The sequence below is a fragment of the Podarcis pityusensis genome (genome assembly GCF_964106645.2).
Source record: "Podarcis pityusensis genome assembly, chromosome: 11".
Lineage (NCBI taxonomy): Eukaryota > Metazoa > Chordata > Lepidosauria > Squamata > Lacertidae > Podarcis > Podarcis pityusensis.
The window spans coordinates 7,645,512-7,717,600 of NC_138036.1; positions in this window are offsets into that span (position 1 = coordinate 7,645,512).

Sequence of the window (72,089 nt, forward strand, 5' to 3'; positions counted from 1 at the left end):
TGTTCAACGTCTTTATAAATGACTTGGGCAAAGGAATTGAGGAGATGCTCATCAGATTTGCAGGTGGCACCAAACAGGGAGGGGTAGCTAATGCTGCAGAAGACACAATCAGGATTCAAGATTGTGACTTTAACATATGAGAGTGCTGGAGGTGAAATAGTTACTAGTTAAACAGGTTACCCAATCAGAACCCAGGGGGGTGGAGTCAGAGGGACTATAAAACCCGCTGTGGGAGGGGTGAAGGGAGGAGTTCGTTGGGAGTTGGGTGGTTGGTTGGAGTGGGAGTGAATTGGGATAGAGTCTGTGTGTAGGTTGAGTTGGTGTAGCGAAATAAGCTGAGTCAGGAACAGTTAGAAGCTAGGAAGACAAGTAAATATCTGAGAGGTGGTTTAGTGAGTGAGAGCAGGGAGCGGAAGTTATAGGTCTGGATAGGCACCCCATGATTGTAATTGACCGATATCATTTATGAAACCACACGCTTGTTAAACTGCAATAAATAAACAAAAGTTTATGTTCCAATTTAACCCTGACTGGACTCAGTATTGTACCAGGTAGGGCCTGGGTGGCGGCAGCGAGAACTAAAGTGGTGGCACAGGGATCAATAGATGGTGAAATGTCCAGGGACCCTGTGTGATCGCCACAAAGATGACCTTAACAAATTGGAGAACTGGCCCAAAAATAACAAAAAGAATTTCAGTAGCGACAAATATAAGGTTCTGCACTTAGGGAAGAACAGCCAGCTGCACAAATATAAGATGGGGGAGACCTGGCTTGTCAGTAGTACATGTGAAAAGGATTGAGGGATCTTAGTAGAACCACAAGTTTAACAAGAGTCAACAGTGTGATGCAGCAGCAGCAAAAACAGCTAACGCTATTCTAGGCCGCATCGACAGAAGTATAGTATCTAGATCAAGGAAAGTAATAGTGCCACTCTATTCTACCATGGTAAGACCACAACTGGAGTCCTGTGTCCAGTTCTGAATTTAAGAAGGACATGGACACTGTGGAATGTGTGCAAAGGAGAGTGATCCAGATGATCAAGGGTCTGGAAACCAAGCCTCCCAGTTGAGGGAGCTGGATATGTTTGCTTGGAAAAAGAGGAGACTGATAGGAGATATGATAGCCATCTTCAAATATCTAAAGGACTGTCCCATGGAAGAGGGAACAAATTTGTTTTCTTCTATTCTGGAGAGTAGGACTCGAACCAATGGCTTCAAGTTACAAGAAAGGAGATTCCAACTAAACATCAGGATGAACCTTCTGATGGTAAGAGTTGTTCGACAGTGGAATGGACTACCTTGGAAGGTAGGGACTCTTCTTCCTTGATGTCTCTAAGTGAAGGTTTCTAAGCAGAGGTTGGATGGCCATCTGTCATGGATGCTTTAGTTAAAATCCTGCATCCCAAGGGGGTTGGACTACATGATCCTTGGGCTCAATTAAAGCACACATGATGGATGGCCAACCACGAAAGGAGATTCTACCACCTCTCATGGGTGTATGTTCCACTGTCAAAGGACAAAGAAGTTGAGGAACTACTTGCTACAAAATCCCAACATGAAAAAGGGGGAAATTGTTAATTACCAATCGAATTCATATGTTCACTCCAAAAATATTTTTAAAAAACCAGTTTTTCATCACACACTTGTGTTAAGAAACCCACTCACCTGTTTTTTAACCTAAGTTAGGAAATTGCATTGTGCATAGAAACACTTCAATACCAGGTCAATGTGCAGAGCAGGTGGAGCAATAAATAAGAAGATAGCTGATAAGGAAATGGGAGAACTTATCTCAAAAAGAAAGATGATGAGTAAAACCAAAACTGACAGATTTGTCCACTACTAAGACATGTTCAGGGACGCGGGTGGCGCTGTGGGTTAAACCACAGAGCCTAGGACTTGCCGATCAGAAGATTGGCGGTTCGAATCCCCGCAACGGGGTGAGCTCCCATTGCTCAGTCCCTGCTCCTGCCAACCTAGCAGTTTGAAAGCACGTCAAAGTGCAAGTAGATAAATAGGTACTGATCTGGCAGGTAGGTAAATAGGTAGGTAAATAGCGTTTCCGTGCGCTGCTCTGGTTCGCCAGGAGCGGCTTAGTCATGCTGGCCACATGAGCTGTACGCCAGCTCCCTCAGCCAATAAAGTGAGATGAGCGCCACAACTCCAGAGTCATCCGCGATTGGACCCAATGGGCAGGGGTCCCTTTACCTTTAAGACATGTTCAAATGAATGCACATCAATGACTGTCAGAATTTGCAGTCATGATTTAAGTCTTACTGCCCACCCACTAAAACACTTGAAAGTACACACAACCCTTTCCATCTGTGAAAGGCAGGAAAGCAAACTGTTCAGTTAACTATATGCACACCTCAGCATTAACCTGCTCTGCTGATGTTCTAAGAGGCAGCTGCATCCCACATGTCCTTGCAAACAGATTCTTGTGCAGTCTTTCCCAAGAAAGCCTAGGGTAGGGGGTGGGGAGGCAGCAGGAGGCCAGCTCACAAGTTCACTTTCCGACACCACCTTCATCGCCTCGCAAAACCCACTTGGTCTATTATTTATGAAAACAACGGCACGGTGAAACAATTGCATTAGCAGATTCCCCCTGTAGTATTGGCGTGTGAGGCATCTTATAATTATTGCAAGACAATCACACTCTTGGGGGACAAAGGCTGAGAGGAAAATGAATGGCATGTTTTTTTGCCGGGGCTGGTGGCAAAAGAAGTGGAGTGCCAATGCATAACTTAGCACCGTAATAATGCCACTTGGCTCACATAAATTTTAAATGATGCATACGTCTTGTTTCAGTTTAGCTGCATTTTGCTCTCTCTCTCCAAAGAGTGTAAAACAGTCACAGAAACTCCCTGTGGTGTCTATGGAAGGGTCATTCACCTCTTCCCATTAGCAGGCCCAGAATTGTTTAGGGTTTTTAAAAACAACAACCACCTTAGGTAAAGGCAAAGGCAAAGGGACCCCTGACCATTAGGTCCAGTCGTGGCTGACTCTGGGGTTGCAGCGCTCATCTCGCTTTATTGGCCGAGGGAGCCGGCGTACAGCTTCCGGGTCATGTGGCCAGCATGACTAAGCTGCTTCTGGCGAACCAGAGCAGTACACCGAAACACTGTTTACCTTCCCACTGGAGCGGTACCTATTTATCTACTTGCACTTTGACGTGCTTTCAGACTGCTAGGTGAGCAGGAGCTGGGACCGAGCAATGGGAGCTCACCCCGTCGCTGGGATTCGAACAGCCGACCTTCTGATCGGCAAGCCCTAGACTCTGTGGTTTAACCCACAGCACCACCCGGGTCCTTTGCTAAAATAACATCAGAAAAGCCCTGCTGAATCAGGTCAATGGCCAATCTAGCCTGGCATCCTGTTCTCACAGTGACCACCCAGATACCCTAATGGGAAACTGAGTGCAGCAGCTCTCTCCCTACTTGTCAACTTGTATTCAGAGGGACACTGCAACCAACACTGGAGGCAGAACTCAGCCATCATGGTAGCAACCATTTGTCACAGTCTGGTCTACGGGCAATCGAAGTCCCGGCTGAGGATGTCGGGACTGGGGGCAAGATGGCGGGGGGGGGAGCAGGAACGAGAGTCCAGAAGCCAGGGGTCCGAAGGTCAGGAAGCAGGGAGTCACAAAGTCAAGGGTCCGAGGGTTCAGAATCAAGGAGTCACAAAGTCAAGGATTCATGGGTCGAGAAGCAAGGAGTAAGGAAGCCGAGGTCTGAGGATCAGGAAGCAAGAAGCCAAATGCAGCAAGGCAGGAAACATGTTGCTGTGGTATAGAGCAGAAGGGATATGCTGACCTTATATCCCTTCCTGGCTCTAGCCACCAGGTGCAGTGAGTTACCAAGCGGCCTCACCTGTGCAGCCGCGCCTTGCCTCTCCAGAAGGCCCCAGTCCTGCGACGCCCTACGGCTCCTGCACGCACTCCTGACACCCTTAATAGCATGATCTCTCCATGACTTTGTCTAATTCTCTTTCAAAGGGGGCCAGAGGGAGTATATAAACCTGTGCAAATTCAAGAATGAGAAAGAGAACTAATGTTATCAGGTCTCTCTAGAGTAGATCTAAACATCCTTTCTGACCCTCTGACCATCTCCAGGAGACTCCCTCACAGTGTCCTACTGACATTGCCCAGAGCATCCAGTCCCTGCCCCACAACTCTTCTGGTGAGTGCAACTTAAATGTAACCGGGGGTGCATCCGAATGCCCACATCCTAGTGGGGGGAGTGCTGGAGCTCCGTGGTAGAGCATCAGCTTTGCATGCAGAAGAATCAGGGTTCAATTCCCAGCATCTCCAGCTCTGCCTGGGGGAAATTCTGTGCCTGGAAGCTTCTGGAGCACTGCTAGCAGTGAGTATCATCAATATTGCACTAGATGGACCAGTGGTCTGACCCAACACAACAACAACAACAACAACAACAACAACAACATTTTTTTATTTATACCCCCCCCCAATCTGGTTGAGTTTCCCCAGCCACTCTGGGTGGTTCCCAATCATGTGTTAAAAACAATACAGCATTGAACATTAAAAACTTCCCTAAACAGGGCTGCCTTCAGATGTCTTTTAAAGATAAGATAGCTGCTTATTTCCTTCACATCTGAAGGGAGGGCGTTTCACAGGGCGGGCGCCACTACCGAGAAGGCCCTCTGTCTGGTTCCCTGTAACCTCACTTCTCACAATGAGGGAACCACCAGAAGGCCCTCGGCGCTGGATCTCTGTATCTAGGCTGAACGATGGGGGTGGAGACACTCCTTCAGGTATACAGGACCGAGGCTAATTCCTCTTTATATTCACACACTCAGATGCAATTTTTTCATAATGTACACATTTTTGCCAATCAATGTTCACTAATATAACGCATTTTATATTTTAGATTATTCTTATGCATGCTTTGGCACAATATATGCATTTCCCCCCCTGCACATTACTTAGCTAGAGAGCCATATTGCAACATTCAGAAAGGTATAAATTTCAAAGTATAACTGTTTTGGTTACCATATTGTTTTAGCAAGTGTGGATTAGGGAGGTTCCTATCTTAAGAGAAATAAAAATAAATAAAAAAATTGTCCAGTAGCACCTTATAGACCAACTAAGTTTGTTCTGGTATAAGCTTTCGTGTGCATGCACAGAATCTGAAGAAGTGTGCAGGCACACGAAGGGTTATACCAGAACAAACTTAGTTGGTCTCTAAGGTGCTACTGGACAATTTTTTATTTTTTGTTTTTGATTTCAACTGTGTCAGACCAACACGGCTACCTACCTGATCCTATCTTAGGAGGATCTCCTCCTGGAACCTTATTAATTAACTTGCCTATTGACATAATTACTACATTCAAAGCATTTAAGAAACCAGCCTTTAGCATTGCTCTGTTTATTATCACTATCTGCTGATGTCTGTGGTCATCCTCCATCCTTCTGGATCATAGTATGTATCAAGCCTCAGCCCTGACGATCACTTATCAAATCTGTTCTCTTTGCATGCCATCTCTGTGACCCTCAGCTGACTCTGTGGCTTGCAAAGCAAAATATAATTCAAGTAACAGAGTTTTCATTTAACTCAGCATTATTTAACATGGTATTCCCTCGAGGGCATGTGTGTATGTGTGCAGGAGGTGCTCTGACTTTTTCCAATGGTGAGAGAGATTATGCTGCTTATGTCTCTGTTTCCATCTGATGATTAAACTCTAGTAGTTAATCAAAGGAAATTATATTGTAGCAGGAAACCAGAAATGGCTAAGTGGGTTGGAAAGGAGATTTTTTTTTTTTTTTGGAAAACAAAACAAAAACTAGTTCAAATATATGTTGGAAGTGTAAGGAAAAGGAGGGGACATTTTATTATATGTGGTGGGATTCTAAGGAAATTTTAAAAAATTGGGAAATGATATACAATGAATTGAAGAAAATGTTCCATTTAACATTTGTTTAAAAACCTGAAGCATTTTTATTAGGGATTGTAGGGAAAGATCTGACAAAAAAGCTGAAAAACATCTTCATGTATGCGACAATGACCGCGAGAGTTCTGGTAGCACAAGGATGGAAGACTGAAGAAACCCCAACTAAAGAATCATGGCAAGAAAAATTGATGGACTACTCAGAGCGGGCAAAACTGACATGCAAGCTACGGGACAAGGATAACTGTGATTTTAAAGATGAATGGGAACCCTTTACAAAGTATTTGAAGACGCAACAAAGCGAACTGGACTCCTTGGCTGGTTTTGAATATTCACAAACTTTTTATTGATAATCATCAGCTAAATAGTTTGAGGATCTATACAACTGTGTAACATGCAGGAAACAGCATTCTCAGAGAAATCAAAGACTGGAACTGAGGGAAGTCGGGGGTGGGGGGTGGGTTCTGTGGGGGAGGGAGGGGAGGGGGAGGAAAAATGGGGGAATAAGGATGATATGTTTCTGGATAATATGTTTTGTTTTAATTTTGAATAAAAAAGTTATTAAAAAATGGAAAAAAAGAAAGAAAAGGAGATTTTTTTTTTTTAAAAAAAGCAAGCATATGTGGCATCTGCCTGAGAAATTCCATATCCTGCTCTCCACCCCCCCACCCCATCCCAAGGGCAAAGGATTTCCATGAAGTGTCCAACAACCTGGTTGAATTGCCTCTCCTGGCACTTGGATGTTCATCATTTTAAATCCCCTTCATATAATATCAACAATTCAATGATGGTGCACTTCCTTGAGTGAAACATGCAGGCATAAGGATGATTCACTATGCTTCCCACAATACTTTTGGAACTTGAGAACACTGGCAGGTAAAGCTAGTGGTGACTCCTGTCCTATCAGAGTCCATGGAGAGACACCACCAGTTGGTATAGACAGTAGTCTTCAACTTTTTCAGATCCAGGACCAAGGGTGGCCAAATCTATCAATTTCAATTTCTCTCAGTTTCTCATTTTTCCAACCTTAAGTACAGTTTTTCACACTACTGCCGTCTTTCCCCAAAAGTAAGACATCCCCTGAAAATAAGACCTCCCCGATAATAAGGCCTCCCCCGAACATAAGGCCTCCCCGGAATATAAGGCCCCCGAAGTTACCGTAAGGCGTCTGACTCCTCTGGATCATAGCGGTGGGCACTGCCGCACAGCTCACTGATTGGCCACAGCGCAGCCAGAGCTGTTCAGGCAGTGTGAGGTCTCTTTAAATCAGAGAACCCGTGCCGCCATCAGGACAAGCTGCCGCCTGCTGCTTGCTCTGCCTTGACGGAGTCTGGCTGACTCACACTTACCTTCTTTTCCCGAAAGTAAGACATCCCCCGAAAATAAGACCTAGCGCATCTTTGGGAGCAAAAAATAATATAAGACACTGTCTTGTTTTGGGGAAAACAGGGTACATTTGTTTGCATTTTTAAAAATCATGAAAATTCACCAGCATTTTGGTGCAAATTCCTCCTAATATTCACACATTCAGATGCAATTTCCCCTAATATACACATTTTTTTCAAATCAATTTTCCCTAATAGTTTAATATTTTAGATTATTCTTATGCACACTTTGCCACAATATTTGCATTTTTCTACACATTGCTTGGCTGGTGAACAGCATTGCAAAATTCAGAAAAGTACAAATTTTGAAGGATAATTGTGTTTTGTATTTTTGTATTTTTTAAGAATGTGTGATTACTTTTTTTAGAATGTGTTTAAGAATGTGTGGAGTTCATGTTCACCTTTAAACATGAATTGAATCAAATTTCTCCACCATCTCTACTTAGGACCCACCTTAACACATCCATTTCTTATTTTCTCCCTATATATTTGTTTGGCATAAAGTAGTTCCCTATCTTCCTTACAGCTCCCACTGAGGACATCTGAGGCAAGGCCATGATGAAGTTGAGTCTTCCCTTGGGAAGAATTAGCCAAGTCAGCTGTCAGGAGTGAAGAACAAGACCAGAGGACAAACTAGGAAGCAGTGCTGAGAAGCAAGCTGAAAATAAGGGCTGAAGAATAAGTCAAAGCCAGAGATAGGATCAAACAGCAAACTGGACTGCTTGAGCAACCTGGGATCATTCAAAGATATAGGAACACACCAGAACTGAGGATGGGTCAAGTAAGGTTCAACCAGAACAGGAAACTCTTTCTACCCCTTCCTGCTAAAAGGATCCAAATGAAAAGCTGGATGAGCTGAATCAGCTTGGGGCTTGAAGGTACCGTATTTTTTGCTCTATAAGACTCACTTTTTCCCTCCTAAAAAGTAAGGGGAAATGTGTGTGCATCTTATGGAGCGAATGCAGGCTGTGCAGCTATCCCAGAAGCCAGAACAGCAAGAGGGATCGCTGCTTTCGCTGCACAGCGATCCCTCTTGTTGTTCTGGCTTCTGAGATTCAGAATATTTTTTTTCTTGTTTTCCTCCTCCAAAAACTAGGTGTGTCTTATGGTCTGGTGCGTCTTATGGTCTGGTGCGTCTTATAGAGCGAAAAATACGGCCCTTGCAGTTTCACCACGAGGGGGAGCCACACAAATTCAGACGCAGCAGTTCTAGAGAGCGGTCCAGATTGCATTCTTGGAACGATAAATTTGTGAGCTCTATCCTCTTATTTCAAGGCCCTGTGATCTGATGGTGTAAAGCAGCTTCATTTGTTTGTACTAATCAAATGAACATCTATGATGAATCTCAGAAGATTAAAGATGCTTTGCTGTTAAAGGTAACATGTCGGGAATCTGGCTGAAGGGGCATAAAGTAGAAAGATTCAGGACGCAAGTGTCTTCGCGAGTAGGTATTTATAAAAATCAAAGCTCCCGTCATAACAGGCAACATGCTCTCATTAAACTCTGTTACATGAAATAATAATACAAAAACTGAAAGTGTTTTCATATTCTGAAATCCTTTGAGAAATCTCTGCTATCTGCATCAAATGGTATCTCACAAATAACTGTCCCTGAATGCTAGTTCATTCATCTTTTTTTTTTTTTAATCCGTCAAATTTACTTTCACTTTGGGAAGAAGCAAAGGTTATACAAAGCCAATTACATATATTTTTTTTCTTTTAACAGCATCATGTTACTATGAAGAATTGCACACAATTCATATCAATTAGTTCCTATTAAATTTAATAGAGGTTGAGTTATTGAGTTTAATTCAATTTCAATACATTTCAATTAGGTCCACATTTTTTATTAATCCCAGTCACTATCAATTACCTTCAATTAATTTCATTTACTCACAATACATATTCAGGTAGTTCTCCATTACTTTCAATTAGTTGCTATTAATTTCAGCCAGATTCTGCGGCTGTGAATGGACTTCACAGGAAACAAATGATCCTCTTGGAATGTGGATCTGTCATATCACCAAATGCCCACCTATACAGAACCAATTTTCCTCCTAGGTTTTCACAGCCGAGGCATGGTGATATTCAGTGGTCTGGTGGCAAATGCTGGAGTGCAGGATCTCATTGTGACAACCCTGAAAGCCATGTCCCCATGGAGCACGCATGTGAAGGCTTTCAACATAGTGGCACCAGTATTTCAAAAATCTGTAACTAGAGAAATCAGACAATAACTCATTTACACTGACTAGCAGTGGCCATCCATGCTTTCATATGTGTTTTCCCCGCCCCAGCCCTACCTAGAGCTTATTATTATTTATTATTTATACCCCACCCATCTGGCTGGGTTTCCCCAGCCACTCTGGGCAGCTCACAGCATATAGCAGAACGTACTAAATCATCAAACAATAAAATCTTCCCAATACAGGGCTGCCTTCAGATGTCTTCTAAAAGTCAGACAGTTGTTTATTTCCTTGACGTCTCTGGGAGAGTGTTCCACAGGGAGGGCACCACTACCAAGAAGGCCCTCTGCCTGGTTCCCTCACTTCTCTCAGAGAGGGAACCAGCAAAAGACTCTTGAAGGAGGACCTCGGTGTCTGGGCTGAACGATGGGGGAGGAGGCGCTCCTTCAGCCAAGGCCGTTTAGGGCTTTAACGGTCAGCACCAAACTTTGAATTGTGCTTGGAAACTCACTAGGAGCCAATGAAGATCCTTTAGGACCAGCGTTATATGGTCCCAGAGGCCACTCCCAGGCACTAGTCTAGCTGCCACATTCTGGATTAGTTGAAGTTTCCGGGTCACCTTCAAAGATAGCTCCACGTAGAGCCCATTGCAGCAATCCAAGTGGCTTAGTCATGACCCAGAAAAACTGTCTGTGGACAAACATCTCGGTAAGTAAAGCGAGATGAGCTCCAACCCCAGAGTTGTTCATGACTGGACTTAACTGTCAGGAGTCCTTTACCTTTTGTAAAAAAATAATAATAAAAGCAGGCAGCAGCCCCCCACCCCCAAATCTCCTCCTTTCCCCTGGGTGGTTTTTGATGACTGCATTTGGTTTTGAGGGGAGAGGAGGGGAACCCCTCTCTCTGGGTCTGTTTATATGAGCAGAGCCCCTCTGCATTGTATTTGGGTTTAAGCGGTCATGCGTTTCCTCTTGGCAGTGGGAGCCGGTCCGAGCAAATTACACCTTGGCTTCAGTCAATGCTTATATCAGTTTCAGTTCAACTGTTCTGCTTTGGCAAGGAGAGATCCTGGCACTATTCATCCTGCCATGGAGCTCAGGTTACATAAAACAAATAGTTCAGCTCCATTCATATGGACTGGATTAAAATGTATTGGATGGAAGAGGAGGGAGGGAGGACAACACAGCCCAGCAGCTCGGAGGAAACCTGGCCTTCATTATAACTCAGCCTGTTCCAGCATCAGCGCAGCCCAATGGCAAATAAATGCTGGCTGTACTTAACACACATTAGTTCGACAAAGAAAATAAGCACCATCTAAGCATTCCTCTCACCCGCCCACCCCCATCACTTCTCCCTCATCCAAAGGCTTTCATTAGGAAAGGAACTGGTTTCTGTAAATACCACAGTGAGTTCAAGCCTCTTTCAAAATGTCCAAGGCCTTGGATGAGATTGAATTTCTAGCTGTGCAGATTGGCTGATGGTTCTTCTTCCTCTTCGAAGGATGGGGATGGGAATTAAGAACCTCAGAACCTTAGAAGAGTCCTGTGGGTTCAAGCCAAAAGCCTCTATAGTTCAACCACCTGGTTTTCTCGAGTGACCAACCAGCTGCCCATTGGGAAGCCACCAAGCAGGACATCTTCCCACATGAGATTCTAAGCAGTAGACATTCAGAGACATCCTACCTCTGACAGCGATGGTAGAATATACTGTACTCCAGTACTTCCATTCAGTTGCCATGAGCTGCATGGGGCATGCTGAAGATTTAGCCCTTTGCCAATATTGTGTGGTGTTCAGAGTCTAGCTCATAATTTCCACCTTACTGTCCATCACTGTGGGATCAATCACATAGGGCATCAATGGGACTGCAAGATGCTGTAAAGCTCTCTTGACAGGCGGTCTCCATGCAGCCTATGGGAATAGATAGCCTGCTACACCAATGGGCTTTCAGAACAGAATGTCAACATGCCTTCTTTGACATGACTTTCCCTCAGCACCTAAACATATACTGAAAAGGGCGAGGCACAGAAACAGGGAACTTTATGAGTGCAATTTAATAAATGGGTAGCAGAGGCTGGACTTTCACAGCGAGAGACTTTAAAGACAACTGGATTTGGTGAGCAGTGACTCATCCTCAGGTCGTGTATTGTACTGGCTGAAAACAGGGAATAGATTTTCAAAGAAAATGCTGCCGTTTCATTGTGTCCCCCTAAGCCCCAATACCAGAGGGGGGAAGAATGACTTCAATCCAACACAGTGAAATCAGTGGGTCTAACTTTGTGAAGAATTGCAGCTAGGTAATCTAAGATACACCCTCACCCTGACCCCCAAAGCCTATCAGTGCAGGGAGATTACGTGTGAAGACTGATTTGCCTGCAGTCTGAAGGATTTGTGCATGAGCCTAGGTACTAGGAATGGGCCTCCCCACCTCATGCCAGAGTTTCAGGTGGGAGCCGGTTTCTTCAAAATGATGTTCCATTGTTTCTCCTGCTGTTTGCCCCTCTCCACCTGCAGGATCAGTGCTCAAGGAGGATTGTGATAGGAATTTTGAGGTCCTAGATATATGTTAAATGTTCATAAGTGTACCAACCAAGCATGTACATAGATCAGCACATCCCCCCGTTGCGGGGATTCGAACTGCCGACCTTCTGATCAGCAAGTCCTAGGCTCTGTGGTTTAACCCACAGCGCCACCCGCGTCCCTTATTCAGAAGCATAGCTGCCTCTGATTGTAGAGGCAGAGCATAACTACCATAACTACTAGCCATTCATAGCCCTCTTCTCCAGGAATTTGTCTGATCCTTTTTTAAAGCCATCCAAGTTGGTGGCGGCCACCACCTCCTGTAGGAACAAGTTCCATAGTTCAGCTATGTTCTGTGTGAAGGAGGACAGTGTGCATTAGGTAGGTTCACCATGAGAATCAAATCGATTTTCTCACTTCAAGTCCAGCCTAGATGCTCATCTGGAGCCAAAGTGATTTCAACTGTCCAATTAGGCTGGAGGACCAATTTGGATGAAGCACGACCTCATTTCCCAAGCCTACCAGATTCCGTGCTGCATATCTTGACGCAGGTTGTTTATTAGTTCATGATAATCACACAGCCTCCGCTCTTCCTTTACTACTATTATAAAAATGCTTTTATGCTGGAGAGATGCGTTATTTATTGAGTGCTGCAGGAGGAAATGAAGCTGGTAGCTTTGCGTGTTGAGCGGTGGTTGGCTGAGCTGAGGCCGTGCTACTGCAAGCCCAGGAACCCTGTCTCCTCTTTCACAATCATAACAATGATTTACTCGCACGGTGCCATCAAGGCCTTTTGGAACTGATCCAAGCAACTCTCCGGGCTGGCAATTCTCTTAAAAATATATATTTTTTGTCATCTTCCCCAGCGCTGTGATAGCTTCAAAGCCAAATGAGCCACATTCTTTCATTGCTGAGCAAAGTTTGCAATGGACTCAGCACCAACTTCATTGAACCTGCAGCTATAAAGCTCATAAAAGTGAAAGTTCAGAACCCTCAGTTCAGTTCCATACCCTCCAACATTTCTCCAGTAAAATAAAAGATGAATAACAACAACAACAACAACAACAACAACAACAACAACAACACCCTGCCCATCTGACTGGGTTGCCCCAGTCACTCTGGGCAGCTTCCAACATATATAAAAACAAAATTAAACATTAAACATTAAGAAACTTCCCAATAGTTTCTGAAGAGCTGCCTTCAGATTTCTTCTAAAGGTTGTATCTCCTTGGCTCCAAGGGTTGCATAACTGCAACATTTCTCCGGTGAAAATAGGATCATCCTACTGTACCCTCCAACATTTATCTAATGATGAAGAAGAAGAGTTTGGATTTGATATCCTGCTTTATCACTACCCTAAGGAGTCTCAAAGCGGCTAACATTCTCCTTTCCCTTCCTCCCCCACAACACTCTGTGAGGTGAGTGAGGCTGAGAGACTTCAGAGAAGTGTGAGTAGCCCAAGGTCACCCAGCAGCTGCATGTGGAGGAGCGGGGAATCGAACCCGGTTCCCCAGATTACAAGTCTACCGCTCTTAAACACTACACCACACTGGTGTGGTTATGTCCTAAGGAAAAGCTGGGATCATAGTCCTGGACAGCTTCTGTAAATATGGGACTGAGGCTGGGAAATAGGGACACTTGGAGGATCTGCAGTCCCCTCATCCAAAAATTCTAGCGTCCCTCCAGAAACCCTTTTAATTGCACATCATGATGCTAGTAGCCACAAACACACTTTTAATACTGTTTGTAATAAATAGCATTATTGTAATAGTTTTTGCAAAGGTTTGGGGCAGTCACACTGTTTCATTTCCAAAACAGTGCACATCGTGTAACTTCCTGCTGCGATCCCATAACTTTTTTAAACAATAATTGTTCCAGCTTATTTTTGTCCCGCTTTTGTTGTGCTGCAGCCCCTCTTACACCAGTAGTGGGATAGCATTGAGGAAGCATCGCAGAACAAATCAAACCAGAATAAACCCACCACTAATGCGTTATTAGGGATGCGGGTGGCACTGTGGGTTAAACCACAGAGCTTAGGACTTGCCGATCAGAAGGTCGGCTGTTTGAATCCCCGCGACGGGGTGAGCTCCCATTGCCTGGGCCCTGCTCCTGCCAACCTAGCAGTTCGAAAGCACGTCAAAGTGCAAGTAAATAAATAGGTACCGCTCCGGCGGGAAGGTAAACGGCGTTTCAGTGCGCTGCTCTGGTTCGCCAGAAGCGGCTTAGTCATGCTGGCCACATGACCCGGAAGCTGTACGCCGGCTCCCTCGGCCAATAAAGCAAGATGAGCGCCGCAACCATGACTGGACCTAATGGTCAGGGTTCCCTTTACCTTTAATTCACTATTGTTATGTTAAGAACAGTGTCTGTCTTAAGAGCAGCATGGTGTGGTGGTTACAGTGTCAGAGTAGGACCTGGGAGACAAGGGTTTAAATCCAGTCAATGCCTCCCAGCCTAACCTACCTCAAAGGGTTGTTGGGAGGATTAAATGAGGAGGGGTGAAACCATGGATGCTACCTGGAGCTCCTTGCCAGAGAAGGCTGGATATGAATGCTATTAGTAGTAGTAGTAGTAGTAGTAGTAGTAGTATTAAAAGAATAAAACAAGGCAGTTGTTCTGAAGTGGCTGTTCAAGTTAGGGTAAGTTCCAGTCTTAGTTGCATGGTCAGTTCCAGAACAGTTACCATTGTACTGTGGAGAGTGTATTAACTTATGGTCTGTGTGTGTGGTCTGGGAGCTGCACGGCCAGGGAAAAAACAATGCTGTCCAGGGTTGTAAAGACTGTGGAGAGAATAATTGGGTGCACTCTTCCCACCTTGGATCAAATCTACGCTTCCAGGTGTCATAATAAAGCTGCAGAGATCGTGCAGGATCGTGCGCACCCCGGAAATGATCTCTTTCAGCTTCTGTCTTCTGGAAGAAGGTACAGGGTTATAAAGACTAGGGCTAGCCGCCTGAGAAACAGTTTCTATCCAAATGCGATTTGGGTTTTAAACGCAGTGTAAGGTAGTCTCTATGGGAGTATATTGCATTTAATTATGGGGTATCAGAGTTTTAGGGGGTTAACCAGGCTGGGATAGCTGGGATAGCAGGCTTGTTGGTTTTTGAATGTCTGATGTAGATTTTTTCAGTTTTGTTGTTCTGTATGGGACAATAACAGTAAAGATTATCGTATCGTATTGTGATGCTTGGGGAGAGCTCTTCTTTTTTTTTTATAATTTTTTATTAAGTTTTTAAACAAACAAAAAAGAAAAACAACACACACAAAAAACAATACAAAACTTAACAATATAAACACAAAGCAATTAATAACGAACTCTCTTTTCCATTACCAATTTTAAGTTACTTATTTTCTGGACTTCCTCATACCTCCCTCTTTTGTATTCCAATCCACATTTATTTATCCAGCAGTTTCTTTTCCACTTTTTTAATCCCAATCTTTAATTTAATAAAATGTTAAAATATATAACTTCAACTCTTTTAAACCTAATCCTTGATCTTAATATCCTGTAACTTTAAAGTTTTCCCTTTTAAAATCAAATTTCCATTTCTTTAAACTTCTTTAATCTTAATCTTTAATCTTAATCTATCCTTAACTTTAACCTATGCAGCTGGAAACCACTTATTTTCAGTCCAACATCACTCTAACATTCCTTAATTTTGCAGTGTTTCTGAAGATAGTCTTTGAATTTCTTCCAGTCTTCCTCCATCGACTCTTCTCCCTGGTCACGGATTCTGCCAGTCATTTCCGCCAATTCCATATAGTCCATAAGTTTCATCTGCCATTCCTCCAGCGTGGGAAGTTCTTGTGTCTTCCAATACTGTGCTCTTCAGCCCTATGGTGACTTCAGTGTGGGCTTCCACAGGGTTTGATTTTATCCCACAACTGCTTAACATCTACATGAAACTGCTTAGAGTTTTGGAGTACGTTGTTATCAACATGCTGATGACACGCAAAAGCCAGTAAAAAGTGTGCTTGCCTCTCTGCAGATACAGACCCTCCAAGTGTCCCTATTTTCTAGGGAGGTCCTTGATGTAGAGAAGCCATCCCGGTTTCTGATTTGATCCTGGAATGTCCTACTTTTCCTTAGGATGTCCCTATTTTCATTGGAGAAATGTTGCAGGGTATGGAGCATACCTGTCAACTTTTCCCTTTTCTTGCAAGGAATCCTATTCAGAATAAGGGAATTCCCCTTTTAAAAAGGGAAACGTTGACAGGTATGGAGTTATCCGACCCCTAAGCCGTCTGAAGGCAATCCTGTATAGGGAAATTTAAAAAATAATTAATGTTTTATTATGTTTTTATATACAGTTGTACCTCGGGTTACAGATGCTTCAGGTTACAGATTCCGCTAACCCAGAAATAGTACCTTGGGTTAAGAACTTTGCTTCAGGATGAGAACAGAAATTGCATGGCGGTGGCGCGGTGGCAGCAGGAGGCCCCATTAGCTAAAGTGGTACCTCAGATTAAGAACAGTGTCAGGTTAAGAACGGACCTCCAGAACGAATTAAGTTCTTAACACGAGGTACCACTGTATGTTGGAAGCTGCCCAGAGATGTGGGGCAGCCCAATAAGATATGTGGAGTATAAATAGTAAAATTATCATTATGGAATGGGATATCCCTATTTTCATCAGAGAAATGTTGGGGGCTATGCTGATATATAGCCATTTTGAAGAACAAGCAAGAAAACCAGCAATAGCTACTTCGTGATTGGCAACATTTTCTTTTTCTCTTTCGAAAAGACTTCCGCTCCTAAGCTGATTAGAGACATACATCTGGAAAACTGAACTTCATCCAAACCTCCTCAAAATGACTGTGCCTGTTAATTTGCCGCATTCGTTCGTTTTGGGGGGAAATGAGAAATTCTGCCACAGCGTAACGTTTCTCTCAGCATGGATTGTGCCAGAGATGCTGGAACCGGGAGGAAATATGGTTTCAGTGTTTCCATGGCACGGAAATGACATTCTGGAGAAGACGGGTGGAAGGCCGTGGAAGGCCTTTGAGTACAATTTGACATACTTAACCTGCCGGCGTTCATGGAGAGCAATTTACTGATCAGTTATTGTGAAAAAGAAGGCCGGGAAAGGAGGATGCCATGCAAATGGAGCCAAGAGACAGAGGGAGGTGAATCCCCAAAGGGTTGAGGCAGAATAACGAAACTGTTCCTCTTCAGAAGCAGGAATATATTCCCATCTTTAATTTAAGAAAATCTGCAATGCTCGTCAGAACATAAGAGCCTGAGAGATCAGGCCATCAAAGCTGGGGGACATCCCTACCGCCTGTGAAAGTGAGTTCCATAGTTTAACAAAGGGGTTAGCAAACTTTTTCAGCAGAGGGCCAGTCCACTGTCTCTCAGACCTTGTGGGGGGCCGGACTATATTTTGGGGAAAAAATAATAAATGAATTCCTATGCCCCACAAATAACCCAGAGATGCATTTTAAATAAAAGGACACATTCTACTAATGTAAAAACACGCTGATTCCCGAACCGTCCGCAGGCTGGATTTAGAAGGCGATTGGGCCGGATCTGGCCCCCGGGCCTTAGTTTGCCTACCCGTGGTTTAACTAGTTGAGTAGTACATTCATTCAGCAACATTCAATGCATGTGGACTATGTTCCCAATAGCTGAGCTGTACAAGTCAACATTGGTCCATTCTTGCACACAAATACTTACATAAGAACAAAATAAGAGCCTACTGGATCAGGCCATTGGCCCATCTGGTCCAGCATCCTGTATCCACAGTGGCCAATCAGATGCCTGTGGGAAACCAGCAAGCAGAACATGTGCAAAAGAGCACTCCAGTGGTTTCCAGCAACTGGCATTCAGAAGTGGAGGCAGAACAGGTAAAGGTAAAGGAACCCTGGACAGTTAAGTCCAGTCAAAGGCGACTCTGGGGTTGCGGCGCTCATCTCACTTTTCAGGCCAAGGAAGCTGGCGTTTGTCCACAGACAGCTTTCCGGGTCATGTGGCCAGCATGGCTAATCCACTACTGGCACATGGAGGACCATGACGGGTGCCAGAGCACACAGAAACGCCATTTACCTTCCCACCGCAGCGGTACCTAGTTATCTACTTGCACCGGCATGCCTGTGAACTGCTAGGTTGGCAGCAGCTGGGACAGAGCAATGGGAGCTCACCCCATCATGGATTTGAACTGCTGTCCTTCCAAGTAGCAAGCCCAAGACACTCAGTGGTTTAGGCCACAGCACCACCAACCATCATGGCTAGTAGACCTCTACTCCATGAAGTTGTCCTCCCTGGAGAGAGCATTTCACAAGCATTCAAAGCTAAATGACACATTCTGGAGAGGCAACAACTCTCAAGGGGTGAAGCAGAGGCAGTGAGGGGCATGGCCTGGGGAGAGTGCCAAGGGCCAGACAGAGAGCACTGGAGGGCCACATAAACCCCCCAAGTCTGAGGTTTCCCAGTCCCGACGGAAGAAGAATACAAAAAATGCCACACACAGAAAACACCAAGCTGGAACGAAACTATTACATGACGCGTTCCTTTTGTTTATAACTTCCTCCCGAAGTCCCTTATTTCATGCTTCAAGCAGCCTTCCCCTAAATAAAATTGTGCCGTATAAAGTGTTCTTATGATTTCCAGTCCTCATTTCCAGAAAGGCTCTTGCAACTCTCTAGCCATAACCGTGATGAAAGGGGGCCTCATGGAGCCCACTGCAATCATTCTCTGTGATCATCCATCAAGGCGCTTGGTTGCACAAGGAGCTTCTCCTTGGGACAGAAGTGCAGAGGCATAAAAATCATTGTGCTTCTTCACAGGAGGGGAACGAACTGTTGTTTTCCTGACTGCGGGTGCTACCTGGAAAGACAGGCAGCTGCCTTTTGATACAGAGTCAGACCATTGATCCATCTGGCTCAGTAATGTCTTTGCAATGACTGGCAGTGGATCTCCTGGGCTTCAGGCAGGATCTTCTGCCAGCCCTACCTGGAGATGAAAGGGATCAAATCTGGGACCTTCTACATGCAAAGCAGACGCTCTACCACTAAGCCATGGAGATGTGCCAAATATAAATGTGGGTCAGCAGGAGTCTGCCCTCAGGTGTGTACAGTTCAGGCCTCCTTGGGGTCTACAGTTCTGCACTATAAGAGAAAGGGAACAGGTTGTAAACTGGGACTTCAGTGGTGTTGTTGAGTGCATGCATGCACACTTGTCTCAAGAAACAATCGTAGAACTGTAGAGTTGGAAGGGACCCTGAGGGCCATCTAATGCAACCCCCTGCAGTGCAGGTGTGCTGGGCCTGGGGGTTAACCCGAGCCACGCGTTCCAGGACCAGTCCCGAATCCAATGATTCCGCAAGGAGTCAGTCCAACAGGGCCAAGGCAGGAAACCGGGCTAGGTCAGGCACAAGGTCTCAGGCAGGTTCCAGCAAGCAGCAATGTTGCTCCCACAACCTGGGGCATGGTCCAGCAGCCTTTTATCTCTGATGGGGTAACGGCCAGTCCTGATCCCCCAATGACTCACCTCCCTGTCTCGCCCGAAGGTGAACACTCCTCCTGCGAGTACTCAGGTCTCTCCTTCTCTCAGACCTGAGTTTCTGCAGCTCAGGAGACGTTGGTGGGTTACTAGACCCAGGGGCCACCTCAGCCTCTTCCACAGTGGAGCAGCTGTAAGTGATGGCCCAGCTGAAGGCAATGAGGTCATCCCCACATCTGGAGCCAGGGCAGGCTCAGGCCCCTGACTTGGCCAAGCTGGTGCATGTTGCAGGGGAACCTCTGCAGACTGGGGCTCTTCAGAATCAGGCCCCAGACTTGGTTCAGAGGACCTGAGGCAGAGGATCCAGTGTGGACTGAATCTCCTCCAGCTCCACAATTATGGACCACAGGTATGAAGTTTACGGCATGTAATGCCTTAAGAGAGAATATTATGAAAATGATATACAGGTGGTACATGACCCCAGTCAAGCTTGCAAAAATATATCATTTGCCCGATAATAAATGCTGGAAATGTAAAGAAACTGAAGGTACATTCTTTCACCTTTGGTGGACGTGCCCAAAGATTAAGGCTTTCTGGGAGATGATCTATAATGAATTGAAAAAGGTATTTAAATATACCTTTCTGAAGAAACCAGAGCCCTTTCTTTTGGGCATTGTCGGCCAATTGGTGCCAAAGAAGGACAGAACTTTTTTTATGTATGCTACAACAGCAGCAAGAATACTCATTGCAAAGTATTGGAAGACACAAGACCTACCCACTCTGGAAGAATGGCAGATGAAGGTGATTGACTACATGGAATTGGCAGAAATGACCGGCAGAATCCGAGACCAGGGAGAAGAGTCGGTGAAAGAGGACTGGAAGAAATTTAAAGACTATCTACAGAAATATTGTAAAATTAATGAATTTTAGAAGGATGTTGGATAGAAACTAAGTGGTTTCTAGCTGTAATGCTTTAAGAGATATGAAAAAAAAAGGTCCACAAATGGGTAAAAGCTTAATGGTAAGGATTTGCTGAACTAACAAATTGAACTGGAATACAAAGAAGGGAGGTACGAGGAGGTCTGGGGAAATAAGGGTAAGGAGGATATGCTAGGGAAAATTTAATGTGTTTTTAATTGTTTTTATTTTATGTTCCTTTTTATTTTTCATGTATTCTTTTTTCTGTACTTTGTATTTTCTTGTATTTTTACTTTTTGTTTTTATGTAATTCTTGTATTTTCTGAAATTTTAATAAATATCATTTTTTTTTAAAAAAAGAGACTCCTCCAGCTCCAAGTCCGAGCCCGAGTCCCAGGCCAGCACAGCAGGAATATTTCACCCAATGTGGGACTCACTCCCACAACCCTGAGTTTAAGAATCTCATGTTCTACCAACTGAGTTATCCAAGCTCATATGGAGAAGTGCACTTTTGGGAGTGAAACCAAACCATTGGAGAGTTACAGTATCAGAAGTGACTGTAGAGATCAATATGAGAGAGACATGTTTTGTTGCAGCTGGGGAAGATAAAGGCATTCGGTTGTGCTGCTGCAGATGGCCCATGATGTTTCTTCTTTCTGCATTCTTCCCAGTGGTCATTCCTTCTCTGGTCACCCTGTGGATACACAACTGACTGTCTCCAGGTGCTGCAAGGGATTCCCATGAAGCGGGATGAATGTTGCCAGTCTTCACGCCATGTTTGCAGACATCTTTGTAAGGCAGAAATGGTCTGCAAACAAGCCTGGTGCCTGAAGCCAGCTCCCTGTGGAGCACATCCTTAGGGATCTTCCATTTTGTGGTCATGACCAAGCTAGTGTAGATGTCACTGAGGCAGGAATGTGAATGTGCTGGGAATGTGGCCTTGGGAGAGCACATCTTTGTTTACGACTCAGTCCTGCCCTGTGATGGCCAAAATCTTCCTGGTGCAGTGCATGTGGGAGGCATCGGTCCTGGCAGATGAACCATAGCTCAGTGGTAGAGCATCTACCAGGTTCCAGGATTCAATCCCCAGAATCTTCAGGTGGGAATGACTCCTGTCTGAAAATCTGGAGCGTTGCTGTTGGTTTGTGTAGACCAGGCATGTCCAACTTGGGACTGCCATCTACTCCCACTATAAATAAACTGGCAGTGATCTACCCATTGGATTGAACAGAGCTGTTGAACTTTTTGGGATGAAACTTCACCAAAGTTGGGTTTTTTTTGGGGGGGGGGGAGCGATCAATCAGGATCCTGTGATCGACCATGATCGACCACAGACACAACACGATCGACTGGTAGATCGTGATCGACCAGTTGGACATGCCTGGTGTAGACAATACTGACCTAGATGGACCAATGGCCTGACTCCATACAAGGCAGCTCTCTATGTTCTCCCATAATAATGCATGGCTTCCATCAGTCCATCTTGCCTTCTGCAAACAATGCCCTCCTGACGTTTAATAGGTTGAAGCTCATTCACTGGGTGACTTTGGGCCAGTCACCTATTCTCAGCCTTTGATGGGTTCTTGTGAGGAGAAAATGGGGAGGGGAAGAACTCCCTGGGTATCTTGGGGCTATGGGGGATAGAAATGCAATGATAAAATAAAGCAAAATATTTCCCTAGTGCAATATAAGTGAGCTCTATGGGGCAAAGGCTCAAATATGTGACTGCCACTAGGGTTGCCGCCTTTGGTTGGGCAAAATACGGGACAGGACAAGCAAAATAAAGGACTGGGAGGCACACACACACTCATGATGCAAAAAAACAAAAAAATCCTTGTGGAGGGGGGTTCCCCGCATTCAGTTTACTGCCTCCCTCACCACCCTGGCCCTGCTCTTCCCTTCGACTCACCTAGATGGGCAGAAGAAGAAGAAGAGTTTGGATTTGATATCCCGCTTTGTCACTACCCGAAGGAGTCTCAAAGCGGCTAGCATTCTCCTTTCCCTTCCTCCCTCACAACAAACACTCTGTGAGGTGAGTGAGGCTGAGAGACTCCAGAGAAGTGTGACTAGCCCAAGATCACCCAGCAGCTGCATATAGAAGAGTGGGGAATCAAACCCAGTTCACCAGATTGCAAATCCACTGCTCTTAACCACTACACCACACTGGACAGCTGCCTGTAGCTCCAGCCTCTCACCCATGCTGGCATCAGAAGAGTCTCAAGTGTAGAGGAGGGAGGAGGGAGAAGGAGAGATCAGGTGGCGTGGCAGAGGAGGCCAATTGGCAGCAGACCTGCACCACGCTAGACCAGTGGGCAGCAACTGAGGAACACCAGCGAGAGAGAAGGAAGGGGGAGACGAGGGAAGGAGGGAGATAGATGAGGTCTTTCCTTCCCTGTTCTCTCTATTGTCACACGCCCCAGGCAGGGCTCTTCGTCAGCCACACCAACAGAGACACAACTGCAATTCTGAGTTGGCGGAGATCAAATACAGGAAGAAAGGCATCCCGTTTGAAGTACAGATGGGACAGGGGGCAAAAACAGGGTGATTCTATTTTTCTAGGGACGAGTGGCAACCTTAACTGCCATGCAGGCTTGAGACCATAGGAATTAAAGATGCTGAACATTTCCAAGAGAGAGAGAGAGAGAAATGTGCAAAAACCACCGTGGATGGAGTAAGCTTGTTCTGGCAAAGGGCGCTGCAAAGCTTTGAGTCTCATATGTTGACCTTTTCGTGGGGTGTGTGTGTGTATGGTGCATTTTGAGCACATTTCCAGCTCCAGCGTTGCAATCCAATCTTTGCAGCAAATATTTAAAAATGCCTTGGCAAGCCTTTGTCCAAATTCCAAGGCTGGGTTCTTTGAAATCACGGCAAAACTCTCTCTCCAGGGAGGCATCATAGGGAGAGAGCTATCTTTGCAGCTCACCCTTCAATGCACTTTGAACAAGCAACTGCTTTTACTGTAAGCATGTTATTCACGGTCTCTTTTGAAAAGCAAGAGATAGGACCCTGGAAAACGATGTATTGATTTTTCTACCACTTCTTCCCTGTCCTTGTTTCAATCACAGCTGGTTTGAATGGCTTTCATTTTTAGCAATGACATGAGATTCTTCAGGAGTAAGCAGGAATGTATGTGTGCGCGCGAGACAGAGAGGGAGGGGGGAGCTTTAGAGATTCCCAACTTAAATAACATCACTGCTCAATTTAAGCTTTGGAGGAGGAGAAGAAAATACTATTGATGTTTTTAATAGGCCTTTGGAGCAGCTATTGGAGGGTTGATAATAGCTACAGTGTGTTGGACTCGCGGGCCATTTTGTTCCTCCTCCTGTACATGCTTTAACGACAAATGGTTTAAACCTTGGCTTGCTCTGCTTCTCTGGATCAAAGGTCTCCAGAACATGAAAGCTTTTTGCTCTCAATATTTAAGGAAGGAAAGGTGGCAGGGGAGTCAATGGATGTATTTTGTACATAAGGACTGGGGTGTGTTAGGAGCTATCCCATCTAATCATGATTTCCACCTCCTGCTCCATCGCATCCTGTGTTTAAATCGGGAGTGGGGAAACTCAATCCCCCTGGGTCCTTCACTTTAGGCCATGGGACTCTCCCCAGGACATACTCCCTTCTCTCTACACCCCTTTGGGGTAGGCAAGGCTGAAAGACGAGGGGACGCGGGTGGCGCTGTGGCTTAAACCACAGAGCCTAGGACTTGCCAATTGGAAGGTCGATGGTTCGAATCCCCACGACGGGGTGAGCTCCCGTTGCTCAGTCCCTGCTCCTGCCAACTTAGCAGTTCGAAAGCACGTCAAAGTGCAAGTAGGTAAACGGCATTTCTGTGCGCTGCTCTGGTTCGCCAGAAGCAGCTTAGTCATGCTGGCCACATGACCTAGAAGTTGTATGCTGGCTCCCTCGACCAATAAAGTGAGATGAGCGCTACAACCCCAGAGTCGTCCGCGACTGGACCTAATGGTCAGGGGTCCCTTTACCTTTACCTTAGGCTGAGAGACTGGCCCAAGGTCACCCGGTGAGCTTGGTGGCTGAGAGGATATTTGAGCCCTTGTCTCCCACGTCTGAGCCCAGTATTCTAACCACTATACAGGGGTACCCTGGTTCTCAAACTTAATCTATTCCAGAGGCCCATTCCAAAACCAAAGCGTTCCAAAACCAAGGCACGCTTTCCAATAGAAAGTAATGCAAACCTGATCAATCTGTTCCAGACTTTTAAAAACAACCCCTAAAACAGCAATTTAACTTGAATTTTACTATCTAACGAGATCATTGATCCATAAAATGAAAGCAATAATCAATGTACTATACTATAAAATAAATTAAGACAGTATTGTAGATGACAATTTTTTAAAAAAAAAAAAAATTCCCTTAGCTGCACTGATGATAGTCATTGTTTGCCTGGGGGGCTTTTATCCATTTCCGCAGTCACACAATCAATCAATCAATCTGTAGCTGAACTGGGTTCCACATAGTCACAAAAACAGATTAACTGAAAAAGCCTCAAAAACAAAAACGCAAAATAATAGTCAAAATAAAAAAAATCCTTCCAGTAGCACCTTTAAGACCAACTAAGTTAGTTCTTGGTATGAGCTTTCGTGTGCAAGCACACTTCTTCAGATACACTTCTTCAGATTCACCCCACAATCAACCTTACAATGAATCAATCTATGCAAGAAATACATTTTTTGGACACTACTATAAAAATACAGGATGGGCGCATAGACACCACCTTATACCGTAAACCAACTGACCGACAAACATATCTACATGCCTCTAGCTACCATCCCAAACATACCAAACAGTCCATTGTATATAGCCAGGCACTACGTTACAGCCGCATCTGTTCCAATTCTACAGACAGAGACTCTCACCTAAGAGATCTACAGCAAACCTTTTCAGAACTAAAATACCCAGCAGATGAAGTTAGACAACAGATCAACAGAGCCAGACTTATACCCAGAGAGAACTTGCTGCAAGACAGACCCAAAAAAGAAAATAACAGAACACCTCTAGTCATCACATACAGCTCCCAAGTTAAAACAGTACAACGCATCATCAGAGATCTACAACCTCTCCTGGACAATGACAGTTCTCTTTCTCAAGCTCTGGGAGGAAGACCTTTCATTGCCTACAGACAGCCACCCAATCTTAAACAACTCCTAACCCACAATAATACTACAACCAGACTTAACACGGACACTGGCACCAGAGCCTGCAATAAACCCAGATGCCAACTTTGCTGCCACATACACCCGGACAACACCATTACTGGCCCCAACAACATCACACATGCCATCTCGGGACTATTCAATTGCTCATCATCTAACATTGTGTATGGCATCAAATGCCAACAGTGTCCTTCAGCTCTCTATATTGGACAAACAGGCCAAACCTTATGCCAAAGAATAAATGGACATAAATCTGACATCAAGAATCACAAAACAGAGAAACCAGTAGGAGAACACTTCAATCTCCCAGGACATTCTATACAAGATCTCAAAGTAGCTGTTTTACTACAAAGGAATTTCAGAAATAGACTGGAAAGAGAAGCTGCTGAATTGCAACTCATTACCAAACTTAAAACCATGGAGAGACCTGGTTTGAACAAAGACACTGGATTCTTATCCCATTATACATGACTAAGCCATTTCTCACCTTCTCACCCCTTGCCTTTTCCTGTAAGACCTATTACAGTCGTTAAGAGTCGTCAGCAGGCTCATCTCAGCTATCTGCCAATCTCCCATTCCCACCACCCTTCTGAGTAATACCCCTCCCCACCTTCTCACTATATAGAAGGATCTGGCAACTTCTGTTTCAGTGTATCTGAAGAAGTGTGCTTGCACACGAAAGCTCATACCAAGAACTAACTTAGTTGGTCTTAAAGGTGCTACTGGAAGGATTTTTTTTATTTTGACTATGGCAGACCAACACGGCTACCTATCTGTAGCAAAATAATAGCAAAAACAAAAGTGCCAAACTTAATCCGTTCCGGAAGTCCATTTGACTTCTGAAATGTTTGAAAACCAAGGCGCAGCTTCTGATTGATGCAGGTGCCCAGGAAACAATAGCCAACAGCCGCATTGGACGTTCAGCTTTCGAAAAACGTTTGAAAACCAAAACACTTACTTCAGGTTTTCGACATTTGTGAACCAAGGCGTTTGAGCACCAAGATACCACTGTGCTGGCTCCTTGCGAGATCTGAGGGATGAACAGTCTAGGGTGGCTGATGAGTTGTTTCAGTCCCTTCTCTCAAACATTCTGGGCTCCCACTTCTGGGAGTGGAGTCTGGTAACTCCTCTTCCTTTTCCTCAGAGGGGCATGAGCAGGGTTTCACACTCCCTGAAATCCTACCCAAATCAACCCTGCATAGCTGCCCTGGGTCATGAACCACCAGAGCTTTAAGACGGAGCATCCCCACCCATACAATTATTATTTTTAGATTACTATTTATTGATTTTCCAAAAAATTGCTGTTCTTTAGTCATGTCCGACTCTTCGTGACCCCATGGACCAGAGGACGCCAGGCATTCCTGTCTTCCACTGCCTCCCGCAGTTTGGTCAAACTCATGCTGGTAGCTTCAAGAACACTGTCCAACCATCTCATCCTCTGTCGTCCCCTTCTCCTTGTGCCCTCCATCTTTCCCAGCATCAGGGTCTTTTCCAGGGAGTCTTCTCTTCTCATGAGGGGGCCAAAGTCTTGGAGCCTCAGCTTCAGGATCTGTCCTTCCAGTGAGCACTCAGGGCTGATTTCCTTGAGAATGTAGAGGTTTGATCTTCTTGCAGTCCATGGGACTCTCAATGGTCTCCTCCAGCAACATAATTCAAAAGCATCAATTCTTCGGCAGTCAGCCTTCTTTATGGTCCAGCTCTCACTTCCATACATCACTACTGGGAAAACCATAGCTTCAGCTATATGGACCTTTGTTGGCAAGGTGATGTTTCTGCTTTTTAAGATGCTGTCTAGGTTTGTCATTGCTTTTCTCCCAAAAATAACAAACAATAAAAAAGAAAAGAAAATGAAAACAAAACAATACAAAACAAAACAAATTGACTTCCCTCTAGTCCCTTCCTTGGTTCCATTATTTATCAATATGCCCATTGTTCAGTTTGAAACCTTATTTAAATTTCTTATCATCCATTCATAACAAAATTACAAGTAGTTTTCAAACCCTGCTAATGTATTAACCTGTGTACAATGCCACTGTTTATATGCAATAAACACCTTCCATTCTTCCGTAAATTCGTTGTCGTCTCCTCCTCTTAGTTCCATTGTTAGTTTTGCCATTTCAGCATAGTCCATTAATTTAACTTGCCAATCTTCTTTAGCAACCCCACCCATACTAAGTCTTTCCCAGGTATGGTGGAGTTCTGCCAGCCATTGGTTCTCCCCAGAAGGAATGGCCTTAGCAATTTCCTGTTATGACCCAGGAAACAAAATCCTTTTCCTGGCTGTGGCTCCAAGTCTGACCATTGACTCCTACATTGATTCCTAGACCTCTTTGGATGGCTGTCTGTATGTGAAAGGACCCTAGGCAGTGATTCGGCCCGGAGGCCTGTATCAGAGAGGTCACTCAGAAATCAGACTGGGTTACCTTGAGCGAGCCATTCCGAACATTTCCTAGCTTTGCCTCCTTTTACTACTGCGGCTGTTCTTTTTATTTCTCTTCAGTGCATTCAGCTGGAAGCTAATATTTCCTTGCTGACTGTCAGCTCTTTTCCCTTCCACCCCATAATACAGGGTCATCTCTGAAAAGCTCTGAAGGTTTGACTCACAAGCAAGGAGCAAAATTTGTTTCAGGTTTTAATGTTCCCCAGTAGGAAAATGCTTGGCAAAGTACTTTGTTATGAGAATATAAAATCCATTTCCAGAATGAACAAGGGGATTGTTTTTGTTTGTTAGCACTGGGAAGCTAGCGAGCAAGCAGCCAGGGCAAGCCAGAAAACAGGCCAGATCATGCTTTATTTTCATTTCTGCCACCATCTAACTCTTCCTGTCCTTTCTTTTTTGTTCCCAGGTGCAGAGAGGAAACCAATCTTAAGAATTAACGCGTGCAACCTGGAAACCCCAAAGCACAGAGCCGCAATCCTCTGTCCACAGATAATAAAGAAGTTACAGTGGAACCTCGACTTACGTATGGCTCTACAGTGGTACCTCGGGTTAAGTACTTAATTTGTTCCAGAGGTCTGTATTTAACCTGAAACTGTTCTTAACCTGAAGCACCACTTTAGCTAATGGTGCCTCCTTCTGCTGCCGTGCTGCCGGAGCACGATTTCTGTTCTCATCCTGAAGCAAAGTTCTTAACCTGAAGCACTATTTCTGGGTTAGCGGAGTCTGTAACCTGAAGCGTATGTAACCTGAAGCTTATGTAACCTGAAGCATATGTAACCCGAGGTACCACTGTACTTTTGTACGATTCCAGTTACGACCTTCAGTAGGTCCTTCTGAAGTTTCCTCTAGATACGAACAGAAGCCTTGCCAGCAGGCCGGAGCTCACCCGGCCGGCTGTGGAGCAGCACTGGGGCTTCCGCCGCGGGGGAGAGGGCCCCCATCCCACCCCCAAAGCAGTGGAAGAGGTGCTGCCTGCAAGAGGCACAGCAGGGTGCACTGCAGCCCCAAATCCCACCAAGGAACTAACCTGAGGAAGTCCAGAGAAGAACCTGGCCTAGTAAGGAAAAAAAGTGACCCTGGCCAAAGTGAATCAGCTCTTTACTGACCCTTGCCCCTCCCACAGCTTGCAGCCAGGTAAGCCCACCCACCCTCAGTGGACAAGGTGGAAAAAATATTATTTTTTTTCATCTACAATACTGTCTTATTTATTTTATAGTAAAGTACTTGATTATTGCCTTCATATTTTTTTTTTTGATCTATGGCATGGGTATGCAAACTAAGGCCCAGGTGCCGAATCCGGTCCAATCGCCTTCTCAATCCGGCCCACGGACAGTCCGGGAATCAGCGTGTTTTTACATGAGTAGAATGTGTGAGATGTGTGAGCAGTTTGAAAGCACGTCAAAGTGCAAGTAGATAAATAGGTACCGCTCCGGCGGGAAGGTAAACGGTGTTTCCGTGCACTGCTCTGGTTCGCCAGAAGTGGCTTAGTCATGCTGACCACATGACCCAGAAGCTGTACGCCGGCTCCCTCAGCCAATAAAGCAAGATGAGAGCGCCAAAACCCCAGAGTCAGCCACGACTGGACCTAATGGTCAGGGGTCCCTTTACCTTTACCTATGTCGGTTATATGAGGCTAGCTATCCCACAGATGAATGAAGAAGAAGGTGCAAACTGGGCTGGGTCAGTAAGTCACGTAAAGGAAACAAATTCCAGTCAATCACTTGGTAGCAAGGTTTAGTTGAGTGAAGAGGGCAGGAGAGCTCAGTACTTCATGAAACCATTTTCCTCTTCCTGAAACTTTGTCCTTCTCCGTAGAGAACCGCTGGAGACATGATCCAAAGCATAGGAGCCAACTCCTAGGAGCTGTGGGGGCTCCGCCCCCCACAATAATTTGAGGAGGCCAGGCCCCCACAAAGTTGATGGGCATTCCCATTTAAATGGTGTGTGTGCACTGCTTTATGTGATCGATTATGTGGGGCAGGACTTATCTGGGTCCCCGCAATATTTCATTCAACTTGGCACCCCTGGTGCAAAGTGTTGTCTGCACTGTGCACAGCCAACCCACAGGTCCACCAGCTCCCCTCCAGGTAGGCCACAAACTCTTGCTGCCTGTGAAATGTGTGGCATCTGTGCCACAGTTCAGCCACTTCCAACCTATGAACCGCTGCTGCCCTCTGCTCCGGAGCCTTCTGTGAGTCGTAAGCCTTTCAGCAGCAAGGGAAACAATGGAACGGAATTAAATGAATGTTCCTTTTTTTCAATGAGTGCAGCCGAGAAGAGCTGATGGCACAGGAGTTTATCATTTGGCGTCCAAAGCTGGGAGCGAAACAGCAGTTCAACACCCCATTCCAGTAATGCACAGCTGGCTACTAGCGTATTGATTTGCTTTTATCCTTTTTTTTCTCCTCAAGTAGGCACCACACGCCAGGAGACAGGATGCTTGACTTGATGGAATAAATGGACCGCTATATTTCCTGGAGCTCAAGATCAATAGACCTTCATATCTGGAAGTATTCCTGTCAACGGGCCAAGTGATGAGTCTCTTCCTTATGACAAGATGGTCCTATTCCTGGGCAGTCATCATCGCTGGCTGCAAGACAGAGTTCCTAAGTAAAATAGCATTTTGTTTGAGTTAAGGTTAACTCTTTGCATCTTTCTCGGTCGCTTCCAGACCTGGAATGCACAGGTTTGTGCACAGTTGCCCCACGTGAGAAGCCTGCAACATTCCATGTGTTGTTGTTGTTGTGTAGTCGTTTCTGACTCTTCATGACCCCATGGACCAAAGCACGCCAGGCACTACTGTCTTCCACTGCCTCCTGCAGTTTAGTTAAATTCATGCTGGTAGCTTCAAGAACACTGTCCAACCATCTCGTGCTCTGTCGTCCCCTTCTCCTTGTACCCTCCATCTTTTCCAACATCAGTGTCTTTTCCAGGGAGTCTTCTCTTCTCATGAGGTGGCCAAAGTATTGGAGTCTCAGCTTCAGAATCCGTCCTTCCAGTGAGCACTCAGGGCTGATTTCCTTCAGAATGGACATGTTTGATCTTCTGGCAGTCCATGGGACTCTCAAGAGTCTCTTCCAGCACCATAATTCAAAAGCATCAATTCTTTGGAGACCAACCTTCTTTATGGTCCAGCTCTCACTTCCGTTCCATGCATTTATTGGACTACAATTCCCATCATCCCTGGTCACTGGTCATGCCGGCTGTGGCTGATGGTTATTGTAGTCCAAACCACCCAGAGAGTGATTTAGTCACAGATTTCCTGCTGCTCACCCTAAGAACATAATTGCATTAGAAGTGAGATCCTCCTTTCCCCAACTATTGGTGGTTTTGTTTGTTTGACCTTGAAATAAAATATTCAGATGCATGGGGGTGGAACTCTATTTGATGCTGTGCCTGTGGGGTGCGATTCATCCATGGAAGTAAAATAAATATAGAAGGGCAACCCTCCATTGGCAGTGAGTTGGGCTCCCGAAACAAGCTGCACGAGATTTGAAAAATCCTCATTCGAGAAACACTCCCCCCCACCAATACACCCCCCCCCCGCAACCCTGCTCAATTCTTATTGGGAGTGGAGTGCAGAGGGAAGAGATCAAGAGGTTAAATAATGTTGTTAACAAACTGAAGTGGATTTTTATCTTCCAGCTACACAGAGGGCCTTTTGTGTGAGAATAGCTTAAGCCATACAGCAGATTGCTTTAGTGGTTCCTGCCAAGGTAGGATGGGTACTCCATGAAAGGCTGCTCTTTGTGTCGGGCACGGCTTATATTGACTCTCGAGATATGCTCCTTTTGCAAAAAAAGAAGAAAAAAGCTCTATTAGCATTTGGCACATCCCAGAGTTGGAATCAGAGCCCATTTGTACATCCTGGCTTTTGAAAGAGGACCTTGTCTCATTCCTCCCTCCACCCCACCCCTCTGCCCCCGCTCCTTTTTACAACCTCTGGGACTATTTTTAAAATAAAATGTAAACAGTTTGAAAGGGTTCATTACATCTGTTAATACATAATTTCTAAAGAGAATGATGCTGGGGCCCAGGGAATGCCTGGGAGCATCGCCCTTTCAACTGGAAGCCCTTTCCCCTAATCCCAGATGTTTGTCACACTAGAGTGTGACATGATGTTGAGGAAAACCCCTCCTCCCTAAAGAAAATATTCTGGCACCACAAGAGCCCTTGTTCACACAGGGAATGTCCAAATGGTGGAATTCGCTCTCCGGTGATCTAGAAATGGCCACTAACTTAGATAGCTTTAGAGCAGGATTAGACAAAGTCATGGAAGATGTTAGCAGTGGCTACAACTAATCCAGAATGCGGCAGCTAGACTGGTGACTGGGAGCAGCCGCTGAGACCACATAACACTAGTCTTGAAAGACCTACATTGGCTTCCAGTATGTTTCCAAGCACAGTTCAAAGTGTTGGTGCTGACCTTTGAAGCCCTAAATGGCCTTGGCCCAGTATGCCTGAAGGAGCGTCTCCACCCTCATCGTTCTGCCTGGATGCTGAGGTCCAGTGCTAAGGGCCTTCTGGCGGTTCCCTCACTGCGAGAAGCAAAGTTACAGGGAACCAGGCAGAAGGCCTTCTCGGTAGTGGCGCCCACCCTGTGGAACACCCTCCCATCAGATGTCAAAGAGATAAACAACTACCTGACATTTAGAAGACATCTGAAGGCAGCCCTGTTCAAGGAAGTTTTTAATGTGTGACATTTTAGTGGATTTTTAATCTTTGTTGGAAGCCACCCAGAGTGGCTGGGGAAACCCAGCCAGATGGGCGGGGTACAAATAAATTATTATTATTATTATTATTATTATTATTATTATTATTAGACCTTTGGGTGAGCACCTTCTCTCAATCCCATCAGCATTAGAGGTACGGTGGGTGATGACACAAGAGACCTTTTCTGTGGCTCTTCCCATATTCTGAACTCCCTCCCAAGAGAGGTTAGACCAGCTCCCTCTTTGTTACCCTTCCACTGCCAAGCTGAGACCTTCCCTTGAAAACTAAGGTGCAAATGATGCTGATCTCTGGTTTGCTGTCAGGGCAAGCTGTGTTTCAACTGCCGGTTTTAAGTGCGTTCCGACATATTTGAACTTAATGCTTTTCGCTAGTTTCTTTTTATTACGTTGCATTTTACAACGTTGTTTTTTCAACGTTTAAAGTCACATTGAATCCCAGGAAGGCGGGACAGAAATGCATTTAACCATAATTGTAACGTCCTCAACGGCTGCATAGATTTAGCACCATTGTCAGTGGCCCTCTGGCTCTGAACGCCAGTTGCTGGGAACAGACATCTGGTTGCCCACTTTGCAACTAAGATACTGAATTGCATCGGTCTTTCAGCCGATCCATCTGGGCTATTCTTATGGCCTCATATCTCATGCCATCTCCAGGAAGCCCTGATCAGCTCTGTGTCTCCTATCAGCTTGCGATATATTGAGGTCTGCATTGAGTAAGCTGCACTGTGTGTGTGTGTGTAGATGGAGATTGCGTGGTGCTAGGCATGGAATGATCCTGACTCACAGGAAGTGGTTGGTTTGGATGGGTTTGGGTTTTCTTTTGGTGATGGGGACCCTGTTCCCATTCTGCTTTATTTTCCCCCAATGGGATCATTAGCAGTAACTGCCTTCCACCTGCATTCCTTTCCCTTTGCTTTCAAACCTCAGAAAACAGTTTTGGTGCAGGACTCCGCTCAGCCAGTCTCTCATTCATCAGCCATAATGCCACTTTTGTTAAATGCCAGCTTGAGCAATTGCTCCTTGGCCATATTACCAGTAGGTGTTTTTTGAGGACTTGGCATCCTAAGGAACGACCAGCTATCATACCCACGCGTAACGAAAATAATAACCAACTAGGATCTCAAAACCAGGTGATAAATCTCACCAGGGACCATAGTTCATTATGAGGATTATTCCTAGACTTTGGGAAAGGTTCATTCTGTGGGAGAAAGAATATTGTACTGCTTTCCATCTCCTCCTCCTTCCTTTCCACTCTCTCCTGCCCCACACAAGAAGCAAAAGTCTCCTTATTCCTCTTCTACATCCTGTTACTTCTCTGTGTGACTCACAGCTACCCAGTTGGCTAAATAATTAACTGAAATGACACACACATCCAAGCCAATTATCCTTTCAGATTATACTGTGCATAGAGTTGAACTATGTCATCCAAGTTATTTTTAAAGCTCCCTTTAATGATCATTCCTAAATCTTATTCTTCCTTTCACTATTTCTTTTAGCATGGATATGGGGCGGTGGGGGAAATTGGGGAGCAAAAATGTGGCAGTGCTTCTTCTGCCCCTGATGACTTGCTTGAATGACTGTATTCTATAGGGTCTCCCCAGACTGGGTTTTCTTGCAGGCAGGCAGGGAAGCAAGTGTATTCTGCAACATGCCATTGATGCAATAATAGGGCATCAGTGGCGAGTTTTTACTGGAATGTCCACACATCATTCTGCTTTATTAGTTGCGCTGGGATGCTTCTCCGATGTTATCGGATTATTGCCACCTGGAGCAATGCTCCTGCACTCAAGCAGAACAAAAGCAAGACAAAAAATAAATAACGTGGAACATTTGTGGCACAAAAAGTTACAGGATGAGGGCAAGGTGTTATGGGATATGTACTGATTGGAAATGAAGTGATTGGAAATGAAGTGACTGCCCGAACACTTTTTCAGGCACAACAGGTGTCTCCGACTTTGCTCATTAACTACTCAGGCCTCCTCTTGACTCAGGTGGTACCTCTCCTGATCCACAATATACATCCTAGCTGAACATGGAACTTGTGCTTTCCATTGCTCCCACATTCCGGAGCAACATTTACGTTTTCTTGTTCAGACGTGTGCAATTTAACTGGAGAATGTGCACATTGCCCAGAGGATGTACGAAACAAAGTCGAAGTGTGCACATTCCCTAAGTCCTGTTGAGGATTGTGAATATTGCCCCCAAAATGTACAAAATTCACTTGATATACAGGCACATTTTCTAAGGCCTGTTAGAGATTAAGATTAAGATTAACAGAAGGCCTGGTGAATGTGCACAATAGCTGGTTGTTTTGCACATTAACCACATAACATACATTCCGCTTAAGTGTGTGTGTGTGTGTGTGTGTGTGTGTGTGTGTGTGTGAATGAATTCTAGGCTAAATTATCTTTTTTTAACCATAGTTATTCTTGAAGTACCATCAGATATATCCATGTGCAAATACGCATATCAAAATATATATCTTATCTCTTTTCCTTTCATTTTTTTTCCAGAAAACAGTTTCAGTGTTATCTGATTTAAGTTGCTTTATACCTTCCATCTCCACTCAAGGAAGAAACCATGATTCACCATTAACAATGTCTTTCCTCCAGTACTCCCCAAAATGGCTTTGTTTCTACTGCTTTATGTCGGACATTTCTTAACAGCCCAGAGAGGGTGAAGAGAGGGTGTCTATAAAGGAAAGTGTGAAAATGTTATTGTACTTTTTATATAAAAAGGACTCCGAACAAATAGTAGAACTTGGGCAAGTGTGTGGCTTTTTATTGCTTTCCATAGAACTCAAACCTCCAGCCAGGTATAACTGTCAAGGTGTTGTTTATACATCATAAAATGTTAAAATCCACTTATATGTTTAGCTTGGACAGGGAAGGTTCTGTCTACTCTTTTGCTATTTGACACTGAAAACCATGTTACAGTGGGGGAGGAAGGGAACCCTCCACATTGTCCCTCCCCCCGCAGGGTGGCAGGGTTGCAGGTATATTTTGCAACACGTCATTACTGCACTAATGATGTATTAGTGGTGAAATTGTACCAGACCATCCACACCTCATTTATTCATTGTCCTCTGAGGCAGTGTCGCCACACTGCTGATGTCTGGAGGAGCACTCTTGCAATATACAGTCAAACCTCGGTTCCCAAATGCCTCTGTTTTGGAATGTGTCAGTGTCAGGAGTGCATGCAGGAGCCAGGCCCTGTGACCAGTAGGGCTTTGCAGGACTGGGGCCTTCCTAAGTTTGTTCTACTAGCGTAATCTGTTCATTACTATTACTTTTCAAATAATTCATATATTTACTCCAGTCTTCTAAGAATCTCTGGTCCCGCAGGTTTCGAATCCTTCCTGTTAATTTATCTAATTCTGCATAGTCCATCAATTTCGTCCTCCATTCTTCTTTCATCGGTAATTCTTCTTGCTTTCATTTTTGTGCCAATAATATTCTTGCGACCTGAGGAATTCTTGAGTTGTAGCAATGGCCACCAACTTGAATGGCATTAAAAGAAGATTAGACATTAATTTCACAGAAAGGGGATTTTTTCCCCTAATGTCTTGATAAACAATTGAATGCAGATTATTGAAATGCAATAGTAGAACTAAAACTGCAAAGAGATAGAGGGAAGTCAACAAACCTATAAGGGACTCAAAGCAGTTTAGTGGAAAAGAAAGTAACTGTGAGGAAACGGGGGGAAAGAAGAAATATGAAGGTAACTTCTTTCTAGGAATTTTGTGTATAGAATATTCAAGTCATGGTTTGTACTCCTTAAATAATGTGGTATTTGATAAATATGCTTTGTTCTTTTTGGTTTTTATTTTCTTTATGATTTGTTGTTATTATTTATTCTTTTTTTGTAAATTTTGAAAATGTAATAAACATGTTTTAAAAATAAAATAAAATAAAAATAAAAAGAAGATTAGACAAATTCATGAAGGATAACAAGGCTTTCTAAGGCCACTAGCCATGACTAAGTTCTACCTCCAATTGTACCTCTGGAGACCAGTTGCTGGAGATCACTAGTGGATCAAGTGTGCTGTTGCAAACATGCAGGCTTCCTATAAACATCTAGATGCCCACTGTGAGACGGAGATGGTGGACTACACTGGCCATCAGCCTGATCCAACAAGATTCTTCTTATGTATTGATGGACTTGTAAACTCACCTGAGAGTTCTGATCTAGGAGGTACAGAAATTTAATAATGAAGGATGACCAATAACAATCACTCCCAGGGCTTCACTTAAAGAAAATAAAAATGACCATGATGCAATATAAAACATCAAAACCCAAAACTCAACCCATATAACAGCAGCATTGAGCAATTATAAAACAGTTGAGGACCATTATCAAGCAACAATCGACCTTAAAAAGAGCATAAAAACCCGTTCAAAGCTACGAGAATGAAGAATTTAAACGGAAAATGTAAAAGGAGCAGATGATAAAAGCTGCAGTTTTAAAAGCTTGAAAAAAAATATGGGAGAACATAAAGGGATTTGCCTGGCACTGAGGAGACATTAAAGTAGGTGCCTGGTGAGTCCCTCTGAGGCTATTCCATAGTTGAGGGGCCACCATTTGTAGCCACTGTTGCATCTAAGCAGACCAGAGCAGTTGAATGGAGTGTGTAATTCAAAGGCTCCCAGAGGCTCAAAAGCACTTGTCTCTGCCACCTCCACTGTGGTTAATCATACGTGCCTTACAGAGCTCCATTAAAATCAGTTGAGATCATAAAGTAGAAGCACCAGACATTTCCTCAGATGTTGCCAGACAACATCTTCCATCATCCCCAGTGATTGGCCATGATGGCTGGGGATGATGGGAGTTGTAGTCCAACAACCTTTGGAGACCCAAGATGGAGGGAAGCTGGGTCAGAGAAATTCGTGAAGGAGGAAATTGTCAATGAAAATGAGCCCTGACAGCTAAATGTACTGTTACAGACAGTGTAACTCTGAATATCCTAGCTTTCTTTGAGGCTGAGTCAAAACGACCCACTCTTTATATTTCCCTTAAGTTGGAAAGAAACAGCTCGCTTATTCTTTGATTTGCAGCACTCATCTCAAGCAATTTTTTGTCCATGTTTTAAATGGTGATGTTCAAGCTGCTTCCTAGAGAGGCTGCACTGTGGATGCGGCCATGTTAGATGATGTCATCCAAGTTGGTGACCTGCATGGCTGAGCTCTCTAGGGAGCAGCTTGAATGCTCCCGCAGGTATCCTTGTTCCAGTCAAGCACCTGCTTTTGTTAACAGAGTGTAAAGTTATTTGCATTAGCCAAATGAGCAGAGGTGTCCCCAAAACTTCATGGTAATCTCTGGAGAACTTTTATTATAGGTGCCACCTTGAGAGGCCCAGAGGGTGGCAACACAATAAAGGGCCTTCTCTGCAGTGGCTCCCAGTCTAAAGAATGCCCCTTCTTTATACGCATTTAGGCACCAGACAAATACATTCCTTTTTAACCAGGCCTTTGGTTGATTTGATTGACATCCTATGCCCTTTTAAAATGTGTAAACACTGTTTACATGTAAGAACACTGGCAGGTTTGAGATAAACCTTACAACATATAATTGATGGAGCGTTCTATTGAGGGAGCATTCTAAACGCAGTGTAAGGAGTCTCTATAGGAGTATATTGTATTTTAAAATGGGGTTTCAGAGTTTTTAGAGGTTTTTGAATGTCTTATGTAGATTTTTCTTTTTTTAAAAAATGATATTTATTAGAAGTTTAAAGATTACAGAAAAAAGAAAAGAAGACACCAAAAAAAAATTCAGAACATACCTTACAATACATAAAAAGAAAAACATAGAAAAGCAATACAACAATACAGCAAAAAGAAACAAAAAGACTAAAACACACATCCAATATTCCATATCTTTACCTTTCCTTTGCATGTTTCATCAACCTCCTCACACCTCCCTTTTTTGTATTCTAGTTCAATTCACTATTTCAGCAAGTTATTTCCATCTTTCTCAATTTTTGTTCTATAATTTATCTTAACGGTCTAACCTTAAATTTTTTCGTTTTGGCCCATTATCAATCAGCTTTTACTTAATTCTTTGTTACATTTCTACTAAAACCATATAGCTTCATTCCAGCATCCTTCTAACACTCATTAATTTTACAATGTTTCTGTAAATATACTTAAATTTTTTTCCAATCTTCTTCCACTGACTCTTCTCCCTGGTCTCGGATTCTGCCAGTCATTTCCGCCAGTTCCATGTAGTCCATCAGCTTCATCTGCCATTCTTCCCTGGTGGGTAAATCTTGTGTCTGTCTTATGTAGATTTTTCAATTTCATTGTTCTGTATGGGACAATGGCAATAAAGATATCATATAGAAAGAACTATGTATAGATATGAACAGTAAAGGGTAAAGGTAAAGGGACTCCTGACCTTTAGGTCCAGTCGCAGATGACTCTGGGGCTGTGGCGCTCATCTCACTTTACTGGCCGAGGGACAGCTTCTAGGTCATGTGGCCAGCATGACTAAGCTGCTTCTGGCAAACCAGAGCAGTGCACGGAAACACCGTTTACCTTCCCGCCAGAGCGGTACCTATTTATCTACTTGCACTGGCATGCTTTCAAACTGCTAGGTTGGCAGGAGCAGGGACCGAACAACGGGAGCTGACCCTGTCGCGGGGATTCGAACTGCCAACCTTCTGATCGGCAAGCCCTAGACTCTGTGGCTTAACCCACAGCGCCACTTGCGTCCCTCATATGAACAGTATGCTGATATAAATCAATGTGTAAATATTATAGTGTTGAAACAAGAAAACCAGATAGAGAGAAGTGGTAATCCTGAGAGTTTTAGGTTACTAATATTGTAAGAATGTATAAATATATAATATGAAAATCAATAAAAACAACTGCAAAAAATAAATAAAATGTGGGGGGGTTGGGGGGAAGGTTATTGAGTTGTTTTTATTTTGATTATATATTTTGTGGTTTTATATTTTGATTTTGTTCTGTGAACCACCCTGAGACCTCCGAGTATAGGGCGGTATATAATTTTAAAAATAAAATAAATATTGGGTGCCTACTGCTGTATCCTTATATATTTCTTCCTGTTGCCACTGGGGATCTTCCTTAGCTACACAGTTTAGTAATTAGAAATTACCTAACTGCACGAGTTAAAGGTAAAGGTAAAGGTAAAGGTAAAGGGACCCCTGACCATTAGATCCAGTCGTGACCGACTCTGGGGTTGCGGCGCTCATCTCGCTTTATTGGCCGAGGGAGCCGGCGTACAGCTTCCGGGTCATGTGGCCAGCATGACTAAGCTGCTTCTGGCGAACCAGAGCAGCACATGGAAACACCATTTACCTTCCCGCTGGAGCAGTACCTATTTATCTACTTGCACTTTGACGTGCTTTCGAACTGCTAGGTTGGCAGGAGCAGGGACCGAGCAACGGGAGCTCATCCTGTCGCAGGGATTTGAACCACCAACCTTCCAATCAGCAAGTCCTAGGCTCTGTGGTTTAACCCACAGCGCCATCCGCGTCCCAACTGCACAAGTTAGTTAGCTGTAAAGTACCCAACTTAGTAATTAGGCAAAAATCTGTTACTTTAGTTTAGCTCTACTTTGCTTTCTATCATTGGTACTCAGTGGTTACGTGCAGGCAGGCCATGGAAGAAGCCTAGCCTGTGCTCTAATAAAACTCTCATTCCTGTTTGACAGCCTGATTGTGGAATCATTATAAGTACACCTGTGATAACTGGGTCCAGCCACGTGACCAGACAGCAGCTGGACATTTACTGCAGGCAGAGATGGAGACGGTGTGAAATTTCTGCAAGTAAACCTAATGTTGAACTTGTTTTTTTATGTTGCCCATCAAATTCTCCCCATCAAAAATGGATATTTTGAGCTGGCTCTGCTGCCAGCTCCGTGGAACAATACAAAGGCGCTCTCAAAAGAGACCAATACAAGGTAGTTGTATTTTACTTTATTTCCTGTTTTCCCTTCTGCACAAAGAATTATTTATGAGTCTGCAGGCGCTGTATGCTGCAGATATAGATGTTAGCTCTCGCACCATTGCTGATTTTTACACCAAAAAAAGAAAAAAGAAAAAAGGTATGAGTCTAGACAAAGGGAAAAGGCACATGTATGGACCGAAGACCCTCTTTGTTGTCAAAATTTGTAATAACACTGCCAGCCGAACAATCCTCTCTGGTTTCTGTGTGCCAGCCACAGGGTTATTTTGCCCCATTCCCCTGGAGTTGCACAAATGAGATTTGGCAGGAGGTGTTGTGTTGTCCCTCTGGTGGGCTGCAGAAAGCGCACATCTCTCACTCTGGCACATCTGGCCACTTTGACTGGCAGCCACTGGCACGGTGCTGCAAATTTAATTATATTTCAGAGCCTCGGCTCAGGCAACCATCCCTCGTGCCAAACGCCGAACCTTTGCTTTGGTGCCAGATGCCAGACATCTGCTTCTCTTGACTGAGCTTAATTCCGTTTGGCAGCGGAGGTGGCATAAAGCAACACAGCTGGAAGCTGGGGGAGGGGTGCAGGGTGGGCAGCTGAGTTCAAGGGTTCAGGGGAGATGTAGGAAGCTGCCTTCTTCCATGTCAAGGCTCCCAAGACCTATCCATCATCCCCATCACCTTTCTTACTTGCATTGCTTAAATCGTAAAATATCAGTATATGATCGGTACATCAGAACTGCCACCCTGAATCACACCAGAGTCCATTTACTCCAGCGTTCCATTGCCAGCTGCAGCAAGCCAGATATCTCTTGTTTATTTAACATCCCTGTTATGAGTATCTAGGCTTTATCTGCGTTGCTGCTGGACTAGAGTTCTCATTGTCCCTTACTGTTGGCCGTGCGGGCTGTGGTTGATGGCCGCTGGAGTCCAACAATAACTGATAAAGGTACAGTGGTACCTCAGGTTACAGACGCTTCAGGTTACAGATGCTTCAGACAAATGGACAGAGCAGAAATGGACAAATTGTCTGACCTGGTATAAGGGAGCTTCTTGTGTTTATACCCTATACTGGTGAGATTCTCAGAGGCTGGGCACCCTCAGAAATCAAATGCAAGGCCGAATGAAGCCTGGCCGGATCCAGCAAAGCTATAGCATACCATTACTCTGGCTCAGAATGACAATCCTCATCCTTATCAAGGTCCCCCATACTAAATCAGTTCCAATATCATGCTGTGCTTTTCCTTTCTTTTTTTAAACTGCTGGCTTTAATGTCTACTTTGGAGTAAATGAGCTGTGCAACATTATGCTATTTTGTTTGTTAAATATGGCTGCTCCACCGCGGCACGTTCCTTTTTAAAGATGTCTCCTTCCTGCTCATCCCCTTTCTGTTGCATGCTAAATAACATAAAAAACCCACCCTGTTTTTGCACAAACGTATTTATTCTTCCTTTTGTAATTAGCACTTGGGCTGCACTCCCCTATTCCTCACACTTAAATGTGTCACCTTATTGATTGTGCTCCAACAGCCCGACTCGCTAAACAATTTTATGTGGTAGCTTCCAGTGATTTACGGTGACTAATGATGTAACTAAGGAGTATCATTTGGGCTAGCTAATAGGAAGTATGATGCCAATCAATAGCCGTAATGGCTTTGCTAATAGCTGGGGGCCCCTTATTCCGTGGGAATGAGTTGCCCTTGCAAACCTATTATCTCTGGGCCTGATCTCCAAGTTGATTTAAATCAACTTGGGTTGCAGAAGAGCTGCAGAGATTTATGCCCCTGGTGACTTTTGGGTCTCTGGCCCATGTAATTAACCACCTTCAAAATGTAAGCATTTGCAGGGAAAGGTAGCGCCAAAAGATAAGTGGAACTAACTTTGGTGGTGGATAGAAGGTACAGCCAGACAAAAGACTCAAAATGAAGATCCAACTTCAACAGACAGAAATGGATTCTTCCTTCCCATTGATGTGTGTGTGATATTCTTTGGCGTAGACGTGTATCCCAGTGAGGAAATGTCTCAAAGGATCATGGCAGAAGCCCGTGTAAGGGAGGACTAAAGGGAGAGAGAAGAGAGACCTTTTTTTCCCCCTACCTACATCCCAAGCTGTTTTTCATGCAGAAGATTTCAGATCCACTATCCAGTTGGGCTGGGAAAGAGTCCCTTTCTGAAACCCTGGAGAACCACTTTCAGTCAGTGTAGACAATACTGAGCACCTGCCTGTCTCGAGAGACAATGGAGTGTGCCTTTGGGGGTGAAGTCAAACTGCTGGAAGATTATAGAATCATAGAATCATAGAATCATAGAGTTGGAAGAGACCACAAGGGCCATCGAGTCCAACCCCCTGCCAAGCAGGAAACACCATCAGAGCACTCCTGACATATGGTTGTCAAGCCTCTGCTTAAAGACCTCCAAAGAAGGAGACTCCACCACACTCCTTGGCAGCAAATTCCACTGTCGAACAGCTCTTACTGTCAGGAAGTTCTTCCTAATGTTTAGGTGGAATCTTCTTTCTTGTAGTTTGGATCCATTGCTCCGTGTCCGCTTCTCTGGAGCAGCAGAAAACAACCTTTCTCCCTCCTCTATGTGACATCCTTTTATATATTTGAACATGGCTATCATATCACCCCTTAACCTCCTCTTCTCCAGGCTAAACATGCCCAGCTCCCTTAGCCGTTCCTCATAAGGCATCGTTTCCAGGCCTTTGACCATTTTGGTTGCCCTCCTCTGGACATGTTCCAGTTTGTCAGTGTCCTTCTTGAACTGTGGTGCCCAGAACTGGACACAGTACTCCAGGTGAGGTCTGACCAGAGCAGAATACAGTGGCACTATTACTTCCCTTGATCTAGATGCTATACTCCTATTGATGCAGCCCAGAATTGCATTGGCTTTTTTAGTGCCTGCTGTGGCTGTAGAGACAGATACGGGGGAGACATGCTTCATTGCAGCTGGGGCAGATGAAGGCTTCTGGTTTTGCTGGTGCAAATGCTCCTGGTTTCTTCTCTCTGTGTTCATCCCAGTGGTCATTCCTCCTCCGATCACTGCTATGGATGCATGACCTGATTGTCCCCAGGAATTGTGGTCAACCCCATGGGATTCCCAGTGCTAATGTTACCAGCCCTTATGTCGTGTCTGCAGAGTAAATATTTCTGTGGCTGGGGAAACCCAGTCAGATGGGTGGGGCATACTGGTAAATAATAAAATTATTATTAATGATGTTAAAGGTCTTGTAAATTAATACAACCTTGGCCTCGGTGGTGAAAACCCAATAGAGATGGAAGTAAGAACACGTAAACAAATTCAGTCTTAGACTGGATGGGCCAATATGCTCTGTGTCAGGACTGTGACTGTCTGTGAGGAACACAAGAAGCTGAGAAGCTGTCTTGCAACAAGTCAGACTATAAGAATATAACCTCAGCCTGCTGGATCAAACCAGTACCCCATGTAGTCCGGCATCCTGCACTCATGGTGACCAACCAGATTCCCATGGGCAGTCTGCAAGCAGGACCTGAGTGCAACACACATGGAGCACTTTCTCGTGTGTGCAAAACACGTATGTGGTGTAGGCAGGGCAAGTGACAGCAAAACAAGCTATTTCTTTTACAGTGGTACCTTGGTTCTCAAACACCTTGGTACTCAAGCAACTTGGAACCCAAACACTGCAAACCCGGAAGTGTTATAGTTTGCAAACTTTTTTCAGAAGCTGAACGTGCTCCGTTTTGAGTGTTATGCTTCTGATTTGAGTGCCACGCTTCCGTTTTGAGTGTTACGCTGAGGTCTGTCTGTTTTTGCTATTTTCTTTTTGTGCCTTTTTGTTTTTGTGACTGTGCGGAACCCAGTTCAACTACTGATTGATTGATTGTGTGACTACATGATTGTGTGACTACAGTACATTGTTTATTAGTTTCATTTTATGGATCAATGGTCTCATCAGACAGTAAAATTCATATTAAATTGCTGTTTTAGGGTTGTTGTGGTTTTTTGTTTTTTTTAAAAAAGTCCATTTTGCATTACTTTCTATGGGAAAGCGTGCCTTGGTTTTGGAATGCTTTGGTTTTGGAACAGACTTCCGGAACGGATTAAGTTTGAGAACCAAGGCACCACTCTATTGGGATACACTCAGGGCCTACAATGCGAAAAGGCTATCATGAATATACAGCCAGCAAATAAAATGCCTTTGTACAACAACCGACATATAGGCAGGGCACAGGGTAAGAATATGGCAGAGGTTATTAACAGCATGGCTATGAGTTGCACATCGCATGGACGCAAGTCAATGTAAGAGGATGTAAGGAAAGCTCGGCTGGGTCAGGTCAAAGGTCTCTATAACCCTGTGTTATAGATGCCCCAGTGAGGAGACCACAAATAGGATCTGATCACAACAGCAACATTGACCATGGAGGCAGAAATCTGTTGCCTATCGCCAGCCAATCCAGTACAAAATGAATGTTTTGCCTCCCACACTCTGCGCCGCATAGAATTTAGGGTGCATTTGAATTAAGTATTAAACAGCCTCACCTGTAGCATAAAATTCTGTTTCGAGAACATGCTGCGGAAGTGCTAAACTATTACAGTCAGCCATGGAAGCTATAAATTAATAATATGGGTACATTTATACAACGGATAAAAATAAATTTTTATTTCCTCTATCTTGCAACATCTCCCCACCGCCGCCACCCGCAAGCTTCCTGTTCCACAGAGTCGTTGAAATAACACCCCTCGAAAGCTCATTGATAAATGCTGATTAATTTGTTCACAATGGGTTCTGTTAGAGCGCAGGAGACATGTAAATAAATATAGAAGGTGAAGCAGAGTTCAGGGTGTCACCACAGAGATTAAAGACCCTGTCTAGCTCCTGAAGCTCACTTATTACCATTGTGATGTCAATACATCTTTTTGACTGGAGTAGGATGCTGCCTTAATCGAGTTTTCTTTTAGTTTACAGGAGAGACTGGGATTTTCAGAGCATGGATAAGTGACTATGGAAGAATCAAAGGAAGCTTTCTGATAGCTGTGCCCAAGCAGGATTCAGCCACACACAAGTTGGGATGTACATTTCCAAGCCACTTGATTGCCCATGAGCCAAGCTATTGTTCTGTAAATAGTGGACACACACCTATTTTAGCAGCGTCCGTATTCTGTGATGCTTTCATTTTAGCTCCTTAACGTAACTATTCTCTGAGAGTATACAAGGAGATGCTATTTGCATCGGGTGGCTACTCTGGGGAGTGCTGGCAGTGTAGGCACAAAATCAGCACATTTGCTTGCAACCTATTTGTTAAGTTGTGGGTGAACATATCAGACAACACAGCGATTCTTCAAACAGCTCTTGTTTATTCACAGGCCAGAACTGAACTGAACTGAAGGCTTCAGCCAGCCTGCTTATATAGAGCTCCACTAGAACGCAACTGCAACCACTTTCTGTAACTATCCAATCACTGAACGTCACTTTCAATCCCCTATTTGCATATGTGGACCTGAGTGAAAACTATCTACAGTATCCCCCTGGTGGCCCAGGGTGAGAACTTCAGTACATAACACTTTTTTGATTTCAATGACATATGGAGGAGGAGGAGGAGGAGGAGGAGGAGGAGGAGGAAACATAGCTCAACTTGGAATACCGTTGAGAATTGCAACCTGGGAAGAGTCATATTCAGGCCTGTTCTTTTTGAACTTTGAACAGCATCATTGATGACAAAATCTACGTTTGCAGTCCTCCCTGATATGGGCAGAGCAAGACATTTGACACCAGCTTGGCGGCAGGAGTTGCTGAAAGGAGGCATAGAAGACGCCATCCAACCATCCTAGTTATTTCACTCCAGATTTGAGTAGCCTTTTCTTCTCCCAAAGACATCTCTGGCAGGCAAGTGGCCTGATAAGCAGCAAGGATTCTCCGTCAGTTTCATGTAACTTTATTTACAAGAAAAACACATCCAGAGCATGGCGTTCTGCCTGATTTCATTAATGGTAGTTGATCAGTCTGACTCATCATTCCTTCCCCAACAGGAAGAACACCAAAATCCCGCCTTTCTTCTCCTTCCCTTCCGTTGTTCTCTGAGCTTTTCCAATCTCCTCGTATGGGCACTGAACGGCTGGCCTGTCTCTTCCCCAGAAGACACAGCTTCAGACTCTGGCTTATCTGCTGGTTGCCTGGCAATGCTTTGGCCAACTTCCAACTCTTCCTCTCCTTGGGAGCTAACAGTGCTTTCCCTTGGAAGGAGGGGAGCCGGGATGTCCTCTCTAAACTCTGACAGACAGCTCTCATCTGCAGAGTCAGCCCCTTGCTTGCTCAACTCAATTTATGAGGCTGACTCTTCCGCTGTGCTCTGGGGGGCCACGTTTCTGACATCCTGCAAGGCATTGGAGGTTTAGGATCAGAGTTTTCCTTCTCCTAGGTTGGCTACCTTCCCAGGTTGATGAGCCCCTCTGCCCCTCACTTCCCTCTATAGCATGTGCAGAAACTGTTGGGCCCACTATTAGTTTGTCTACTCAGTTCACCAGAGTCTATCGTCACATGTGTGACAGTCTGGTCTATGGGCAATCAAAGTACCGGTTGAGGATGTCAGGACCGGGGGCAAGATGGCAGGGTTGGGAGAAGGAACGAGAGTCCAGAAGACAGGAGTCTGAGGGTGAGGAAGCAGGGAGTCATGAAGTCAAGGGTCGAGAAGCAAGGAGTCATGAAGTCAAGGGTCTGAGTGTCGAGAAGCAAGGAGTCAAGAAGCCAAGGTCCGAGGATCAGGAAGCAAGACGCCAAACACAGCAAGGCAGGAAACGAGTTGCTGTGGCAAAGAGCCAATGGGAAATGCTGACTTTATATCCCTTCCCGGCTCTTGTCACCAGGTGCAGTGAGTTACCAAGCGGCCTCACCTGTGCGGCCGTGCCTTGCCTCTCCAGAACAAACTTAGGAAGGCCCCAGTCCTGCGAAGCCCTACTGGTCACAGGGCCTGGCTCCTGTACGCACTCCTGACAACATGCAGGGGAAGTCTCTAACTCACTGAGGGTTTGAGACCCACCAGCTACCCACAATGTGTTCCCTACCAGAGATACTGCCCTTCCTTAACACACCATTGTTGGCTTCTACAAGAGTTACACATCCAAATCTCCAGCTCTGTGTGATTTCCGGATTTCTGCAACCGAGTACGAAGAAGTCCAAAGATATCCCCCCCTCTCCCAAGCATGCACACTGCTGCGAGTGCTGCTTTCCTACCAATGGTTCCTAACAATTTTCTCTGCAGTGATATCTGAGCCTTTGAAGACCACACACCAGCAAAAGCTAAAAGCATCCTGCAAGATGGTGCTCTTTGAATTTGGCTTGAAAGTCCGCTCTTTGCCTTCAACACTTATGGAAAGTGAACCATTTGTTTGAAGCTAGGGGTTTGAAAATATCCCACTGTGATGAAATGGTAGAGGTGTAAGTGGCCTTGTGGAGAGAAGTGGGAAGGATGGGATCCTGGACACACGTGTTGCAATTAACAACATATAAGACTCCTTTCTTAGGAAATTTAGGTGATGCGTTTGCACACCTGTGCACAGTGAAGCTGGGGATGGGAAACAGGGAACCAAATAACAACCAAGAGTCACAACTTTATTGGTTTTGTGTAGGCAAGGGACATGGTGTCATAGAATTCTTCTCAATATTGATCCAGATCAGATTCCAGTGTATAGTTAGCAGAGTAAAAACTTAAACACGTTGCAGGATTCCCAAAAAGTAGACCAACTGTATTTCACCCAGCAGAGCTTTGCTGCTTGTGAAGGCAAATGAGCATAATGGTCACAAATCCAATACATTCAGGATTGGCACTGTCCATAAGAAATCCATTTGCAGTAGACTTAACTTAAACTTACAATAATTTATAATAAGTCTAAACCTTTAACGCTATGTATACTATGTACAGAACACCACACCAGAAGGAAGAGAGATAGAGAGAGTAAAACCCAGGCTCCTTCTGGCCTATTTTTATAGTCAGCATGGCCTTGACAGAAGAGATAAGAGAACCAGTTTAAGCCAGCTATACTCAGCTTCTCTGAAGGAATAACCCAAGCAGCATGAACCTTCTGCTTGTTTCTTTCACACAGAGAAGCTTCCAGAACCCTCTTGAATTAATAAGAATAGGAAAGAACTCTACACATCAGATCAATACTTTCTTCACTAAGAAATGCAAACTGATGTATGCATCCATTGCTCAACCAGTCCAAACGCTGGTCAATATACCGTCTACAGACAGGTGGGGTTGTCCAGTGTTGGGGTCTTCCACTGGGTGGACTGTTTCTAGTGAACCCCAGCTGACCACAAGTATGTATCAATGTGGCCCATCACACTCTGAGCTGGGCTTCTGGACAAAAGCTGTTGTCCTCTAAGATTCCGATGGGATGTTACTGGATGCCCCTACCCTTTTTTTTTTTTTTTTAAAGATATTTATTAAGGTTTCAAAAACAATAGATTACATAGATAAAAAGAAAAGAAACAAAAGAAAAAATAAAAAAGAGAAAAAATACAAAATACAAAATACAGAAAAAAGATAAAAAGCAGTTAAAAACAAATCAATCTTTCCATACTTTACATTTCATTTCCTTGTTTCCCTGACCTCCTCTCACCTCCCTTTTTTGTATTCCAGTTCAATTGGTTAATTCAGCAATTCCTTTCCCTCTTTGTTTTTGTCTTAATCTTTTAACTTAATAAATCATAGCTTTAGATTCTCACCTATTAACAATCCATTTTTACATACACCTTTATAACATTGCTGCTAAAACCACTTAACTTCATTCTGACATCATTCTAGCATTCATTAATTTTGCAGTATTTCTGTAAATAGTCTTTAAATTTCTTCCAATCTTCTTCCACCGACTCTTCTCCCTGGTCTCAGATTCTGCCAGTCATTTCCGCCAATGGATCCTTCTTAAGGATCCAATGCAATGTCTTTCCTGCAGCTAGGCTTCTCCCAGAGCATCCTGGGAAGTGTAGTTTGTTAAGGGGGCTATTCCCATCACAGAACTACAGTTCCCAGAGTTCCCTGTGAGGGGATTTGGGCTCTTTTAACAACTGAGATTCTATGTGGAAAGCCAAGACTGTATAAAGTGGTATGATACAGCTTTAAATGTATATACTGCAGGTTGGGGGCATTGCTTCCCCATCACATTGAGCCCCAGCCACCTGATTATCTGTCAGGAGCTCATCCTACACTCGAGTAGGATCCTGGCAGAGACACTTGCCCGACTGGCATGTTCTCTCCCTCCTGGTCATTCGTTTGGGAGCTTCAAAAGCTTTCTTCACTCAAACATCACAGCAACGAATGCCAACATACATCAGCACACTTAGGGATCCGCAGAGTTTGCGCAGCTTGCGTAACAGAACTCAGTAGCTCAGCATTTTGGCTAATCTACTTTATTTACATATAAACACACACGGAGCACTGCAACATGGCTCCCTCTCTCTCTAGCATCAGACAACAAAGAGAAGAAAAAAAAGGACAATAGTCCCACTTCACGGAACACAGTAACACAAACATCCTGTTTCCGTCACTTCCTACTCTGTGGAGTCAAAACCTACACTGTCATGTGATAGACAACAATCCCATGACTGCAATCACAGAGCAGAAATTCTAACATTATCCAGTTGGGTCCAGCAGGGGTGGGAAAACATTATAGAGCTCCTCGCATCATAATGGCATACATTGTTAAGTGCTTCATAGGATGAAGGAGAAAATTCAGCTTGCTTCACCTTTTATTGCAAGTCTATCCAATTCACACACCCTGAAACAATTTGCAAAACTGACAAGTAGCCATCCCTTCAAATTCCTTGACATTTACAGTTCTCCAGATTTTTCAACGCAGTGCTCCAGCCAAGCAACGTGTATAAAAAATGTGGACATCAGGAGAAAGCATTCATACAAGTGCATATATTAGTGAAATTGCCATAAACGAATGTGTTCTGTATGGTGAAAATTGCATGCCAGAATGTGTGTAGAAATTCTCAAGAAATTCTGCCATATCTTTGCGAAAGCTTTTTTTATTTTTTATTGATTGATTGCAAACTTATGCAGAAATGTGGCAAGCTGAAATTAAGATTGAGAAAATGAGAAAAACAAGAAATTGAGAGAAAATAAAATTGGAAAGCTCACCCATCATTAGGTGACCATGTGAAATGAAAGGTTCAAAGAGTTCAGGGCTCCACCAATATGGCCTCAACTTACACATATTCTTTCTGAACCAGCTTTGAAAACTCACCTGGCTGTTATCTCATTTAGCTCCTAGTTGCTTTATGAATGGGCTACATTTATCAGTGCCCAGCAACCTTTGGCCTGGATTCTTGTAAATGAGGCATTTACAGTTAATGCAAGTGATGAATTAAAAACCCGACTGCTGAGCATTTAATGTTGCTTATGGAATAACCATGACTTGGCTTGATGGATGGAGCCCATTCCCCAAACTTCCCACTGACATTTTCTCTGTGATCTTTCATTAAATAGACACGGATTGAAGCTGTTGGAATGCAATGGGAGACGGGGGGAGAGTTTTTAACTGGATATATAATTTGTACATATCCGTGTGCGTGTGTAGATTGAGAGTCATCCACCCCAGACCAAGTTTCTCCCTGTTTCTCATTTTTCTTCTGTTCCCCACATTTCTACATAAATTTGAAATTGTGTATATATATATATATATATATATATATATATATACACACACAGTGGTACTTCAGGTTACGAACAGACCTGCTTATGAACGCTTCAGGTTATGAACTCCACAAACCCGGAAGTAGGTGTCCCAGGTTGCAAACTTTGCCCTGGGATACGAACGCAATCCGCTTCCGGGGCCGCGAGAGGCCTATGTAGGGAATGCCCGCCTTGGGTTAAGAATGCTTTGGGTTAAGAATGGACTTCCGGAATGAATTATGTTCATAACCCAAGGTACCACTGTAGAAGCTCTCGTGAAAATTCATCAGCATTTCAGTGTCATTTCTACACACAGACACACACACACACACACACACACACACACAGAGCTTGCAATTTGGCCTAATATACACATCTTTGCAGAGCAATTTTCTGCTAGCACAATACATTTTTACATGTTAGTTCTGCCAGTATATGCATTTTGAATCACAATTTCCCCTAGTATATGCATTTGTGTAAATATTACCTGGCAGGAGAACAGTGCTGCAAAATTCAGAGAAATGCGAATTTTGAAGGGTGCTGGTTTTTTCAGTTTATGTATGCGTTTTGGAAAATGTGAATTAGGTAGGTCTACCTTTAAATGCAATCTGCATCCAGTTTCTCTGCTACACAAATATGTAGATAAATATGTAGATGGCTTTGATTCGATTTCTTTTTGTAGGTCTCCAGACTGGCCTCTCTACTGATGTTTCCCCCTGGAGGTACCCTATATTCTTCTGGATGAAGAGTGGGGAAGCTCAGGTTGAGGCACCAAATGCAGCCCTCCAGGTCTCTATCTGACCCCCAAGAAAGTCCCCACACTGCTCCCCCTCGCTAGGTGTCAAGGAGCTGTCAGGCGAGCGCAAGTCATCGACAGGGAAGGAAAGAACATGAGGCATGAAATGGAATTAGCTATCAGTATCAGTAGCAAACTTTATTTCGGTCACAGACCAGCATACAGATAAACTGAACACATAAGACTTAAAACAGGTAAGGGATAAAAACTAGTAGTTAAAAGGTGATTATATCATAAAGGGACCCCTGACCATTAGGTCCAGTCGTGGCGCTCATCTCACTTTATTGGCCGAGGGAGCCGGTGTACAGCTTCCGGATCATGTGACCAGCATGACTAAGCCACTTCTGGCGAAACCAGAGCAGCACACGGAAACGCGGTTTACCTTCCCGCCGGAGCGGTACCTATTTATCTACTTGCACTTTGACGTGCTTTTGAACTGCTAGGTTGGCAGGAGCTGGGACCGAGCAATGGGAGCTCACCCCGTCGCAGGGAATCGAACCGCCGACCTTCTGATCGGCAAGTCCTAGGCTCTGTGGTTTAACCCGAAGTGCCACCTGTGTCCTGATTATATCATACATAACTTAAAAAGATGGAAACAAGGACAAACGGTGAAAAGCGACAATAAGGGAGGGAGCATGGAGGCCTTGCATTTGGAGCCTCAGTTAGCTTTTATTCACAGAAAGTAACAACACAGCAGAGTTATTCTGGCTTGACTCATTCAGCATGAGAGGTTGCTGAAACTGACCATTGGCCCTGCCTCCCCCCTCTAGCCTCTCACTCTGGATCCCTCCCAAGCAGACAGAGTCTGCGACGAGGTGGTGGGCTCCTCCTTCAAGCCTGCTTGGTGCATTGCTCACCAACGCGTAGGACTCTCCTTGAGAGAGGTGTCAGGGGGAGGCGAGCCAGCAGGACTGGGACTGTCCAGCTGCTGGGTGGAAAATCTCTGACTCCTCTCTGTCCAAGTCTGAGCTGACACTGAGACTCCAGCCCTGTCCTGGAAAGGCCTCCTTCTTCTGACCATCCTTGATCAGTCAGTCAGTCAGTCAGTTTTATTGCACATAGCCAAAGGCTGCCGCAATGTACACAGAATCATTCAACGATTAAAAGAAAATATACTGAATTGATACAAAAAACTTAAAGCATTTATATTATCAATACATTACCTACTCTAACAAAGCTATAAAAGTACCTTAATATACAGGTTAAGACATTAAACAATAAAATTTATAGGCTAAAATTATCACATGACCACTAATATATTAAATAACAATGTTAATTAATACAGTATGCAATTATATTCGGAGTTTGGTAATAAAGATAGAGAATAGCTTGGTGTGGGACGTGGGTGGCGCTGTGGGTTAAACCACAAAGTCCAGGACTTTCCAATCAGAAGGTCGCGGTTCGAATCCCCGTGACAGGGTGAGCTCCCGTTGCTCGGTCCCTGCTCCTGCCAACCTAGCAGTTCGAAAGCACATCAAAGTGCAAATAGATAAATAGGTATCACTCCGGTGGGAAGGTAAACGAAGTTTCCGTGCGCTGCTCTGGTTCACCAGAAGCTGCTTAGTCATGCTGGCCACATGACCTGGAAGCTGTATGCCGGCTCCCTCGGCCAGTAAAGCGAGATGAGCGCCGCAACCCCAGAGTCGGCCACGACTGGACCTAATGGTCAGGGGTCCCTTTACCTTTACCTATAGCTTGATGTAGATAGGGTCAAATAAATTCATCTCCTTTACAGTTGGTGACTACCTTGGCTATATAATTTGCTCTAATTTTCCTAGCGGCAGTTGCAAAGAGTGCTGCACACCAGGTCACATACTTGATCACACAACCCTTCTGCATCTTGCATCTCCCAGCTCATCCCTTCCCCAGGCTGCTCTCCAGTGTCCCACCACCACAATCTAGGGTCTAAGTCATCTTCTGTGTCTTCCCACCACTCTTCCTCATCCAGCCAGTTCCTGACATCAGGCCTGCCCCACCCTCTCTTTGACTGTTTTTTTCCCTGGCTGGAATATGGCCTTGAACTTGGATCACGCTTCTTTCTTGCCTGGGTCTCCACCTGTCTCTCCACAGAGAGAGGTCTGTGAGTGTCTGTAGAAACTAGTCTCCAGTACAAAGGTAAAATTTACATTTCTTGCTCTGCCCAATTTTTGCCTCTGGCCCCACCCTCCACTGGCATGTGGCCCCTGGAAGGTTTCCCTGGTAGGAATGAGGCCCTCAGACTGAAAAAGGTTCTCCTTCCTCCTCCACAACCCTTTGCAAGGGATGAATGCTCCTGTGGAATGAGGAGGTATTTGGCTCAGACGTCGTTTCCACAACTGCGGGAGCTAGAAACTCGCCTAAAATACCCAGGATATCACACCCCACATCAGTGTTCCCTAGTTACAAAGGAAATCTTCAGAGAGAGAAACACAAACTCTGTCACTGGGACATCTTCCTGTGCCATAATTCATGGCTGGCCTGCCCATAAATCTGTAGTTCTCTTTGAGAGAACGAGACAAGCTAACCAGAAAAGTCAATATTGAGTTCAGGAAAAGCTCTAACTAACTTGGCTTGCAGGAAGAAGCAGCGGTTTGATCCAATCCCAGAGATTTTGAAGCTGATGAGTCAAAATGGGAACTTTCTAGCTTCACCAAAAGAGCCTGCTTCCCCTTGGTTCATCTGTCAACGTGCTCGGCTCGTGGTGTCTTCCACCTTTATCTTTCCTCTTTCCTCATCAGCGGGGCATCAGACTTCAGCGGGCCTTATTGAACTGGAACTTGGCAGTTTGTTGGAACCAATAAAGGAAATACATGAAGGTTAGGCCAAATTGATATAAATCACTGCCCCAGAGGAAAAGGGCTATTACTTTGTCTTTGTCAAATTGTGACTGTAATTGAAACTTAAAATGCCGGCTGTTTCTTCAGCCTAAGAATTACATCATCTCGGATGCTGGTTCTCATGTCTCATCATAAGCAGGATCCCGCTGGATCGCAGCAAAGGCCATTCAAGCCTAGTATATTATTTCCAGCAACGGCCAGCCAAATAATTGTGGACACCCATCAGTCTCAGGAGACAATGGAGTGTGCCTCTGGAGATGTAGTCGAAGTGCTGGAGAATCACAACACCTGCTGTGGCTGCAGAGACCAATAATTCATAACTGCTGCCTCCTTTCCAGGGCACAAGCCTGGGCATAATGTATGGACGTCCTGGGCTGCCCAGATGACAAGATCCCCCTCCTGGCCTCAGTGGTGTGATCCAAAAGAAAGAGCAATAATTTTGGCACCAGCCTGGCTGCAGGAGTTGTCAGAAAGAAGGGTACCAGATTCCATCCAACTGTCTTATGGACTCTACTCTGGATTTGTGTAGGGTTTACATATACTCCATAGCGTTTTCTTCTCCCAAAGATATCTCACAAGGCAGCAGAGGTTTAGGATTAGAGTTTTCCTTCTCTTAGCTGGGCTACCTTCCCATGTTGACAAGCCCCATCTGACCCTCACATCCTTCCACAGCAAGTGCAGAAACCCCGTCGCGGGGATTCGAACTGCCGACCTTCTGATCGGCAAGCCCTAGGCTCTGTGGTTTAGACCACAATTTGATGGTTTTTTCTTTGAACGTGTACTGGGTTGAATTTCTCATCCATCCCTAGCCAGGGGTTTGCTTACCAATTCTCCACTCTGAAAACTGAGAAAGAGGGGTTATTTATATTACTACCAATATCTAGATTTATTTGTACCTCACCTTTCAGCCTATAGGATAAAGGTGAGCTGAAATGATATTTTAAACTTCTTGTCAAAAAGTACCTCCAACAGCCTCCCTCTGCCGTTTCTCTCCTGCTCTCACCGCCAAGATCAAGGGTGTTTGCTTACTTCGAAATCCCTTCCACAAACCAGTGTGATCAGAATGGGCTTCAAAAATAATCTGCTGAGATCTCCCCTCGCTCCCCTCTCAGGCTCTGAGTGTTCCTCCCATCAGTTTGGTTTCCTTCCCTGGAAAAGAAAAGGGGAGGGAGGTCATGTGTTTCACTTTATAGCGGCCACAGTGTGACTCAAAGGTCTTAGGGGATTACTGAACCACCTTCAAGGTGCCTTGTTAACAGTGCATCCCAGCTCAGGAACATGAAATCGTGACCTAAGTGAAACACCTGAAACATTTCATTCCTCAAGGTACTCAGAGCCAATGCACACATCACAAGCAATCAGAACGAAAGCTCAATAAAGACTCGATATAATCTAACCCCCAGGTAAGGTTTGTGCAAGCATATCAGGATGAAAGTTCTGTAAATAGATTGTCTGGGAGAGGGAATCCCCGAGAATTCAATACGGTTGTGCCCAATGTTACTCCTACTCAGAGTAAACCCACTGAATTTAATTTAGGTTCGTACATTTCAGTAGTTCAGCTCTGTTTAGGACTAGGATTGGCATTTGCCCTCGTTTGTAACTGGGGTTTCCTTTAAGATATCTGCAAAAAAAATCCCCAAGGTTGCTAATAACATCCATTTCCGCAAATGCAAGCAAGCCAAAGGTGAGCAGAATTACAGCTAATTACACAAATGCCAATTAAATGGTGGCACGTCAAATTAGGGCTAACGAAGTTCCCATCAGTCAAAAGCAAAGTTCTCAGAGGGTAAGTTAATGAACGACTGATGCAAGAAATGTTCATCTGAATTTGATTTATAAGATAGACTTGCCCTTTTGAAAAATGTACTCTCAGAAAAATGGATTTTTCAAGGCAGTTTTCGTCTTTGCTTTTGCTTCAAAGATTTGTAAAATGCGATCCAGAAGCTTCTTTTTCTGCTGATATACTCAAGGAAAGGAATGATCTGTGCTGCAATGACTCTTGTGCTATAAGGAGTTGTTTACCAAAAAAAAAAGGTTCCTAAAGTTGTTTACAAAGATCAGTAGCCCCTATCTACTGTATAGGTTTGCAATGGGGAAAAGGATGGAAACAGCTCAGAGCATCTCTTGCCCTTTTTTAGGGGTTCAGGTCAAAGTTGTTGAGCTTTTTTAAGGGGAACCAATAATCTACCTGTGATCTACCACAGACATCCTGTGATCTACTGGACTTGCCTGCTCTAATCTAAAAAGTTCCAGACACTGCAACCTGTCTTCACAATGGGGAGTTTCTCCTTCCCCTCGATCATTTTGGTGGCCCTTTTCTGTGAACCTTCTCCAACTCTACAATATCCTTTTTGAAGGGAGGCTACCAGAACCACACACACAGAGTATTCCAAAGGTGGTTGCGCCACAGATTTGTACCAATGGGTTGAAAAGGTACTTATTATTTGGCTGGATTGTGGCCATCAAATGTCAAGCTGCCCTTTTCTACTGCATTAGATCATGTCTTGGCATACAATCAGCCGTTCTGCTCCAGGCTTTGCTCCAACCCAGAAATCAGAAAGTGCCAGATCTTCTGATACAGCAAAGGCCCCGATGCTCCAAATAACTCTTTAGCACTTAGGTATGTGACAGCATTACGGCAGCAATCTGGGGAGATGAAGTAATTGGCTACTCTTCGCAATATAATTGTGGTGGAAGCTCTCTCCTTTCTGAATAGGATAAAACTTTGCCAGTACACCTGCTGTTCATACAAGCATTGAGAAGAAGCCCACTTTCCTACAAAGTGTCAGGGAGCAAGTGTGAATGAGGACTGTGTAACGCTATATTTGGATGAGGTCGTGATCAGGAAGGGTTATAGCTCAGTGGCCAAACACTTGCTTTGTGCAAATAAAGTTCCTGATTCAACCCCCAGCACAGCACCAGGTTGTTCCCAAGATTGAGGGGCCCCAGTGTGCAACACACAGACATCATCTTGTTGTCTGGAGGAGGCCAAGAGTTCTGGAGGACATCACACACACACATGATGCCCCAGCCCCCCTTAACATTGAGGGGGCCCAACCTGCTTCCAAGGGACGCGGGTGGTGCTGTGGGTTAAACCACAGAGCCTAGGACTTGCCAATCAGATGTTCAGCAGTTCGAATCCCCAAGATGGGGTGAGCTCCCGTTGCTCAGTCCCAGCTCCTGCCAACCTAGCAGTTTGAAAGCTCATCAAAGTGCAAGTAGATAAATAGGTACCACTCCTGCAGGAAGGTAAATGGCGTTTCTGTGCAGTGCTCTAGTTCACCAGAAGTGGCTTAGTCATGCTGGCCACATGACCCAGAAGCTGTACGGCGGCTCCCTCAGCCAATAAAGCGAGATGAGCACCACAACCCCAGAGTCGGCCACAACTGGACCTAATGGTCAGGGGTCCCTTTACCTTTACCTTCTAACACGCTGAGTCCCAAAAACTTCCTGTCCATGCTCCCACACAAGTCATGTGACCCACGTGAGATCACAGAGCCCAAAAGATGCACTTTTGGGGGGGGGTGCTGTCACAGTACCCAAAAACTCATATTTTGAGTTGCCATGAGATCAGGGTATGAAAAATTCACTTTTTGGTGTGAGATCACAGTGCAAAATCATGAAATATTGCGGCGGTCAAAAGAGCTGCCAATCTCTTCAGGAAAAATTGGGATGTTCTGGTTTTTCCAGGACCCTTGTGGCGTATCTGTAAGCATTATTGAGACTTGGTGAAAAGTGGGGTATAAATTGTTTAAATAAGTAATACCGAGACCTGCACACAGACATACAAGGTGTGAACAGAAAGTTCGGTGAATGGTCACAGAAATTGGATGGCAAGAAATATTCAAACATACATTCCTTACAGGCCTTCAAAGTAGGCCCCCTCTGATACAATGCACCATTAACAATGTTCGTAGAACTGTTGGAAACTTCTGGAGAAGTCCTCTTTTTGTATTGCTTTCAGTTCCCTTGTCACAGCAGCTTAGATGAGTGAAATGTTGGAAAATCTGTGCCCTTTCAGTGCAGATTTCAGTTTTGGAAAAAGAAAGAAACCCATTGGGGCCAGATCAGGAGAATATGGAGGGTGAGACAACTCAGTAACCTCAGTAATGATTTCAGGCGGAATATTTGATTCTTCCACCACCATTCGGATGGACAAAAACCGATCCCGCATCAATTAACTCATTCTGTCGACATTTGCCACCATTCTGCTTGTCGACAGTTTGCCAAACTGAGGGTCATCTTCGATGGTTTGCCGCCCTTCATGGAAATGCTTAAACCACTCATACACTGTCTTTCGAGTTATAGCTTCATCTCCGTACACAATTGTGAGCATTTTGTGGGTTTCCGATGCCGAATGTATGTTCGAATATTTCTCGCTGTCCGATTTCTGTGACCATTCACCGAGCTTTCAGGTCACACCTTGTATTTTGCTTTGCCTGCTCAATTTTTCTCTATGCCATCACAGGTTCACAGGGGAATTTCTTTTCAGCTTGCGAAATCTTCAGGGGAGAAAGACTGTCTTTGGGGTTCAGCGTGATGGCCATTCAATTCAAGACTGAATACATCATCTGACTCCCTTCAGAGAACTACAACGACCAGAGTTCCCTGGTAAGAGACATTGATTGTTAAACCACTCGAGGAAAGGTTCAGGCTATCCTTGAGGTATCCTGGACCCAAGTGGCTCAGGGCTTTTACATTGATACAAGAACCTTGAACCTGGCCCGGTAGCAGATGATTGACAAGTGATTGACAAGTGGGTACTGCCCCATCCACCTGTCAAACGTGGTCTGTGGGAGGTGAGGAAGGATCCAGCCTTCAAGCTGGGAGCAGCACCCTCTTCCTGGGGTAAACAGCACTGAGTTGTAAGCAAATGGCCTGACTCAATATCGGGCTGTGTGTGCACACTGTACCTTTAAAACACATTCTCTCTCTCAGAGAATTCTGGGCACTGTGGTTTGTTCAGGGTTGCTAGGAACTGTGACTCTAAGGGATAAACTACAGTGCCCAGAATTCTTTGAGGGAAAGAATGAGCTTTGAATGTGTTTTAAAGGGAGAGTGTGTGCACAGCCTTTGCCACCTCCCTATGTTAATATGTACCAGATCCATAAATAAAAAGGGAGACTTGAGTATTTCCTGGGCATCCGTTCCAGTTCAAGCCAACGACCAAATAAATCAGAACTCCAAAAATGTGAGGAACAAATCTGAGAAGAGGAATTTCAGAAGCAGCCCCCCCCCCCCATTTTTTCTGTATTTTTATTTTCTGCCACAAGCTGTTTGAAGGCATTTAAACCCCGGAGAAGAAAAACAGAAGTTAAAACACACATACTCGCAACTTAAACAAATAAAAGCAATGTTAGGCTTCAGCTTCTATAATTTTATGTGTTTGCTGTTTGGAATGTATGATTCATCCGCTGTCGCATTTTGCTAAAGGGGCCAGCCTGGCCATTTGGAAAAACACAGCAGTTTTAGAAAGAGAGGCAGCCTCCACCCAGCCAGACCTCAAGGAGGTCATATCCTCCAAACATTTTCATTGCTTTTCAACTGCAGAAAACTCTTGGGTGTAGCAAGGAAAACTGAGTGCCAGTGGCCTGAGCATTCTGGGTAATTGGAACAAGTCCTTTTGCAGAAGGAGATCTGCACCAAGACTCGGGAAGATATAATGCAGCTAAGAAGAGGAGGAGAGCCTCATGGATCAGGCCAACAATCCATCTGCCCCCAGCATCCTGTTCTCACAGTGGCCAACCAGATCCCTATGGAAAGCCTGCAAGAAAGAGCCAAGCACAAGAGCCCACCCCTCTCCCGTAGCTTCCAGAAACTGGTGCAGTCATACCTTGGAAGTCGAACGGTATCCATTCCGGAAGTCCGTTCGACTTCCAAAACTTTTGGACACCAAAGCATGGCTTCTGATTGGCTGCAGGAAGCTCCTGCATCCAATCGGAAGCCACAGAAGCCCCATCGGACCTTCGGCTTCCCAAACTGGAACAGTCACTTCTGGGTTTGTGGTGTTCAGGAGCCAGAACATTCGACTTGCAAGGCGTTCGGGATCCAAGGTATGACTGTATTCAGAAGCGCTACTGCCTCCAACCATGGGGACATAGCAAAGGAATCATGGCTAGTAGCCCTCTCCATAAACAATAAACAATAAACACACAAGACGTACTTTTGAATAAATAAGGTATATTATTCATTGTATCAATTGTAGATTTCAGCGGAAGTCTCATAAAGTTCAACGGACAAAGCAGAATACCCAGTGGATCAGTTCATTCTCTAGTCAGTTCGTGCATAAGGTCCATGTAAAAGTATCTCTTCCACCTGTCTGTTCAAAGAGTCCAATAATCCACATGAAAGTTGTTACTGTTCCACAGAATCCTTTCACAGAATCTAAGACAAGGATTTCTGGAATATAAGCTTTGTTTTGCCATCCTGGGCTTCATCAGTAGAACAGGCTGATATGTAATATTACAGGATAGTGGATCTTATAGCATAGTAGTGGTTGTAGTAGCCCTCTCCTCCATGAATTTGCCCATAATTTAACTATGCACTGTGTGAATCCTTTTCTCTTTTTTTTTATCTGTCCTGACTTTTCCAATGTGCAGCTTCAATTGATATGCATGGGTTCTAGTGTTATGAAAGAGAGAGAGAGACTTTTCTCTATCTACTTTCTCTACTCAAAATATTATCATCTTCTATCATGTCATGTTTTCTCTAAACTAAAAAGTCCAAAGTGCTGCAAGCTTTGGAACTGCATTCTGCCTCGCCAGACTGCCTTGCATTCAGAACAGGGCATTACAATACCAGAAAGGTATTGCCAAGTTGATACGCGAGAAGCAGTCTTGTTCAATGGTTAGAGAAGTGGTTTTGCTCCCGGGAAATTCCTGCCTCAAGGCTCCTCAAGGTGGCTGTGTAGTGTGTGTGTTTTATTCACCTTTCCTGGCATACATTCAGAACACTGACAATTCTTTAAACACAGAATCATAGAATTGTAGCATTGGAAGGAGCCCAAGGGTCATCTAGTCCAGCCCTGTGCAATGTGAGGATCTTGGCTGTAGCATCCATGATAGATGGCCATCCAACCCCTGCTTAAAAACCACAAAGGAAGGAGAGTCCACCACCTCCCAAGGGAGTCTGTCCCACTATCAAACAGTTCTTACCATTAGAAAGTTCTTCCTGATGTTTAGTTGGAACTGCCAAGTTAGTTAGCCATCCAATTGGATTTTAATTTGATTCTGCCTGTTTTTAGGAGGTAATGTAATTACTGTTTGATTTTATGCCATTGTTATGTATTTGATGTTAGCTGCCCTGAGCCCGGTTTCGGCCAGGGAGTGCAGGATACAAATAAAAGTTTATTATTATTATTTCTTGATGAACTCATTGGTTCGGGTCCTACTGTCAGGAGCTCATCCGACACTCGAGTAGGACCCTGGCAGAGACACATGCCCGAGTGGCATGTTCTCTCCCTCCTTGTTGACTGTTCGGGAGCTTCAAAAGCTTTCTTCAGCCCAAACATCACAGCGACCGATGCCAACAGACATCGGCACCCTTAGGGATCCGTAAAGCCTTCGCAGCTTGCATAACAGACCTCAGCAACTCAGCATTTTGGCTAATCTATTTTATTTACATATAAACACACTGAGCACTGCAACATGGCTCCCTCTCTCTCTAGCATCAGACAGCAAAGAGAAAAAGAACAAAAAACAATAGTCCCACTTCACAGAACACAGTAACACGAACATCCTGTCTCTGTCACTTCCCACTTTGTGGAGTCAAAACATATACTGTCATGTGATAGACAACAATCCCTTGACTGCAATCATGGAGCAGGAATTCTAAGAACTACCCTTCAGAGCAGGAGAAAACAAGCTTGCTCCACCTTACACATTTGAAGATGGCTCTCATATCTCCTCTCAGTCTCCTCTTTTTCAGGCTAAACATACCCAACTCTCTCAACTGTTCATAATCAGGCCTGGCTTCCACACCCTTGATCATCTTGGTTGCCCTCTTTTGCTATGTTCCAGCTTGTCAACATCCTTCTTAAATTGTGGTGCCCAGAACTGGGCACATTGCTCCAGGCATAGTCTGGCTAAGGTAAAGTAAAGCAGGACTATTCCTTCCCTCGAAGGCCCAATGTCACTTGCTTTCTGTTGTCCCTGGATGGATTTTAAACCAGGAAATCTTTTCTCTCTCTTTTAACCATTTCAGGACTTTGCACAGCTGTGCAGAGCTATAACATGCTCCGTTAGGAGTTTGAATTAGGTTCTAAATTTTCATTATCCAGGTGGTTGATTTCTGAGCTTTAGCCAAGCCTTTCACAGTGACCCCCTTCCCCTTCCGTCTTTTAAACTATAATCTTGCCTCTCTTCCATTTTTCCGTAGATGCATTTGCTACAGTGTCTCTGCAAAGGAACACACAGGTTTCAGGGGGGGCAGGTCACACCTTCTCCTCATCACCCCCCACAACACACACACACCCCATTCATGCAAACATCTGCCTTCCCCCAAGAATCATTCGGCACATAATTAAGGAAACACAGACCCTCTTCTGGTGAAATGGCTGGCTGGTGACATCATCTAGTAAACACCAGCTTGACTTCACAGTCTCATCCAGAGTATTGGGTTTCAATGACCACAGAGCGTTTATGCATCCCTGAATGTCTAAGGGGAGGTAAAGGCACAGAGAGAAATTGTGTGATGCTATTTTTGTAGAAGAGGAAACGAAAGGTGGGGAGGCAGGGGAACAGCTGTCTCACAAACATTTCTAGTAGCTCATCTGATAGGAATCATTTGTTTGTGAGGGGTTGTTTGTGGGGGGTTGCTGGGGCAGGGTGCTGATGACGTTGCTCTTGGGTTTTTTAATCTTTATTTTAGATCTTGTGATTTACATAGAAATTGCTCAGTTCAGTTGTGCAGTTTTAATGTTTTGTTGTTTTGGAATACAGTCATACCTCGGGTTACAGATGCTTCAGGTTGTGTTTTTTTGGGTTATGGACCCGCCAAAACCCGGAAGTACCGGAACGGGTTACTTCCAGATTTCGGAGGTCGTGCATGCGCAGAAACACCAAATCGCAACCTGCGCATGCACAGATGCGCCGCTGCGGATTGCGAACGTGCATCCCACATGGATCATGTTCACAACCCGAGCGTCCACTGTACTTTTGTTATATGTCACAAGCACATGGTTTGAATTGTGGGAAGATGAACTACAAATAAAATTAAACGGCCTCGGCCCAGTATACCCAAAGGACCATCTTCAGCCCCCATCGTTCAGCACTCAGATCCACCTCTGGGAAGTGAGCTTACAGAGAACCAGGCAGAGGGCCTTCTCGGTAGTGGCGCCCATCCTGTTGGAGCGCCTTCCCATCAGATGTCAAGGAAATAAACAACCACCTGACTTTTAGAAGACATCTGAAGACAGTCCCATTTAGGGAAGTTTTTAATATTTGATATTTTATCATGTTTTTAATATTCTGTTGGGAGCCTTCCAGAGCGGCAGGGGAAACCCAGCCAGATGGGTGGGGTACAAATAATAAATTACTATTACTACTATTATTATTATTATTTATATCTGTATGTATCCAACCTATCTTATTCACTTAGTTCTTAGCATTTATGAACTAAGTTCAAATCTCACCAGTGGGAATGAGGTCTAAGGCAGTGGAGGCTACTTCATAAGATTTGGGATTAAATGAGACTGAACTGTGTATACCAGCTTGAGGAAAGGTTGCAGATAAATTTAATAAATAAATAAGTAAAAAAGGGGGGGGCACTGCTCCACAAACCTCCGTCAACATCTAGGCAGCCCCCACCTGCCTGCCTTCTTACTTACAACCAATCTAGGGGGTGGCACCCACTATCAGCCTCCCCCTCCTTTCCCTCAGTCTCTGTTAGTCTCATAATACTCAGCAAAGAGAAGGTGGGAGTCCAAACCAGAAAAGGCTGGCTCTGCAGCGCCACCTTCTGTTGGACTCCCTTCCTTCCACCCTATCAGTCTCAATGGGCACCAGTCACTACTGCGCTTATGTTTAGCTATCCATTATCCTAGTAGGGGGCAAATCTCTTTGACCGGCAACAGGCGTCGAAACCCTACAATTCCTGTGTTGTTGTTTTTATTCCAGGTCACAACACAACCCTTTCAGCTGAAATAAATTCTCTTTCTTCCTCCAAGGAAGAGGGTCCCACTGCCGTTTCAAGGTTCAGCAGTTAGTTCGGCTTCAACACTCCCTGCTATGTTACATCCATGGAACACAAACACCAAAAAAGGCTGAGAATTTCAGGTCTCAAAGAGCAATGATTGGAAGGGGGTGGACAGGAAGGCATCTGTTACATATTGCTGTGAATTTTGCCAGCTCTCTTTCTGAAACGGGAAACAGAGCAGAGAGCCAAATGGGGGCAAAGGTCTTTATCTCTCTCTCTCGCGCGTGCTCGCTCGCTCGCTTCACTTTTTCTTAATCGGCTAGAAAAATATGCCCTGCGCCCCAGTCATAAAAACAAGCTGCTATGAAGTAACCGCATTTGAAGTCAAACAGGAAGAGAGAAACAAAACAAGTCAGGTCTGAGAATTTCCCACAACATTACAGCTTCAAAAATGTCACAGAACTGTTGACGGAACGAGGAAGGCTGGAAGGCTTTTGTCTGACATCAACCCTGCCTAAGGATGGTTCAGTCTTCCAGTTTCGGATTCTATTGGTTTCTCACTTTTCTGGATCAGTTTCAGTCCTCGTGAAAATTTATCAACATTTGAGTGCAAATCCGTCCAAATACAGTGCTACCTTGGTAGTCGAACAGCTTGGCTCCTGAGCAAATCAGCTCCCAAACGCTGCAAACCCAGAAGTGTTCCTGTTTGCAAACTTTTTTTGGAAGCCGAACACCTGATGCAGCTTCCATGGCTTCCAATTGAGTGAAGAAAGCTCCTGCAGCCAATTGGAAGACGCGCCTTGGTTTTCGAACTGTTTTGGGAGTCGAAAGGACTCCCAGAATGGATTTAATTCGAGAACCAAGGTACTACTGTATACACCTTTTGGGGTGCCTAATGTACAAAAAGTTGCAAAGCAATTTCCCTTAATATAATGTATGTTGCTTTCACTAATATGTACATTTGTGTGCACGCTTTGACCCTATTATATTCATTTCAGTACACATTATTTGGCTAGAGAGATGAATTGCAAAATTCAGAAATACACGAATTCCAAAGGATAGCTGGGTTTCAGTTCTTATATTGGTTCAGAAAGTGTAGATTAAGTAGGTTTGTTTTTAAACGCAAACTAAATCCATTTCCACCTATATCCCTACCCACACCCACATGCATACGCCTCTTAGTGTTTGTTCTTAAGTCATTGCAACATAGGGTGGATCTACACACAGGGGGGAAACCGCTATAAATAAGTCATAAATTAAATCATTATAACAAAAGAAAAAAATTCTATGTAAAATCACACAGAAATGTTTTGTGCTCTACAGCGCCATCTGGTGTTGCATGCTCATAATGCATTTTAAACGCTGTGTTTTGAGTAATGTAGCTGAGTCCTCACTGACCCTGTTTATCAAGGGCTGCTCCATTATGGTATGGATTCCCATTAAAGCCCTAGGTACATGTCACTCATGCAAAGGAGAATGGACTGGAGGAGGGACATTCTTTGAGCCTGTTTGTCTGTATTGAAAGGCCAAATCCAGAATTTTAATTGCAAAAGGTTGGAAGGGAGAAACCATCCCATCCAAAGCAAACTGGCAAAACAAACTAAGAGAATATGCAGAATTAGCAAGACTATGAGCAAGGCTACGAGACATTACAGAGGGGAAAATTGGAATATATACAGAGTCAATGTAAAAGAACATTGTCAAAATATCAATCCGTTGGCAGGTCTTGATTGAGCTTCTGTGTGTAAACAGGACAACTTGAAAAATCTTTGAATAAGCTAAATAATAGGGTGAAAATAAAGTTAAGTGCGTATTTAAGGAATTTGACTCGGAACACAATGGGAAGATCGGAGGTCATGTTAAATTGAATTTCAGAATGATATACAAAACAAGTACCAACCAAGGAATGAACAAATGTTTATTTTTATTTTGGTAGCAACTTTTATTGATCATTTCTGTTGTACAGTTTTCAAAACCAATAAAGCATTATTTAAAAAAGCCAAAGCACAATTACCTCACTGTGCAAAGGACCTGCAGGCAATCAGGACATTGGGTGGTGGAGAGGTCCCAACACAAGGAGACGCTTGCCCAATGGCTTTCCTATGAAGAAAACCAGAGCTCGTTGCTCCAACAAGACTTCTGAGAAACTGGGGGTGCGGGGGCAGATTTTGGCACTGGACTGCCAATGGAGGCTGTTCCATGAGGGCAACCATACCTCAACCCTCTCAAGTGAAATTCCCACCATTTGCAGCATCGTAGAATCATGGAATTGTATAGCCGAAAGGAGTCATGGGTCATCTAGTCCAACACCCCCCTGTGATGCAGGGATCTCAGCGAAAGCATCCATGACAGATGGCCACCCACGGGTCTCCTTTTCCTCATGTTATCCTTACAACAACACGGTGAGGTAGTGTAGTCTGAGAGAGACAGGGGCTGGCCCAAAGTCACACAGCGAATTCCCATGCAAAGTTGGGTGACCACCTTATTTCAACCGTCACCCAACCACTTACCAGTACAGTGGTACCTCGGGTTAAGAGTTGCATTCATAAGCAGGACTGTTCGTAACCTGAGGTACCACTGTATATACAGTGGTACCTCAGGTTAAGTACTTAATTCGTTCTGGAGGTCTGTTCTTAGCCTGAAACTGTTCTTAACCTGAAGCACCACTTTAGCTAAAGGGGCCTCCCACTGCTGCCACACTGCCGCCACACAATTTCTGTTCTCATCCTGAAGCAAAGTTCTTAACCCGAGGTACTGTTTCTGGGTTAGCGGAGACTGTAACCTGAAGCGTCTGTAACCTGAACTGTATGTAACCCGAGGTACCACTGTAATCTCATCTCTGTTTGGCAGACTAAATGGCCTCTAAGTCTCCTCCAGCCCCTGTAGCACTGTGATTCTTGAAAATCAATGCCTGCAGGGGAGATAAGATTGTGTGTGTGTTTGTGTGTGTTTGTGCGTGTGTGTGTGTGAGAGAGAGAGAGAAAGAGGGAGAGAGACTGTCCTCTTCCTGCACTTCTCTGTATCTCTCCAGCTGCGCCTGACAAGACACACTATTACGCAGCACCAAATTAACACGCAGGGAGCCTTTGTCATTAAAGCTCATTTGTTTTTATTATTGCTGGCAAGAGAGTCGTGTTTGCAGCACAAACAGCAATGCAATTATCGGAGGTGATATTCCTCCATGTGGTGCGGTTCTAACTCACAGTAGCCTAGATTCAGGAACTGGGGTAATGTTTGTGTTCCGAGTCCCTCGGGGAACGAAACTTCTTCAAAGCTCCACAGTTAGCAGTGCAAGCTAACTATAAAGTTAAATACACACAGCCCATCAATTTTGCCGTCATAATAAAAAGAGAGAGAGAGAGACTGGCAGGAAAGGAACCTGAAAGTGTGTCGAGATTTTACATCAGCCTGGAAATAGCCTAGATGTATGAGGATATAAATGCTGGATTTTATCCAAATGGGATTCAAGAGTGTGTGTGTGTGTCTGTGTGTGTGTGTGTCCCAGGAAAGCTTTTAATGAAGAGTAAGAGTCATTGTTATTTTTTCCTTCATGAAAGCAGGCAGTAGAGGTGTGTGGAACATTTCACATGAAGGAAATATTCTAACTGGAAAATGTCGTTTTAAGCACTTCTTATTTTGAGGGGAAAAGTCATTTTCATTCTCTCTCTTTCTCTTCAGAAAAGGAGGGGGGGATACACCACTTACCCTGCGAAACAGCTTGGGAAGATTAATTATCAAAGAGCTCCAAGTGTCAGGTTTTACTGGAAAAGGGAAATGAACCCACCCACACTTCTCTGATCCTCATTTCTGCTGCAGAGAAAACACTGCAAATACCTTCAAGGGAAATCTTTAGTAGTGAAGCCAAGGTGGGCTTTTCAGGGAGGTGGGTGAATACCAGAATGAGGTAGAAGGTGCCAAGACGAGAATGTGGGTTCCTGAAAAATGTGAGATCCTAAAGTGGCGAATCTAGAATGAGGAGAGGGCTTTATTTGAGGAGCAACCTTGCATGAGGAACTCAAATGCAGAAACAGGGAACCTGTTCATTTAGCAAGCATGCAGAGAGCGAATATTTTCCTACTGCAGCTTCTCTCATCATAGCTCTAGGATGGAGGGGAAAAGTACACATCATCTTAGACCTTTGGACGCCATTTTCCCACAAGCGCCTCGCCACATATTAAATGAACGTAATGATTCAAAACATATTAGGAACTACTTATCATAATATCAATAAGAGCAAAAAAAAAAATCAATTTATACAACGTTGTGTAAAATAATACAAATAACCTAACCTAATTTAATAGCATGCCGAAATCTCCCCTGTTGCAGAAATCAGGCCCAAGCAGCTATTAAATTCACAATCTCCTCTAGACTGAACTTGGTCACTCTAAGAAGGATATGGATAGTAACACATTTCGCCTATAAATTAGACAGGCATCGGTGATCTGTGCTTTTTGCTGCATGCTTAAAAAAATATTATTTCTTCAAGCCTTTCAAGAATGATGAGGAACTGGTTGGTCAGTTTTTTTACTTTGTTGTCTGTGATACTGAATTCTTAGAACTGCTTTTCGCTGTATTCGGCTACTTTAATTTTGTAACCCACTTTGTGATGGCTTCTTTTTTTTAAAAAAAGAAGAAGTGGTGTATAAGTCCCTAAATAAATATATGCCAGCTCTAACCATATCCACCACCTTACCAGAAGCCTTTTTGTTAGGTATAAGAGATACCAAAAGAAGACAAGAGGCTGTTCATGTATGCAGCGATGGCAGCGAGAATGTGTTTAGCCCAGAGATGGAAGGAGAGAGAAGTCTTGGAAGGACCAGAGAAGAATGGCAGACCAAGTTAATGGAATATGCAGAGATGGCGAGACTGACGGGAAAGATCAGAAACCAGGAAGATCAAGTATTTCTAAACGACTGGAATAATTTTTTAACATACCTTTTAACATACTACAACTAATCCAGAATGCGGTAGCTAGACTGGTGACTGGGAGTGGCCGCCAAGACCACATAGGACCGGTCTTGAAAGACCTACACTGGCTCCCAGTACGTTTCCGAGCACAATTCAAAGTGTTGGTGCAGACCTTTAAAGCCCTAAACGGCCTCGGTCCAGTATATCTGAAGGATCGTCTCCAACCCCATCATTCTGTCCGGACACTGAGGTCCAGTGCTGGGGGCCTTCTGGTGGTTCCTTCACTGCGAGAAGCAAAGCTAAAGGAAACCAGGCAGAGGGCCTTTTCAGTAGTGGCGCCTGCCCTGTGGAACACCCTCCCACAAGATGTCAAAGAGATAAACAACTACCTAACATTTAGAAGACATCTTAAGGCAGCCCTGTTTAGGGAAGCTTTTAATGTTTAATAGACTATTGTATTTTAATATTCTTTTGGAAGCAGGGCAGAGTTGCTAGGGAAACCCAGCCAGATGGGAGGGGTATAAATAAATTATTATTATTATTATTATTATTATTATTATTATTATTATTACTTAAAAGACCACTGTAAACAGTTACAATCATTGGCAGGGATATAATGACACTTGTAATGTGAAATGAACTTCAGAAACTACGATTATATAACAGATAAAGGTAAAGGGACCCATGACCATTAGGTCCAGTCGTGGCCGACCCTGGGGTTGCGGTGCTCAACTTGCTTTATTGGCCGAGGGAGCCGGCGTACAGCTTCCCGGTCATGTGGCCAGCATGACTAAGCCGCTTCTGGCGAACCAGAGCAGCGCACGGAAACGCCGTTTACCTTTCTGCTGGAGCAGTACCTACTGATCTACTTGCACTTTGACGTGCTTTCGAACTGCTAGGTGGGCAGGAGCAGGTACTGAGCAACGGGAGCTCACCCCGTCGTGGGGATTCGAACCACTGACCTTCTGATCGGCAAGTCCTAGACTCTGTGGTTTAACCCACAACGCCACCCAAGTCCCCCTTATATAACAGATAGATAACGGTAAAAGGTGCAGAAAAAGAGAAAGAACATATTTTCTTTGGAAATGGAACCCATGGAGGGAGGGGGGGAGGTCCGAAGGTTCAAAAGAACCTTTTTATTTTTTATGTTTTGAAATGGTTAAAATTATAATGTATAGAATTATGTAAAACCAATAAAAAATTTTTTTGAAAAAAACACCATATCCACCACCTTGGGTTGCAAATTCATGGAGAATAAAGCTGTCAATGGCTACTAGGCACGGTGACTGTTCTGCTTTCACTGTTGGAGGCCGTGATGCTTCTGAATACCAGTTGATAGGAGTCACATGTTGGAGGATGCTGTTGTGCCTGGGTCCTGCTTGCTGGCTTCTCAGAGGTATCTGCTTAGCCACTGACACGGGTGGTGCTGTGGTCTAAACCACTGAGCCTCTTGGGCTTGCCGATCAGAAAGTCGGCAGTTCGAATCCCCACGACGTGGTGAGCTCCCGTTGTTCGGTCCCAGCTCCTGCCAACCTAGCAGTTCGAAAGCATGCCAGTGCAAGTAGATAAATAGGTACCACTGTGGCGGGAAGGTAAACGGTGTTTCCATGTGCTCTGGCTTCTGTCGCGGTATCCCGTTGCGCCAGAAGCGGTTTAGTCCTGCTGGCCACATGACCCGGAAAGCTGTCTGTGGATAAACGCCAGCTCCCTCGGCCTGAAAGTGAGATGAGAGCTGCAACCCCATAGTCACCTTTGACTGGACTTAACCATCATGGGGTCCTTTACCTTTACCTTTATCTCAGAGAGCCAGTGTGGTGTAGTGGTTAAGAGCAGTAGACTCGTAATCTGGTGAACCAGGTTTGATTCCCCGCTCCTCCACATGCAGCTGCTGGGTGACCTTGGGCTAGTCACACTTCTTTGAAGTCTCTCAGCCCCACTCACCTCACAGAGTGTTTGTTGTGGGGGAGGAAGGAGAATGTTAGCTGCTTTGAGACTCCTTCGGGTAGTGATAAAGCAGGATATCAAATCCAAACTCCTCCTCCTTTATCTACCTTGGCCACTGGCAAGACAGGATGCTAGACTAGATGAGCCAAGAGGTCAGGTAAGCAGCCCAGAGCCAGCCCACCAACTATTACTGCTATTTTCCAAAGAGCAGATCAGGGAGGACGATCTAATG